The sequence below is a fragment of the Capsicum annuum genome, chromosome 9 (assembly GCF_002878395.1).
Source record: "Capsicum annuum cultivar UCD-10X-F1 chromosome 9, UCD10Xv1.1, whole genome shotgun sequence".
Taxonomy (NCBI): Eukaryota; Viridiplantae; Streptophyta; class Magnoliopsida; order Solanales; family Solanaceae; genus Capsicum; species Capsicum annuum.
This window is the reverse complement of record NC_061119.1, coordinates 145,054,787-145,126,875: the sequence shown is the minus strand read 5'-3', so window position 1 is coordinate 145,126,875 and position 72,089 is coordinate 145,054,787. Positions and strand designations below refer to the sequence as shown.

Sequence of the window (72,089 nt, the reverse complement as noted above, 5' to 3'; positions counted from 1 at the left end):
TACTTTAATTTTTTGTGTATTTCAGGCATGTATCTAATTTCCTAACTTTAATTTTTCATAGTGGCACTTTTTTACTCATTATCCATGTAGTTTGAATTGATAGGTTTGAAATTGGGTTGAGGGGTTTTGATTGGTGTTACTTGATGTCACGACCCGATTTATGAGTCATGATGGCACCTACTAAATTTAGCCAGTAGATATCCAAACCCTAACTCGGAGCTAACGCAATGGGTTAATTTGGTAGAAAATGCCCAACATAAACCACACACTTATAAACAAACAAGAGTTCTAAATATATAAAAGCAGTAAATACAATATACCATCCTACGACTTGATTGAGCCAGTACAAGAGCATCTAATAGTATTACAACTTAAGGCTTAGATAGTCAACATCTGGATAACAAAAGACTAAAATAAAAGATAGAGAAAAATAGGTGACTTGAACTCCAATAGCTCGCCCAATCTCCAAAAATATCAACACAGTATAATCAATGATCAATGGCGACAGCTAGTACTCGGATCTGCACCAAAAAGATATAGAAGTATAGTATGAGTACCAAATTATGGGTACTAATAGGCACCATCGATTGACTGAGCTAAATCATGATATAAGTATGATAAAATGCAAGATAACATAACTAAATAAAGGGACAAAAATGAACCTAAATCATCTCCAACATTATTGTAAATATCAACACAATATGATCAATGATCAATAATAATATCTAGTACTCGGATCTGCACCAAAAAGGTACAGAAGTGTAGTATGAGTACCAAATAATGGGTACTTAATAGGCATCATCAATAGACTAAGCTAAATCAGGATATAAGTATGATAAAATGCAAGATAACATAAATAAATCAAGGTACAAAAATGAACCTAAATCATCTCCAACATTATTGTACATAATAAGTAATTACATCGGAATAACAATATAACATAAAGCATCAACACATGTCAATATGATCATGCGTAATAAGTAACAATGCAAAATAATAAATTATCATAAAGCTTCAACACAACCGATCACAAATACAAAATTGGCTCCCATACACCAATTGATGTGAAAAAGTAAATAACTCATCACAGACTCCCACACTCCTGGAGAGTACACTGAAGGATAGATTAGAGCAATCAACCAAACTTATAACTAACCTTCATCATCATTTAACTATCATTTCCACAATTATCATCAATCGGTCATTTACCAACATTTCATAATCCACCAACATATAGTAACCTTATCATCAATACTCACTATTTGCCACTTATTAGTTAATCATCTCTTATTAACTAAACCTTATGATTACTAGTCATCATATAACCTCTAGTCATCATTTAACAATTATTCCCCATATAACCCCTAATTATTAGTTATCAACTAGTCAGTATTTGTCCACTAACCAATATTTAGCAATTAGCCAATATTTATCATCTAACCAATATTTATTAACTAATCAACTTTTACCAATTAGCTCTCGTTTATCAACTAGTCATGATTTGTCACTTAAAAAATATGCACCATTAATCCTTATTTATCATAAATCATCAACTATACCACTTCATAATAATTTATCACTAATTAACATTTATCACTAATTCTCGCAAGTCCACTAATTATCATTTATACCATTTTTGGGCTATAACTGGCATCCCTAATATCAATGTCAAATACAACTACATGTACGGATATATATATATATATGTAAAAGCAATACATAGGGTATAGTTGGACTCGAACTGGTGAGGTACGCATAGGCATATTAATATAATCATCTTCTGGTCTTATCGGGCATCAATATCATCATAATATCCTACGACCTTACCGGGTATCAATATATCATCATAATTTCCTCCATCCTTGTTGAGTGTTAATATATTATTATAATCATATCTAGCCTTGCCGGAAATTAGTATCATCATAATCAATCTCCGGCCTTGTCGAGTATCAATATCAACATCATATTTCAAAATTAAATCGGGTATATAATCAATGTCATAAGTGCCAACATAATCAAGCACTATGATATCTAGCACAAATAATAACACAATTGCTAACGTTATCAATATGGATTTTTTCTAACATTATTACTAGCATAATTGTTTAGCATGATCATAGTCATAAGCAATACCATGAGCAAAGACGTATAATAGTATACTCAATAGCTTATCATTAGCATAGAAGATAACTTATCAATAGCTTGAGCAATAGATAATCCATGACATAATCTATAGCTTGGTCATAGTATAGTCAATAACATAATTTGTGGCTTAGACAATATCATAGTCAAAAGTGCATTTAATGGTATATTCGGTACCCAATCAATAGCCAAAATAATAACATAATCAATAGCTCATCATAAGTTTAACCAATAAGTCATACATATGGCATAATTGCATAGACATCACTTCCAATGTCATTTATCATAACCAAAAATACCAAGGTTCCCCAATATTTCCTCAAAAGGGCATTCTCTAGGAATTTAATGAGCATATAAAGGCTTTAAGATAAATATTCATCAATCTTTTCTTATGGTGGATCAAAGATCCCACTTCTAAATCCCAAAAATACATTCTAAGTCAAATTTCATCCTAAACTAGGCTAAGGTATCCAAATACACTTTTAGATATATAGAAAGCCACTATTAGTCCTAAGGTAGAGATCTTTCTCAAACACTTTAACTAAGTCTAATGGAAACTACTGCAACCTTCATCAGTGTAAGCAACTAAGGCCAAACTTACCCAAAGGATGAGAGTCTAAGAATTTTTACCTAATAGTAAGTAATATAAGGCATTCTCGTGCTAAAAATGAGTAATAAAGTTTAATCCACCTAAGGCATGAGGAAAACAAGCTAAGTGCTTCAACTCTATGATTTCAAATTAGCCTAAACGGTCCAACTAACCCAAGTCTTACATTTCATTAATCCAAAACCTAAAACCCATCCCAAATCCAACACAATATCATAAGAATACTATGAGATATCTCAATCTAACAAGGAATAAACCTAACCTACCTCAATGCCAAAAAAAGCTCAATGAACTACTAAACCACCATTTTTTCCTTCTGAAAAGGCTCTTTAAGATGTCAAGCTATCAAAAACACATTATACTCATAAATGTGAGAATAACGACACCCATATTACACCATTGTGCTTTGGGTCTAAATATCACCTCAAAATCTTTATGTGGGTCACATATACAAAAATCGTATTTGTGAAACTAACCCAACATTCATACAAGCTCAAGGAATCATTACACTAAAAATGGGTGAAAACCAAGCTGAATTGGGGCTAAGATCAAGCCCTAAAGGTTTTTGGGTTTTGAGCAAGAAATTAAGAAATTTAATCAAGAAAAAGGTGAATGCTTACCTTAAATTGGAAGATAATCACAAAAATAAATTTACTCAAGCTCCCAAGTCACCCATAAGCCTCAATTTTGATATAACACACTATGTAGGGTTTTTAATCTTAAGTAAAGGATAAAAATGGTTGTATCATGACTTTGGGATCTATTGATACCCATACTATGTCCTCGGGTTTGGTTATCGCGCCTGGGACTTGTGATTGCACCATCTACTGGCTACACAAACTGGTTGCAACTGCAACCCTTTCCATGTAATATCACCACCATAATTGCAACCCTTTCTTATGATAGTAGATGCACCAAATAGCAGTTGAAACTTGGAAATCAGGATTTCCATCAATCATTTGGGATTTACCTAAAATCTCATATATGTAAATGAATTACATAACCATACCAAATTAAATATTACATATGCGATGGCTTACTTGAAATTTCTATCCAAGGTTGTTTCAACTAAATGTGAGACCCATACCCATATTTTCAATTTCTCAAGTCAAAATGAGTCTAAGTTCCTCGAGACCCAAAGCAAAGGTATACCTATCCTAAAGTCAACATTCTGGAGCTACTGGTGCATTCAAAATTTTCACACAAGATTATTTTACTAAAGTTTTCTCTCGATGGACAATTGGAACCAGCAAAAACTTCTAAATAGGGAACTGATGCTAAAAACCAAATAAATTGTCTGATAACTAAACTGTCAGCTCCAGCAAGACATAAATGACTTGGACAGCTATAGGAAAGCTCTAATGGCAAAAATAAGTGGAAATATAAAAAATAAATTGAAGGGTCATTGCACTTAAATTATTTTTCCTATATTTTAAATTGATGATTTATGCTTTAATTTATAGTTTTGGACTAAATGGGTGCATTGTTATGGGAATTAGAATGGGGAACATCGATTTTTCCCAAATTCATAACTTTTTGACTTTGTAATGTCATTAATCCCCACTAACTTGGTGTTTTAATGGATAATTACATAATTTTTTAACATGGATAATTGCATAATTTAACTTATTTATGAACCTATTGCACGTCTTTGATGAAAAAATAATTAAAATGGATTTGAAAGTCCCTTGGTGGACATAATTTGGATTTTTAAATGGAACTTGGGATTCTAATGGTTTCATGGATTGGTTTGGCATGACTGTATGAGCTTGCAAGCATACTTGGAATGACGATACCAAGTGATAAATGCCTTAATACAAGACACTTGGGTTAATAGTTTGGTGAATATGAAAATTATTTTAAATAGGCTTAAAAGAAGTTGTGTATCTCATTGTGAAGGTGTAGTCCTGGGGGAACTAACACTGGAAAACATAGTTTCCAGTGTTGGGGTCTATATAACCGTATTTCTGGTTCACATATTATATTTTGGGATGGATAGAGCCTTGGTGTCTTTAGACCTTCCTTTGAATTCTTTGGTTCATATGGCTAACATGCACCAAGGCCCTTTTAGTACAGGGAGATGAACCCATATAACCTATGGGGGCCTTTAGGATAGATCGAGTTATATAGTTCAGGATAATATTTTAAAACCTTATGTTCATGACTCATGTCCCTATCTCGGCATATTATATATTGTATATAGATATTGTGCATGCGGTTTTGACTGGTTTTTGGCTATGGAATTAAGTTTTCACTTTCCATGAGTTACATGTTAGTGCTTATCCCACTGACCATCCTTAAACACTATTATTTCATGATATAAGGTCCAAAGGGTTTTTTATTGCTTTTATGTAGCTTTAGGTGATTCAATATTCCTGTGGGTCTATTGTAAAGTGATGAGCCTCCATCTTATGGAATGCCCTATTATTTCACTAGTTTCTTTCTTTCTTTGTATTTTATTTTAGATTTTTTTGGTCATGGTTAGGGGTATGTCTTGGCCTATTTGGCATTTTTTTGTTATAGAGGCTTTTGTGGGTAAGTGTGGGTTGGATTGTTGACTTTGACTCTTAGATATTTTATTTTTGACTTGTTTGGATTTGTATTACTATCTTGATTGGCTTTATCTTTATTATTATTACTGTGCTTCTGAGGTTAGACTGAGGGGGTGGTCTCCAGTTCGTGGTGGGCTTTAGATACTGGGCATGACTAGTCCCTAGTTTAGGTCTTGTCAAGCTTGGTATTAGAGCATGATTTAGGGTCGTTGGGTGTCCAAAAATCTATGTTGAGTAGAGTCCCTTTCTTGTATTTTATTTTAGGCTATAGAGTCTAGTTTTCTTGGAAATTCTCTAACTCCTAGCTTACTCATATTTCAGATCATGCCTCCCCGAAGATATTACATTTGTAGAAACTCTACTGGAGCCTCTGTCCCACCTAAGGAAAATATGGTGGAGTCTCACCCTATTTATGAAGTGTAGACCCGATCTAGGGTCCTTGCTCCTGATTGTACTACTCTATGTTAGGTTTTACCAGTCCCTACTAGTTCTCCTTGGTCTTCTTGGGCTAGTGATACTTATGTTCATTCATCTCAGGGAGATATCTCTAATGTGGAGTTCCAATAGTCTATTCATATATTTTCTCAACTGGTGGCATCCTAGTCTCGTTAGTCTGATCATGTTAGTCCTATTATTAGTTTATCTGAGGTCACTCAGGTTGGCTAGTTCATAAGGCTAAAGCCCCCAACCTTTACAGGCTCTAAGGTTGATAAGGATCTTCAAGGATTTATTGATGAGATAAAGAAGATTTCTTGGGTTATGTATGCTAATAAATTTGAGAGTGTGGAGTTTGCTGCCTATCAATTAAAAGATGTGGCTTACTAGTGATATAAGAGGTGGGAATGAATGAGGGGTAATGATATTGAGTAAGTAGTATGGGATGAATTTTTGGGTACCTTTCTAGGTTACTTCTCTCCTCATGAGTTTATAAAAGCTAAGGATGAAGAGTTTGTGAACTTGAATCAAAGGAATATGAGTATGAAGGAGTATGCTCTAAAATTTTAGCAGATGTCCAATTATGCTCTAAAGATAGTGGCTAACATGAGATCCAAAATAAGGAAGTTTTCTTATGGGTTATCCCATGATTTGGAATTAGAGTGTTAGGCTGCGATGTTGAACAATGATATGGATATCTTTAGGTTGATAGTTCATATACAGAAGGTAGAGGAAGAGAAGAAGAAGTAGGTAGAGATAAGAGAGAAGAAAAATAAGAAGTTTAGATATTTAGAGCAGGGTGGGAGTCGGCAAAATAGTGGGAGAGATGGTAAATACTAGACCAAGAACAAGAATTAGGAAAATTCTTATTTGATAACTAGTTCTCCTTATCCTAATCCTTCAGGTGACCATTATTTTTAGGCTAGCAGTGGTTCGAAGGCATAAGGTACCTAGTCTCAGGTTAGTGGAGCGCAGTCAACCCCACTCTATCCTCTTTGTCATTTTTTAGACAGCTTTACCATGGATATTGAGAGGAAGAGAGAAATTGGTCCTATAATTATTGTTATCTTAGTCATATACAATGATATTGTCCTTCAGCCAGGGTTTCCACTGGAGCTAATAAGGTCCCAATTGCCACTTGTTTGGCTCTTTCACCTAAGGGAGCTACTTCTGGTACTGGTACTGGCCAAAATTGTCTCTATACTCTTACCACTCATCAAGAATTTGAGGCATCCCCTGATGTTGTCACTAGTATGTTACAACTTTTCTCTCCTGATATTTATTTTTTGATTGATTTGGGTTCTACCTCGTCTTATGTGGCTGTACACTTTGGTTTTAGTCCTAAAAAAAATTTCAAAACTTTTTTCATTTCTACTCTAGTAGTAAGTCTATTGCTGATAGAAAATCTATATGGGTTGTGTGGTCTCTATCTTTCATAAGGTGTCCTAGGTGAATTTGGTAGAGCTTGATATAGTGGATTTTGATGTGATCTTGGGGATGGATTAGCCCATTTGTGCTATATATCTCTAGATTATAGGACCTAAAAGGTTACTTTTCAATTCCCTAATAAATTATTAATTGAATGGGAGGAAAGTTCCTTAGTACCCAAAGGGAGGTTTATTTCCTACCTTAGAGCCCAAAAGTTAATTTCCAAAGGGTGTCTGTATCATCTAATTTGGTTTAAGGATTCTAGCTCTGAAATCCCTCTTTGCAATCTATCCTTGTGGTAAATGAATTTTTGAAAGTCTTTCTCGATGATCTTCCTGGGATTCCTCCCGATAGGGAAATAAATTTTGGGATTGATGTTATATCGGATACCCATTCTATTTTTATTCCTCCTTATAGGGTGATCCAGCTAAACTAAAGGAACTTATACAAAAATTAAAATATCTTCTTTATAAGGGCTTTATTCATCCTAGTATTTCTCTATTAGGTGCTCCTGTACTTTTTGTACGAAAAAAGGATGGGTCTATTTGGATGTGTATATATTATCGTTAGTTGAATAAGGTTATGATAAAAAATAAGTATCCTCTTCCTAGGCTTGATGACCTTTTCGATTAGCTTTGGGGTGATAAGTATTTCTCTAATATTAATCTTCATTTAGGTTATCATAAGTTGAAGATTAAGGAGGTTGATATTCCCAAGACTGCTTTTCAAACTCGGTATGGCAACTATGAGTTTTTCGTTATGTCATTTGGGTTGAATAATGCTCCAACTTCTTTCATGGATCTTATGAATCGGGTGTTTAGGCAGTTTCTAGATTTGTTTGTTATAGTCTTCATTGATGACTTAGTGTATTCTAAGAGTGAGGAGGATTATGATAATCACCTTTAAATTATGTTGCAGACTCTTAAGGACCAGAGATTGTCTGTGAAATTTTCTAAGTGTGAATTTTAATTAAATATTGTGACCCTTCTAGTGAGGTGATCAAGGTGGATCCATAGAAGGTTGAGGTAGTTAATAAATGCCTAGACCCATGACTCTAACCAATATTTGGAGCTTCTTGGGCTAGGATGGGTATTATAGGAGGTTTGTGAAGAGTTTCTCATTTATTATTTCTCTGCTGACGAGGTTGACTTAGAAAAAGATTAACTTTTTATGGTCTGATGCTTGTGAAGGTAGTTTTGAGAAGTTGAAGAATAAGTTGAATTATACACAAGTCTTGACCCTACCCGAGGGTACTAATAGGTTTGTTATGTATTGTGATGTTCCCCATGTGGGACTTGGTTGTGTTTTGATACAGCATAGTCTGGTTGTAGCCTATGCCTCTAGGAAACTTAAGGTGCATGAGAGGAATTACCTCAATCATGATCTAGAGTTGGCAATTAGGGTTTTTACATTGAAGATTTGGCATCATTATTTGTATGGTGTATATGTGGATATTTATTCAGATCATAAGAGCTTGCATTATATGTTCACATAGAAGGAATTGAGCCTCAGGCAGAGGCGGTGGCTTGAGATTCTTAAGAATTAGGACTTAAGTTTGCACTACCATCCAGGTAAAGCTAATATTGTTGCTAACACTCTTAGAAGGCTATCTATGGGGAGCTTATCTCATGTTGATGAAGAGAAAAGAGGGTTGTCAAGGATATTCATAGGTTGGATAATTTAGGAGTTCATCTTTTGAACTCTAAGGATGGAGGAGTGATTATTCAGGAAGTGGTTAAATCACCTCATGGTGTTAAGGTAAAGGAGAAACAATCTTTGGATCACATACTTATGTAGATTAAGGATGATATGGTTCAGCAAAAGGTTATGGCTTTTGAGATTGAGGGAGATTGCATTTTGAGGTATCAAGGAAGGTTGTGTGTTCCTGATGTTGATGGGCTATGAGAAAGGATTTTAACCGAAGCTCATGAGTCCCGATATACAGTTCTGGGTTTGAAAAAAATGTAACATGATATGAAGTAAATTGATCGATGGAATAATATGAAGAGGGATATGGAAAACTGTATGGCTTAGTGTATGGTTTTTTAATAAGTTAAGGTGGAACATTTGAGGCCTGGTGTTGCCTATATCAAAGTGGGAGATGATCGATATGGATTTTGTTATGGGTTTTCCACGGTCTCACAATCAGTATGATTCTATTTGGGTCATTATGGATAGGATGACTAAGTCTACTGACTTCTTTCCTGTAAGGACTAACTACTCAGGAGAGAATTATGCTAAGTTGTTCATTAAGGAGATAGTAAAGTTTTTGGGTGCACCGGTATCCATCATTTCAAACTGAGGCACGCAGTTTTCATCTATTTTTTGGCTTTTATTTTAAAAAGGTTTGGGTACTCCCTTCAAATGGATGAACAAGAAAGATAAACTATTTATACTTTTGAGGATATGCTAAGGGCCTGTGTGATAGATTTTAAAGGTAGTTGGGTTGACCATTTACCTTTTATTGAGTTTGCCGTTTGATAACAGTATCATTATAGCATCTAACTTGCTCCTTTTGAGGCTCTTTATAGTAGGAGATATAGGTCTCCTATTAGGTAGTTTGATCTAGGTGGACTAGGTTATTTTTCTCAGACTTGGTTCACCAAGCAATAGAGAAGGTAAAAGTGATTAGAGAAAGACTAAAGATAGCTCAAAGTCACCAAAAGTTTTACGGATGTGAGGCGAAGGGAGTTGGATTTGAAGTAAGTGATTGTATATTCTTGAAGGTATCTTCTATGAAAAGAGCCATGATATTGGGAAGAAGGGAAAGCTCAGTCCCTATTATATTAGTTCATATCAGATTTTAATGGGAGTTAAGAATATCACTTATGAGTTAGAATTTCCAAAAAGTTTGGGCTCTATTCATCCTATTTTCTATGTGTCTATGCTTAATAAGTGTGTGGGTGACCCTTCATTGATAGTGCCTATTGAGGATGTTTGTGTTTCGGATTTTTAATCTAATGAGAAAGTCCCAGATCAGATATAGGATAGATGAGTTTGTAGATTGAGGAAAAAGGATATAGCTTCACTTAAGGTTCTTTGGAGGAATCATAGGGAAGAAGAAACTACATGGGAAGCTGAAGAAGATACGAGAGCCAAGTACCCGTCCTTGTTCCCCAGGTTGAATGAAAGTACTTAAGGTATAAGTTCATTTTCCTCTTGTCAAATTTCAAATTTGTCATTTGATTATGATATATTCCTATTATTCTCATGCTAAACGTGTCCTAACTCGTCATTCGAGAATGAATGATACTAAGGAGGATAATGTAAGACCCAGTAAAATTCAATGATTTTGTTTTTTACCCTCCCACGTGTGTAATGTCAATTTTTGACATGAATTATGTTTAGGAATGTTAAAAAGGTGTTTTAGGAAAGTTTTGGAATATTTGGAAGGGATTTGTGAAACACCTTGGTTTTGACCCTTAGGAAAATTCTCTAAGTTGAACATTTTGGAAATTATACGAATTGTGCATCCTAGTTGTATGAAATGGTACATTTTAGGGGTCCTAACTTATACGTTTCAGAGTGTCTTCAAAGCCACTTACTGTAAAAGGTACAATTGAATATCTTACTAGTCGTTAGTTGGGGTACTAATGGTATGTTGCTAAGTCATATGGTACCCTAAGTCTTATCTAAAGTATTATGTCTAGGGTATAGGTTATAGGGTACTTCTCGTATGTTAGGATACGATTTAGTCATGTGTGGTCATATGCTGGTCAGTATGGGGGTCCAAGATGATACTAGGGTATGAGATAAGAGCACCACTCATACCTTATGGTAAGGTTAAGGGGGATGGACCATTCCCTTCTACGACCAAGTTTTTGTGTTTTAAGCTGAGGGTGTTTTGGACATTTCCCCCCAAAAACCCCTAAGTCCCCACATCTCAAAACATGTTTTGTCCCCTCATAACCCACTATTAAAAGATCAAACACTTCAAAAACACTCTCTAAATTCTTTCTTGAAGATTAGGGATAGGGTTCTTCAAAGGTGATCATATTGAGGCTTAAGAGTCAAGTTTTTTCCATGAATCTTCTTGAATAATGCATGTAACTCTTACCTCCTGTTAGTTCTCAAATATCATGTGTTCTTAAGTGTGATTATGATTCTTAAATTGTGGCTTTAAAAATCAAAGTTGAGGGTTTATTGCATATGGCTTAGTATTGTTACCCTTGGTTTAACTTATGTTTATACATGTTTTTAATCATGGTTTGCACATGTGGGTTCTTGGTAATTATATTTTAACAAATAGGTCATGGTTTACCCTAAACTTGATGATTTTATACTTTGGTTTTGGACTAGGTAAAAGCATGCCCTCAAAGTGTTTGTGAAAATGCCTAAAACAATAAACTAGTCATATATTAATGATGTTTTGAACTAAGGCATAGGCCTAATTAATATGAATGTTTGGTAAATATTTTTGTGAAGGTCTTGTTGGCCATGTAATGATCTAAATGGTAACCTTGGTGGTTTAAATTGTTAAATGGTTTTGAGTCCCTAAATACTAACTTTATTTATGTCTTTGCTAGACAATGGGTTTGAGTTCCTAAACTTTGAATTGAACATGTGTCTTTTCTAGACAATGGGTTTGAGTCCCAAAGTCAAATGAATGGATGGTTGATTAATAATGGTAATGGAATATGGCATACTTGCAAGTAGTATTGGTATGATGATACTAACAATGTGACTTTGGTAAGTAATTGACTAAATGGTTGTATATGTGGAATGATGGTTTCAAATTGGGCTTTAAAGCTGGATATTGTCGGTCTATGAAAGTGGAGTTTGAAGGACTAACACTGGAAACTGCACTAGGCGGTGCAAGTATCTTATAACCAGGTGGTTTGAGTCCATAAAATAAACATATTAAAGGGAGGTTCGAGTCCCCCTTACTACATGTATTGGTGATTAAGTCACCTTTACCATGCCAGGAGGTTTTATTCCCGCAAATTGGCATATACAGATATGGATATTCTCTAGTTCATGCGGCTACACACACTGGGTCCCTTCAATCTAGGGGAGATCTAGGTCTATATAGACCGTGGGTGCCTTGTTCTATGACGGTCATACTACCCAACCTAGGTTAAAAATTTCAAAGTTAATGTTAATCTTTTTCCTTATCCCAGCATGGTATAAATATATATGTATATGTGTGTATTTTATTGGTATATACATTGATTGACTAGTTTTGAACTGTTGGCACTATTTTATCCCTATCCTTGAGTTACATGTTAGCACTCCAATTTTTAACCATATTCGATGTTGTATCCCCATGCAATACAAGTGTTTGTCATACTACACCTCCTACTCAGTGATAAGACTTTAAGAACAACTTATGTTGACTTGAAGTGGTGAGCTTCCATACTTTGGATGGATCTATTTCTAGTTCTAGTTTCTTATGTTTCATCGGTTAGTCATGGACATTGGTTTTAGCTAGGGTCGGGGGCATGTCCCGATCAAATATTGTTTTTGATTTTGGATAGAGACTTTGTTAGACTACTATAGGTTGGTATGGTCAGTGTCGGTAGTGGTGTCAACCTTGTTATTGGTATTGGTATTAGGGCTGATACTGTATAACATTATTTGATATGTGATTATTCCATTTTATTATGGTAAGGTTATGGATTTGGTTATTATTTAGTTTTGGTTATGGTTATTGGTTGGTATGGGATGGTTAGACTTGTTTGGGTTGGCCATGGTCATTGACCTATCCCAAAGTCCTTGAGTTGATAGTTATTCTATCTTTTTATATGTTTAAAATTCATCTGACTCAGGCAATATGATTGGAGGTTGGATTGAGTATCAGGGGTGGCCTTCGCTCCTTGTTGAACCTGGGATGCCTATTACGACAAGGCCTTGGTTCAGGTCATGTCAAGTTGGTATTAGATTTTTAGGTTCATGGCCAATTGGGAATCCATAAAGCTGTGTCAAGTAGAGTCTCTTTTAAGAATGTGTAGCATGCCACACTTATAAGGGAGAAGCTACAAGGCATTTAGCAATATTTCACTTTCTTGTTGTCTTATTTTGAGCTATAGAGTCTAAGATCATGGATTTTTTTGATTTCCTTTGTCTTGTCTTTTAAATCATGCCACAACGATCTAAAGCTCATAGAAACTCCTCTGTCCTAACTAAGGACAGTGTTGAAGGAAAATGATCTACTCATGGGATCCATATGCGATCTAGGGGTCCATTTCTTGATTGTCCTGGAGTTCTACCAGTTCCCTTTAGTCCTCTTCAAGCCACTGTGATGAATTTTGAGTTTCATTAGTCGATTCATATGATTGCTCAGTTGGTAGCTTCTCAAGCTGAGCATAGTGCATCTATTACTCTATCTTTTGAGGCTATAAGGGTTGGCCATTTCATAAGGTAAAATTCTCTAACTTTTATGGGTGTTAAGGTAGAGGAGGATCCTCAGGGTTTTCTAAACAAGATGGAAAAGATTTTCAGGGTTATGTATGCTACAAATATAGAAGGGGTGGAGTTTGTAGGCTACCAACTGAAGGATGTGGCCTACTAATAGTACGAGAAATGCGATCAAGCAGGGGGTGACATTGATGAATCATCTCTATGGGTGAACTTCTCTTATGTATTTCTGGACCATTTCTTTTCTCAGGATTTGAGGAAAGCAAAAGCAGAGGAGTTTGTTAATCTGAAACAAGAAAGGATGTCAGTCAAGTAGTATGCCTTAAAATTACACCATTTGTCTCGGTATGCTGCAGAGATAGTGTTTGATCTGATGAAATGGATGAGGAAGTTTGCTTTAGGACTATCTTATTAGTTTATCCTTAAAAGTAAGGTTGTCTTGCTGATCAAGGACATGGATATCTCTAGGTTGGTTGTTTACCTATAACAAATAGAGAAAGACAAAAGAAAGCAGTTTAAGCTTAGTAAGACATAGGGGAAGAAGTTTAGTCCTTCTAAGTAGAGTAGTAGGGATGGAGGTAAGTGGCCAAAAAAGAACTGGGAGAGTTTTGGTTCTTTCTCCACAGCTAGTGCTCCTTACCCTAAGTCATTGGGTGATTATCGGCCTCAGCGTGATGGTAGGTCCCGGGCATAAGGTACCTAATCTTAGGCTAGTGGGGCTCAGTCAGCTCTATCTCACCATCCTTGTAGATTTTATGGGTGGTCGCCCCATGGGTTTTATGAGAAAGGAAAGAACAAGTGTTTTTATTATGGTCAGATTGGTCACGAGCAGTGTGACTATCGTACTAGGTGGATTTTGGAGCTAACAAGGTTTTGATTGTCTCCGTATCTGCTTTTGCACCAAAGGATGCTGCTCCTGCATTTGTTTTTGCTTCAGGTACCGACACTGGCCAGAATTGGTTACATGTTCTTATGTCTCGCTATGATTCTGAGGCATCTCCTGATGTTGTCATGGGTATGTTAAAACTTTTCTTGCTTGATAAGTATTATTTACTTGATCCAAGGTCCACTCTTTCTAATGTGACCCTATTTATGGTTGTGCATTTTGGTTTTGGTCCTGAATTTATTTCTGATCCTTTTTCTATATCTATCTTAGTTAGTGACTCTGTGAGTGCTAAAAAAGTCTATATGAGATGTGTGGTACCTGTTAGTGGTAGAGAAACTCTTATGGATTTGTTAGAATTAGATATGGTTGATTTTGATGTCATATTGGGGATGGATTGGTTGCATTTGTGTTATACTTTCTTAGATTGTCAAACCCATAAGGTCATGTTCAAATTCCCTAATGAGTCAGTCATTATATGGGAAAGGGGTTCTTTAGTGCCTAAAGGGAGGTTCATCTCATATCTTAGAGCCCGCAAGTTGATTTCTAAAGGGTGATTGTGTCATGTGGTTTGGGCTAAAAATTCTAACTCAAAAGTTCCTTCTCTAGAATTTGTTCCTATGGTTAATGAGTTTCTTGAGGTTTTCCCTGATGATCTTCTTGGTGTACCTCCCAATAGGGAAATTGATTTTTGGATTGATCTTGATTCGGACACTCATCTTATTTATATCCCTCCTTATAGAATGGCTTCAGCTGAGTTGAAAAAGCTTAAGAAGCAATTAAAGAATCTCTTAGATAAAGGTTTTATCTTTCCTAGTATGTCTTCTTGGGGTGATCCTGTGTTATTTGTGCATAACAAGAATGGTTCCCTTTGGATGTGCATAGATTATCGTTAGTTGGACAATGTGACCATAAAGAATAAGTATCTTCTTCCAAGGATTAAGGGCTTATTTGATCAGCTTCAAGGTGTGAAGTATTTTTCTATGATTGACTTTAGGTCGGGTTAGCATCAGCTTAAGATTAGAAAAGTGGATATCCCTAAGACTGCCTTCAAGACCTGGTATGGTCACTATAAGTTCCGGGTCATGTCTTTTGAGTTGACCAATACTCTGGCAGCGTTTATGGATTTGATAATTAGGGTTTTCCATTAGTTTCTAGATTTTTTGTCATTATCTTTATTGATGGTATCTTGGTCTATTTTAAAAGTGAGGTAGATCATGCAGATCACCTTCGTGTGGTGTTACATACCTTGAAGGATCATCATTTGTATGCCAAGTTCTCTAAGTACGAGTATTGGTTGAAGGTTATGAATTTTCTTAGTCATGTTATCTCTAGTGAAGGGATCATGGTGAATCTATAAAAGGTTGTGGTGGTCAAAAGTATCCTAGTCCTGCGACTCCAAACAATATTCGGAGCTTCTTGGGTTTAGCCAGTTACTATAGGAGATTTACGAAAAGTTTTTTTACTATAGATGCCCGATTGACTAAGCTGACCCAGAAAAAGATCATTTTTATGGTCGAATGCATGTGAGCGTATTTTAGAGAAGTTGAAGAATAAGTTGACTTCACCTCCAATTTTGACCCTGCCCGAGGGTAATGAGGGCTTCGTAGTGTATTGTGATGCTTCTCGTATTGGGATGGGTTGTGTGTTGATGTATCATAGTAAGGTGGTGGCTTATGCTTCTAGGCAGTTGAAAGTTCATAAGAAGAAAAACCCTACTCATGACTTGGAGTTGTTAGCGGTGGTATTTGCACTTAAGATTTGGCATCACTATCCTATGGGTTTCATGTTGATATATTTTCTTATCATAAGATCCTACAGTATGTATTTACTCAAAAAGAGTGAAATCTCAAGCAAAAAAGGTGGCTTGGGTTACTGAAGGACTATGATATGAGTCTTCACCACCATCTAGGTAAGGATAATGTTATTGCTGATGCTCTTAGTAGGTTATCCATGGGGAGTCTGGCTCATGTAGATGAGGATAAGCGGGAGTTGGTGAAGGACATTCACCATTTGGCTAGTCTTGTAATTTGTCTCATGGACAGTAAAGATGGTGGTATATTCATGCATCCGGTATTGCAACCATCTCTTGTTGTTGAGATAAAGGAAAAGCAGATGTTGGATCCTGATTTGATGAAGATTGCGAGTAATGTGGGTCAGCAAAAGGTTATTGAATTTATGATTGGTGATGATAGTATCCTAAGGTACCAAGGTAGGTTATGTATTCTCGACGTCGATAGGTTGAGGGAAAGTATTCTAGCTGAAGTTCGTAAATCTCGTTATGCTATTCATCTTAGTTCTACAAAGATGCATCATGATCTGAGGGAGTTTTATTGGTGAAATAATATGAAATAAGATGTGGGTAGCTATGTGGCTAAGTGTATGGTGTGTCAACAAGTGAAAGTTGAGCACATAAGACCTAGTGGTTTGTACCAAGAGATTGAGTTGCCCGAATGGAAGTGGGAAGTTATTCACATAGATTATGCTACTAGTCTTCCTCGATCTCAGAATTAATGTAATTTGATTTGGATTATTGTGGATTGGATGACCAAGTCCGCTCACTTCTTACTAGTGAGGACTAGTTAATCGGTGGATAATATGCTAAGTTTTATCTTGCGGAGATTGTGAAGTTGCATGGTGCTCTGATTTCTATCATTTTAGATCATGGTAATTCATTATCATCTCATTTTTAAAAGTCATTTTAGAAAGGTTTGGGGACTAAGGTGTGCCTTAGTACCGTATTCCACCCGCAGCTAGATGGAAAAGCAGAGAGAACCATTCATACATTGGAAGATATGCTTTATACTTGCAAATCGACTATAGTGGTAGCTGGTTTGACCATTTGCCTTTGAATGAATGTGCTTATAATAATAGTTATCACTCTAGCATTAGTATGGCTCCTTTTGAGGCATTGTATAATGGGAGATATCACTCTCCTATTGGTGTTATGAAGTTGCTGAGGGTAAGTTGTTTGGCCCTGATTTGGCTCACTAAGCCATTGAAAAGGTGAAAGTGATTTGTGATAGACAGAAAGTAGCTCAAAGTCACCAAAAGTCCTATGCGGATGTAAGGCATAGGGATTTATAGTTCAATATTGGCAATTGGGTATTCTTGAAAGTATCTCCCATGAAGGGAGTGATGTGGTTTGGTAAGAAAGGGAAGTTAAGTCCTCGGTATGTTATTCCCTACTTGATTTTGAAGAGGGTTGGCAATGTTTCCAATGAATTGGAGTTGCCTTCTAGTTTGAGCTCCATTCATCTGATTTTCCAAGTCTGTGGGTGATCATTCATCGATTGTTTCTTTGGAAGGGTTGGGTATTTTAGACTTCTTATCATATGAGGTGGTCTCGATTGAGATCTTGAATCGTCCAGTTCATCAATTTCGAACAAAGGATGTGGCTTCAGTAAAGATCCTTTGGATGCGGAAGAGAACATGAAGTCCAAGTATTTGTTCCTATTTTCTGCTCCCGGAATTCATGCGGAAGGTATGTGTTATTCATCATACTTTTGTTTTCAAACATTGTTAAAGAAAAGGTTGATTTTCTTGCATCTTTGTTTACTAGCTTAGTTAAATATTAGAGTCAAGGTGTTGGTGTGTTAACTCATTCTTGTGCTTGCCTTACCTGTCATTCGAGAATGAATGATCTACATGGGAGAGAATTGAAACACCTTGGTTTTGACCCTTAGAAAATTCTCTAAGTTGAACATTTTGGACATCATACGACTTATGCATACTAGTTGTATGATGTGGTATGGGTTAGGGGTCCTAACTTGTATGTTTCACAGTGTGTTCAATTCCACGTACCATCCAAGGTATGATTGAACATCTTACTAGTCGTTAGTTGAGGTACGAATGGTATGTTGCAAAATCAAATGGTACCCTAAGTATTGTCTAAAGTATTTTTTCTAGGGTACAGGTTATAGGGTACTTCTCGTATGTTAGGCTATAAGTTAGTCATGTGTGGTCGTATGTTGGTGAGTATGGGCATCCAAGATTATGTTAGGGTATGAGATGAGGGTGCCACTCGTACCCTAGGGTATGGTTTAGGGGGATGGGTCGTACCCTCTTGCAACCAAGTTTTTAGATTTTAAGTTGAGGGTATTCGAAACATTTACCACCCTAATACCCTTAAGTCCCCACATCTTAAAACATGTTATGGCCCCTCATAATCCATTATTGAAATATAAAATACTCCGAATACACTCTCTAAACTCTCTCTTGCAAATTGGACCTTGGGTTCTTCAAAGGTGATCATCTTGAGGCTTAAGAGTCAAGTTTCTTTCGTGAATCTTCTTGAATAAGGCATGTGACTCTCCCCTCATCATTAGTTCTCAAATATCATGTGTTTTAAAGTTTGATTATGATTCTTAAAATGGTGGTTTTGAAAATCAAAGTTGAGTGTTTTGTTGCATATGGTTGAGTATTGTTACCCTTGGTTTAACTTGCACATGTGGGTGCTTGGTAATTGTGGTTTAACAAATTGGTCATGGTTTACACTAAACTAGATGGTTTTATACTTTGGTTTTGGACTTGGTAAAAGTATGCCCTCAAAGTGTTTGTGAAAATATCTAAGAGAATAAACTAGTCACATGTTAATGATGTTTTGAAATAAGACATTGACCTAATGAATATAAATGGTTAGGAAATCATTTTGTGAAGGCCTTTTTGGACATGTAATGATCTAAATGGTAACTTTGGCGGTTTAAATTGTTAAATGGGTTTGAGTCCCTAAATATTAACTTGATTTATGTCTTTGTTAGACAATGGGTTTTAGTCCCTAAACTTTGAATTGAACAAGTATCTTTGCTAGACAATGGGTTTAAGTCCCAAAGTCAAATGAATAGATAGTTGATTGATAATGGTAATGGCATGTGGTGTACTTTTAAATAGTGTTGGTATGACGATACCAACGAAGTAACTTTGGTAAGTGATTGACTAAATGGTTTTGTATGTAGAATGATAGTTTTAAATTAGGCTTTAAAGCAAGATATGTAGTTGGTCTATAAAAGTGGAGTTTGAAGGACTAACACTGGAAACCGCACTAATCGTTATGGGTATCTTATGATCGGGTGGTTCAAGTCCCTCGAAATGAACATATGAAAGGGAGGTTCAAGTCCCCCTTACTATATGTGTTGGTGCTTAAGTCACCTTGATTATGCCAGGAGGTTTGAGTCCCCCATAAAGGCATATATGGATATGGATATTCTCTGGTTAGTGCGGCTACACACAATTGGGCCCTTCTAGCTAGGAGAGAGCTGGGTAATATAGCTTGTGGGTGCCTTATTCTATGACGATCATGCTACACAACACGGGTTAATTATTTCAGAGTTCATGTTAATATTGTTCCCTATCCCGGCATGGGTTAAATATGTATGTATTGCAATTGTATATGCATTGATTGACTGGCTTTGTACTGTTGGCACTATTTTATCCTTATCCTTGAGATACATTCTATCGCTCCAACCATTAACCATCTTCGACGTTGTATCCCCATGCGATGCATGTATTGGTTATACTATACCTCCTACTCACTGATCGAACTTCAGGAACAACTTGTGTTGACTTGAAGTGGTGAGCTTCCATACTTCGAAAGGCTCCACTTCTTGTTTTAGTTTCTTATTTTTCATTGGTTAGTATTGGACATTGGTTTTGGATAAGGTCGAGGGAATATCCTGATCAGATGTTGTTTTGATATCGGTAGAGGCTTTGTAAGACTACTACGAGTAGGTATGGGTGGTGTCGGCAGTGGTGTCATCCTTGACATTGGTATTGGTATTAGGTATGATATCGTATGACTTTATTTGATTTATGATTGTTCCATGTTATTATGTTATTGGATATGGATTAGGTTATTATTTCAATTTTGGTTATGGTTGTTGGTTGGCATTGGATGGTTAGACTTTTTTGGGTTGGTCATGGTCATGGACCTATCCCAAAGTCTTTGAGTTGATAGTTATTCTATCTTTTTATATGTTTGGAATTCATCCGACTCAGGGTATATAATTGGAAGTTAGATTGAGTATCGTAGGTGGTCTCCGATCCTTGTTGGACTTGTGATGCCCATTACAACAAGGCCCTGGTTTGGGGTTTGTCATTTCGAGGTCATTTTGGAACTCCGAGGCAATGTGCCTCTGTGATACTAGTGTGTCACGGAGTTTAGCCTCCGCGACAAGGGTGTGGCACGGAGGCTACCCTCCGCTATTAGTGTGCCACACCTCTGTGTAAGAATTATTCAATTTTGTTTTTTCACTTAGTTGAGGGGCTTTGGTCATTTTAACCATTCTATGACTTATAAACATAAAAATGACCTATTTCCCTTCAGCTTAAAATATCAAACACTCATATTCTTTTCAATAACTCAAAACCTAAGAAAACTCAAGGGTTTTATATAGGATTCACCATCTATGCTCTTAATTTCAAATTTACTTCAAGTTCTTGTGTATTTCAGGCATGCATCTCATTCCCTAACTTTAATTTTTCATTAGGGCACTTATTTACTTATTATCCATGTGGTTTGAATTGATAGACTTGAAATTGGGTTGAGGGATTTTGATTGGTGGTACTTGAATTACTTTTCACATGTTTTAAATTGATGATTTATGCTTTAATTTATGGTTTTGTACTGAATGGGTGCATTGTTGTGTGAATTGGAGTGGGGAACATGAGTTTTCCAAAAATTGATGACTTTTTGGCTTGATAATGGCATTAACCCCAAGCATAAGGAAATAAGCTAAACATGACTTAATCTTGAGTTATCTAAGGCATTCTCATACTAAACATGAGAAATGAAGTCCAATTCACCTAAATCATAAGGAAATAAGCTAAGCGTTCAACTCTACAGTTTCAAAATGGCCTAAACGGTCCAACAAATCCAAGTTTTGCATTTTATCAATCCAACACCTAAAAAAAAATCCTAAATCTAACACAATATTATAAGAATACTTATAAATAGCTTAATATAATAAGGGATAAACCTAGCCTACCTCGACACTGAAGAAGGCTTAACGAACAACTAAACCATTGTTTTTCCCTTTCGAAAAGCCTCCTCAAGATACCAAGATTGATGTTAGTTCTCTTAAAATCCATATATGCTTGTTAAATATCTAGAGGATGCCCATTTGAGAATATATTGAGAAATTTTGATACGTGATGGTTATGTTGGTTAATGTGAGGGCTGACGCCTATTGATTATGCTATTGATGATGCTATTCATGATGTTGATTATTTATACATATACCCAATTTGAGTCTGAAAGATAATTATGTTATTGATTATTTACCAGGTTCGAGTCCAGAGGATGATTATGACACTATTGATTATATTTATTGGTTTGAGTTCGGCTATTGATTATATTTATTAGTTCATGTCTGTCTATTGATTATTTACCATTCAAGTGTAGCTATGTACTATGTTGACTAGTTTGAGTCCGGATATGCATATTATGCAATGATGATTTACTTCTTATGATTTACGGTATCGGGGTGTGATATTGAAAGTAGCAAATTGGCTAGGTTGGAAAAGAGGAAATAGTTAAAATATGGCATGCTATAAATGGACTCTAATAGCAAAATGACTAGTTGACAAATGATGGTTAATTTATAAATAATGACTAATGGATATATAATGACTAGCGGATAATTGAATTATTGATAAGAGATAGATAGTTGATCAACGAACTAGTGTATAAATAATGATAAGGTTGTTATATGTTGGTAAATTATGTACTAATGGTTAAATAACAAGTTGGTTATTTAGAAGCAATGAATGGTTGCTTTATTCAATCTTTGAGTGTACTCTCCAAGCGTATGGGAGTTTATGAGCTATTTACTTTCCCACCAATTGACATATGGGAGCTAATTTTGTAGTTATAACTGTATGTATTGATACATTATGCTATGTCATTATTCCAATTTGTTTGCTTATCTATGCATAGCGATGTTGGAGCTATTTCAAGTTTGTCTATACCTTAACTTAGTTATGTTATCTTTCATTTTATCTTAGTTATATCATTATTTAGCTCAATCGACTGATGATACGTACTAAGTACTATTTATTTTGGTACTCATACTACACTTCTATATCTTTTTGGTGTAGATCCGAGTACTAGCTGTCATTGTTTATCATTGATTGTGTTGTGTTTGTATTTTTGGAGATAGGGTGAGCTCTAGGGATCAAAATCCCCTACTTCCTTCTATCTTTTGATATTTAGTCTTTAGTGACGAGATAAATATTGTTGACTATTTTGTCTTTAAGTTGTATTATTATCAGATGCTCTTGTACTGGTTCTACCAGGTCGTGGGATGGTATATTGTATTGATTGTTTATATATCTATAACTATTTGCTTATTTATAAGTGTGTTGTTTATTTTTTTCTACGATTGGTATTTTCCACCAAGTTAACTCATTATGTTTATCTTTGATTTATGATTTGGCTTACCTACTGGTGGGATAGAGTATGTGCCATCATGACTCGTAAAGGGTCGTGATGAATTAGCCTGCAGATTATAATACGGGTTATTATCGGTGTTGTGTGCGTCGTACAAAGCAGCTATGGTTCAAAAACATAGAGTGAACTCCTGACATTTAGAGTATTACTTTCCTCCCTCTTATGTACTAGGTTAGTCTCTATGTTGTATTCAGAGATGGGTGTAACTATGTATTTATTTAGTACCTCATTGTATCTTCTTATATTAGAAGCTCTTGTACTGATTCCACTAGGTTTTTGGATTATATTTTGTATTTTAGTCTTTTATTACATATATTCCTTCTTTTATTGCATCTATTCTTCATTCTTTCTTTCATCTTTTTAGTAGTCCCTTATTAGCAGTTTCGGCCTACGGGATTGGCTTACCTACTGGTGGGCTATAGTAGGCGCCATCATGACCCAAGAAATTGGGTCATGACATCTTATCATAATATTAGAATCGTCACTACGAGATATAAGCAAAAGGGAATGATTGGTCCAAGTTATAGCCAAATATTCCACTTCTATCATATTATTTAGCCCCAGAAATTCTTGATTCACTATCACCCTATCAAGCATTTTGAAAATACAATCACTGTCAACCCTACCATTCCACCATGTAAATGGAGGTTCTTTAAACTTAACATCAATAAGCTCACAAGAGTTTACACATAAAGCAAAATCCTCATACTACTATGGGTAAATTGGAAGTTCCTCTACCACGGCCTGAGACTGCCCCTTAGTCGTAATATGATGCTTAGAGTATTAAATCACCCAGATCTAACCCATGGACTAGCATAAGCTATGAATATGAAAGGAAATTAACAAAATAATGAGCGGAAGATAGATGAAATTAACTGATAATGAATAAAAACCAAGTTAATGCTAATATTGTCTAAATTACTTGATGAAACTGAAAACCTAACATCTGTCTGACTGTCTGAAAACCTCTAAATCATGACAAGCTATTGGGACAAGTCCCCAACTAACTCTGAATAGCTGAAATAAATAAAAATATGAAACTTAAACAAATGATAACTACTTCTCGACTGATGAGGACTCACCAATGTTGTAGCTGAGCGAAATAGGATCGTGCTAAGTATGGTCCAAGTACTGAGCATCTAAACCTATATTATTAGACAATATAGCGCAAAGAAGTATGTGATTAGTACTTGAATGTACTGAGTATGCGAGATGGGAAGCTAACTGATATATATACACTGAACATGAATGCATGAACATGTGAACTGAATGTAAGACCAAGTATAAACATGTGTTGGATAAACTGAATAACTAAATATAAGGTCATGCATATCTGAATTGAAACATAATCTGAACATAAACTGAGGACTGTGGAAGCTAACAATAACCAACATACCCCAACATGAGCAAATCAGGGTCCAACCTGTAATCCCAGTTGGAAGGGTATCAGTACCTTACCAAAGGTACCAATGTTGGCTGGCGTGGATCCAATAAACTGATATCCCGAAGAACTAAGGTGTCATTCCTTTACTTATGAGGTAACCCTTATAACCTATGGTGGTGTCGTAGTTCTGTAACTTAAGGACTGCTACTAACGATCTCATGCCTAACTGACAGGGGAGCCATCATCCCTGTGTTCACTTGGTCCTATGTACTACTCCCAACTGAATGACATGGAAGTGTAACTGAAACATGGATTGATAGCTGGTATGCTCAAGTTATGTTATTCTAAAATCAACAATGTTTGCATAATCTTAAGTAATCATGAACTTGTGAACTTATGTATGTTTAAGCTCCTAGGTATCGGGGGTTCATAACTCACCATCTTTGTCTAATGCAATTGAGCATGATAATGGAATTTCACAATTTAAAGCCAACAACTCATCAACTTGTCATTATGGGGAATTCATGGTCTTGAACATGGGGGAGCACTAATCTCAAGGAAAGCACATACTCATGGTTTGATTAAATATATAAATTGATGAGAGCATGGAAACACATATTTGACCTGGAACCAAATTTAAGGGGAAGGGAATTTAGCTTGAGAATTTAAAGAGTTCTTAGGACTCAATGGGTGAAAGGAATGCATTGATGAAATCCCACATACCTATAAGTAAATCTCATGGATAATTCCTTGAAATTTAGATTGAACTTAAAGAACCCCAGTTGCCTTTAGGAGAAGAGAAAAATTGCCCCTTTTGATATTTATGGATGGAACTACGATTAAATGGTGAATTTGGGGGATTTTTGATCTTTTATACCACTCTTATAGATGCGTAAATAACATGGGTTTCGGTTTAAAAGAGTGGGAAAAGACTTCCAACCCATTTAAAAATTATGCATGAATTTTTGGTTCTAGTCGTCGCAACTCATTACAATAGGTCACATGTCGTGGTTTGAGCCGTGACCTAAGGTCTTGAGGTCTTGGGTCCATTCTATTATGGTAAAGAGTACCATCCTAATGACGCGTTAGGACTCATCATGAGTTACTGGGAGTAATCATGGTCTGAAGGTCGATTTTTTAATTTCTTACTAATATGGCAATTGGTACCCACAATGACTCGTTATGTCTCATCATGAGTCGTGAGCTGGACTAGTTACCACTAGGCCAAAATCTGAGACCTCACTGAAGAGACAATGACATACATCTTTTTACAAATCATGGACAGATTTGTTGCTAATGACAGTTTGACACGCCCTTTAGAAAGTTGTCCATTACTTCTTGTCACGATATAGGATTCAGGCAAGACTTGTGGCATTAGAAAGCTAAATTAATGGCCTATCTTTTGATGGGTCTAGAGCTTAAAAATTTTAGAGTATTAAAATATCTACCCCTTGGTATTATTCATTCCCAAATAAAACTGACTAAGCTAAAACATAAGGGGAAAAGCTGAGATTTTTCACTAAACATTTACGAGCTGAAACATGAGTAAACACCTGAATCTAAGACTGATGCATGGATGGAATTGAACTCATGAATACATGCTATGACATGAACATGACTGGATGTTTGAGATAAAAATGAAAAAATTAATTAGTTAAGGAAACTATTACATCAAGCTGGGGCTGGGTTTGGGGAGAAAACATAAGGAAACTTGGCTTGCATAGCTGCCTTTACTTCCCAAGTAACTCCCTCAACTAACTGGTTTCTCCATAGAACTTTCACTAAGGCAACTTCTTTATTCCTCAACATATGAGTCTGACGATCGAGGATATCAACTGGGGCTTCTTCGTAAGAGAGGCTATTTTCCATGCTAACCATTTCTACAGGAATAACTGATACTGGGTCACCAAGGCATTTCTTCAAAAAAAAGACATGGAAAACTGGATGTTGCTGATGTTACATCTACAGGCAACTCCAACTCATAAGTTACCTTGCCATATCGCCTCAGAATCATGTAGGGACCCATATAACGAGGACTGGGTTTCCTTTTCTTACCAAACCTTTTCACCCCTTTCGTGAGCAAAATTTTCAAGTAAATAAATCATAAGCCTTAAACTCAAGCTCCCTCCTCTTCACATCTACATAGGACTTCTAATGACTCTGGGCATTTTTCAGCCTTTCTCTAATCTGCTGAATCTTTTACATTGCATCATGCACCAAATCTGTCCCTATCAAAGTAGTTTTACCAACTTCAAACTAACCAATAGGATATCTACATATCATACCATAAAAAGCCTCAATATTTGAATACTTCAGTGATAGTTGTTATTATATGCACTCAATCAAAGGAAAGTAGTCATCCCAACTACCCTTGAAATTAAGTACACATGCTTTTAACATGTCCTATAAAGTCTAAATAGTTATCTCTGCTTGTCCATCTATGTATGGGTGAAAAGCTATATTGAGATTAACTTGGGTACCAAGACCCTTCTGAAAAGTCTTCCAAAAATAAGAGGTAAATTGGGTACCTCTGTCTGAAATAATGGTCAAGGAGACTTTATACAATTTCACCAATTCCCTAAGGTAGAGTATTACATAATCATCAACTGAATTTGCAGTGTTAACTGGCAAGAAATGGGCTGACTTAGTCATTCGGTCCATAATAACCCAAATGGAATCATGTTGATGATGTGAATGAGAAAATTCTATAATGAAATCTATATTTACCACCTCCCACTTCCAAGTGGGGATACTAAATTCTTGAAATGTGACACTCGATCTCTGGTTCTCAACCATAATTTGTTGGAAATTTGTACACTTAGCCATGAATTTTGTAGTATCCAACTTCATGGCATTCCACCAATAGACTTCCTGCAAATCACAGTACAGCTTAGTGGCACCCTAGGTTAATAGAATACTAAGAAATATGAGCTTTGATAACATCTGCTGCCTTAAATTATCCATATATAGAACATACAATCTGCCCTGACAGAGAAAAACACCATCTCCCCTTTGGGAAAAAACCTTAACTTTCTGATTTTGAATTACCTCCTTCAACTTAAGCAAAATAGGATCTCTATCTTACTTTTCTTTACCTTCAGAACAGAAGAATATTTTTAACCTCTTGGAACCCAAACACTGCCTTTGGCTGAATCAACCAACAAAACTCCTATCCTGGAGAGTTGATGAACATCCCGAACTAACTCATTCATATTATTTTCAATATGAACAATGTTCCCCATAGATAATCTGCTAAGGGCATCGGCCATAACATTGGCCTTACCTGAATGGTACAAAATACTCATATCATAATCCTTCAATAACTCTAACCACCTTCTCTAACAAAGATTTAGTTCTTTCTGACTAAACACATACTGATGGCTTTTGTGATCAGTAAACACATCAACATTGACCCTATAAAGATAATGCCTCTAAATCTTTAAGGCAAATACAACTGTTGCCAACTCAAGATCATGAGTCAGGTAGTTCTTCTCATGAGGCTTGAGTTGTCTAGAGGCATATGCTATAACCTTGCCTTATTGCAACAAAACATAACCAAGGCCAACTTTGAAAGTGTCATAATAAACCAAAAAAACATCTGAACCATATAGTAGAGTAAAAAATGGATCAGAGGTGAGTCGAGTCTTTAACTCCTGAAAACTCTTTTCATATGAATTAGACCACTAGAATTGGTCTTTTTCAGAGTCAGTCTGGACATAGAGGAAATAAAAGAAAATCCTTCAACAAACCATCTATAGTAACCATCTAAACACAAGAAACTCCTGATATATGATGGAGAGATAGGTCTGGGCTAGTTCCTTACTGCTTTGGTTTTTTAGGATCAACTCAAATGCCTTCAACAGAAATGATGTGACCATGGAAAGCTATTTATTTCAAAAAAAATTAACACTTATTGAACTTAGTGAATGACTAATGATCTTTGAGAGTCTGCAAAACAATCCTTAAATGGCCTACGTGCTCACCCTCACTACAAAAGTAAATAGGGATGTCATCTATAAGGACTATAACGAATATGTGAAAGTACTGTTTGAACACCCTGTTCATCAAGTCCATAAAAGTTGCATGAGCATTCGTTAGTCCAAAAGACATAACTATAAATTCAAAGTGACGTACCGAATTTTGAGGGTTGTCATCAAAATATAACATTCTCTGATTCTAAGTTGATCATAGCCAAAACTGAGGTCTATCTTAGAGAAGTAGTATGCACCTAAAGTTGGTCAAATAAGTCATCAATCCTAGGGATAGGATACTTGTTCTTAATTGTGACTTTGTTCAACTGATGATAGTTGGTGCACATTCTGATTGAACCATCTTTCTTGAGTATGAAGAGAATTAGAGCACCCCATGGAGAGACAATAGGCCTGATAAAACCCTTATATAGGAGATTTTTCAAATGTCCTTTCAATTCCTTAAGCTTGGCTGGATCCATTCTTTAAGGTGGAATTGAAATAGGAGGGGTATTTAGAAGGAGATCTATTCAAAAATTGATTTTCCTCTTGGGAGGAACTCTGAGCAAATCTTCAAGAAATACTTCTGGGAACTCATTCATTACTAGAATTGAATTGAGACTCGAGATTTCAAAACTGAGCCTTTGTCTCGAATAAGAAATAGATGCACCCATTGGAGATCATTTTTTTGCCTTCAGGAAAGAGACAAACTGACCTATAGGCACTGAGGTACTACCCTTCCCTTCTATGACTAGCTTATTTAAGAACTAAAACTGAACTATTTTTTTTCTACAATCAACTGAGGCATAGCAAGAGTGGAGCCAACCCATATCAATAATGATATCAAAATCGATCATCTCTAGCTCTATAAGATAAATTCAAATGACTTTTTTCCATATTATGACTAGGAATTTATGTATACCTACTTGGCTATCACTGAATTACCGATTGGAGTAGAAACTAAGAAGGGTTCTGCTAGAGTTTCAGGACTGCAACAAAATCTACAGCTATATTGGGATTCACAAAAGAAAGCCACAAAAGTGAAGTGTTGCTTATAATTTCTACTTCTGTCATATTGTCTATTGTAGTGAGTTGTTGTGCAATAGCAAGATTGATATTATCCATCTTGGTTTCTGTATTATTGTTCTTTTCCTCCCTTTTGTTTCTTTGTTCTTACTGTTATTGTTCACTATTATTATTCCTATGTGATGTTGTGTAGTAGTTGTGCTACTGTTATTCAGCATACTTTTTGCAGTTATTAATCCTCTTTCTTTATTGATTTGGTGCATCTGTTTACTTATATTCTCTTTTTCAGGCCCACAACCCTTGTTGGTTTCTTTTTGTTATATGCTAATTTGTTGTGTACCTTTCTGTTATTTCTCCTTCTCATAAGTAGAGTGTATTTCCCCAACTTCTTAACCTTCATTTTGCAACAACTTAAAAGGATTTTCAGTGTTGATTCCCTATTGTTTCTGGTTTATATTTTCCTTTGTTTCAGCAATTAGCTTATTTGAATCTTTATCCATCTTGAACCCCCAGCTAGTATGATTCCATCTAGCTAAATACCATCATCTCCTTTGTATATCTCCATGGTATAGGTGGCTTATCTTTTTCCTCCTTATTATTATTTGTTTCTCCCCTAGTCTCTTCTTATATTGGGTTTCTCAATTTGAGGTATAAAATTCTACAGTCTTCTTCTCCATGGCTCTACAACTCGCGAGATTGGCAATATTTGGGCATTGTATCATACTGAATCTTGATTTTTTGGACTCTTACCTCCTTAGTTTTGTCATTAACTACCTATAGCTCCACATAGTCAAGTAGCTTTGCAACTAAGTTAACTTGCATAGCTAGGTCAAATTTTATTTATTTTCTAAGGCTAAAGAAAATAAAGATTCTTTCATAAAAAAGGTAGGAAGGAGGTTAGAGAAAGAAATTTACGTTATTGTCTGGGTAGTTTCTTTATTAGGATTAAATTTGGCATCATAAATAAGGTGTCTCAATTAGTATGTCACTCCATACTTAACAATGATATAATAAACATTCTTGGGTATCATGTTAATAAAATCCTCTATCAAATTAAATGATAGTAGAATATGTCTATTTCTACGAAAACCTATTTTACAATCTCATTTTATTTTTCATTGCTAGGAATTTGTATTAAGGTCATCAAGCTTCGGCCATCCATAGGAGAATTTACCAACAATTGCCAATTGAAGATCCTTAATAACATTCATCCATTGCACTTTTTCCTCCGTCTAAGTGATTCTGGGAATTCCACTTTTGAATTCTATGAGATTCATTGTAATTACATCTACATTTGGTTTCTTCAATTACTGAGAAAAGGTTTAACAAGGTCTACAAATTTTATCTTATTGATATGATTCTACAAATTTTATCTTATTGATATGATCTGCAGAACTTTTCTTGTTGATTTTATTTTGCAAAGTACTACCGCTAGGAAAAATAATAGGATCAATAGGGAAACTAAGTTTGTGTGGTGATTTAGGATGGTAGAGTTCAGAAAAATTTGTTATTTATGTACCAGCAAACTGTCGGTTAGCCGGAATTGACTGACCAGTAGCCAAATTGGCCATAAAAGTGGTGGCAGTCAAACTTTAGGTTAGCAGTCGCTAGGTTTGGCAGTTAGACTTTAGGTTGGCAGTTGCTTAAAGCCAAACCAAACAATATCAAATATTATTGATTTTCTGAAAGTTTTTTGTATCAATAAATACAATACAAGTGTGTATAGGAAAAAGTAACAATATTTTTCAATTATTTAAAAATACAAATGATGCAGTCAGCTACAAATTCAAATATAAACAAATGAAATTACAAATACAAATACAATATACGGTCAACTTAAGAAATACAAATACAAATAGTTCTTTAAAAATACAAGTGCATCAACGAAAATAGAATACTAATACAAATACAGTTCTTTAAAATACAACTAAGAATTATATAAAATATATATGATGGTGTGAACTATAAAATACAAATACAATTGTATCAGCGAATACAAAAATATAAATGATGATGCGGACGATAAAATACATACAAATACAAGTGAAAATTATAAAATACAAATACAATTGTATCAATGAATATAAAATTTTGAATGATGATGTGCATACAAATACAATAAACAGTTGTGATATTCTCATTATCACCCATGGTTGTGCTCGACACAGGCACATTTTTCAAAAATATAAAATAGAATCAAAAAAATGAGAAAGGAAAAAAAACACAAAAAGCAAAAAGGAAAAAGGAAAAAAAAGAAATAGAAGCTAGAGATAGAAGAGAGAAAAAGAAAAAGCGAAAAGAAAGAAACCAAAAAACAAAAATAGAAAAAAAATGAAAATAGAAAAGAAAAAGAAAAAAAGAAAGAAAAAGAAAAAACCAAAAAAAAAAGAAAAAAAATAGAGAAATAAAAGTTAGAAATAGAAGAGAGAGAAAAAGTGAAAGGAAAGGAAAAAAAAAGAAAAATGAAAGACACAAAAAAAAGAAAAAAATACCAAAGAAAGAAGAGAGAAAAATAAGGGAGTATAAGGACCTTCTAAAGTATTGTTATTTTTGTTATATCACTCAAATTTTTAAAATTTTTGTTATTTAGGTTAATTAAAGACTTAAAATTGTTATACTCTATAGCTTTGCCTATTTTTTTGGTCTGTGTTTGTCCATTAATTTATGGGTTTGTCTTTTGAATAATTAGAGAAGAATCCACCACCAAAAGGATACTTTTTCAACATGTTGTATTAATAGGGTATGTCCAAAAAACATGCACGCCCTATTGGAGTTTTGACTTTCATCTTCTTATCATATTTGAGTTTTATTTTTTTGAGTAAAGTCAAAATATTATCATAACTACTTTTATTTTTCTATAAAAGAAAAATTTTATATATTTGGCTAACATTTTTCTCAGGGAAAAGATTTTGTACCTTTATTGAAGATCACTCTTTTTATTCCATAATACAATAGTATTCACAATCTACTCGTTTAAGAGTCTTGTTTATTGAGAAATTTTTCTCCCAATTTTAAGCTTTTTGATTTAGTTTCAATATAGACTTGTTGGCAATGATATCAAATAATATGTCTTTTTAGTATAGTTTTTTTGTCATCAAATTTACCGTCGCGATGGCTTGCAACTAATAGCTTCCGTATGACGAGCGCTACCAATTTCGAACCCAACACACCCACCGCATGACGAGTGCTACCGTGAGAAGGTGGCCTTGGATGGTTTCAAGTGGGGTAGAGGTAGACCGAAGAAATACTAGAGGGAAGTGATTAAACGTGACATGGAGCAATTACAGCTGACTGAGAACATGACCCTAGATAGGAAGATATGGAGGAAAAACATTAGGATAGAGGGCTAAGTCGTGTGGGCGAGTAGGCAGTAGTTAGGAGGGCTTTGGTTATGATAATGTTCAATATTTTTTGGGATGTTGTGCATAGGTTATTTTACTATGTCCCATGCCTTGGATTTTTTTTTTTTGTATATTGTTCTTTTCCTGTGCCGGGGGTCTATCGAAAATAGTCTCTCTACTTTTTTGGAGATAGTGGTATGGACTGCGTACATTCTACCCTCCCCAAACCCCATGATATGAGAATACTGGGTTTGTTGTTGTTGTTGTTTGTCACTTGAAGTTTTTTTAAGAAAATAATAATTTTAGTTTTTCTTTATTTTGCACTTTTTTTGTATTAATTATTTTGTGCGAAATTTATAAAGATCTGATTTATGATACAAGCATCCCTTACTTGTTCCTTCCTCTAATAAACACTCAACTAATCAAGACAACAAGAGTAAATTTAAAGAAAATAAAGTAAAAAAGACTTCAAAAGTGAGCTTGGATAGTTTATCGCTGCTCTCGATCACCAAATCATTTTTCATTCTACTAATTTGTACCCATATCAATATGTATAAATTTTTATACAGCACAGTTCTTGAAGAAATAATTACAATCCAAGTTTGAATATCCTATGTCTAAACAAGGAATAATAACTTTTTGGTACATAGAATTGAATAAATAAGAATATCTTATGCAATTGTTTTAAGAAAAAAAAGGCATGAACGTATCAGTTACAAAACAAAAGGCCCAAGTTTAGCCTACTTGACAAAAAATAACTTGTCATCCTTTTTATTTCCACTTTATAGCCATTAGAGCAAATATCTCAAATTTCATAAAATTAGCTTGAGTACTCTCTTTTATCTTCTTCTTTGTATCATTATACTTTCTATTTTTTGATTCGTCTTTCTAACCCCATAACTTTTTTTTCTCAGCTTACTCCAATCTTTTATAGAAAAGAACCCAACACACATTCTATTTCTTTTCCTCTAGTTCTTCATTTTTTTCATCTGAATTTAGCTCGTTGAGTTAGATTCTTGATAATTTATTTCATTTTCACTTATTGTGACTGTGGGATTGCTTTGAAATCATATTGAAGAAATATCCGATTGAAATTTCTTCTCATTTTTTTCGCCATATTAGCCAACATGTTTACATTATGTATGAATTTTAGATTTTGTTCTTTTGAGTTCTTTTAAATTTGTGAACTTTTTTTTGCTCATTTTCTTTCTTTCTTTCTTTTGGGGTGCCCTTTTAGTAGTGATTAAAATGCATTGTTGAACATAGTATGTTACCTTTCGAAGATGAACTTTGACATTCTACAATTATGGAAGAACGTCTCTCTGTAAATTATTTCGACAACACTTTATAATTCTTAAAGAGTTTTTGCTAGATTAATTTTTCTCTTACTCACTACTTCCACATTGGTCATGTGATGAAGTAAAAGAAAAAAATTAAATGTATTTTGAAGTTAATTGGTAGGGGATTCAAATTTGATTCTAATTTTATTATTGATGTTATTGATTTTTCTTCTTTTTTAATTTTAGCTAAAGGATGTACAAAATGTGCATAGATTCTCTATAATTATTTTATAAAATGTGAATTCGTATAAGATTTATATAGAAACTGCATAGGATTTATATAGAAATTGTTTAATTATTGTGTAGAATATGTATATGTATGAGATGTGTATAGAAACTGTACAATTATTGTATAGAATATATATTCAAATAGTTATTGCTGCTAAAGGCAGTATAGAATGTGTATACAAATTGTATAATTATTGTATAGAAGATGTACATGTATAAGATTTCTATAGAAACTGTATAATTATTGTATAGAATATGCATCTGAATAATTATTGCAGCTAAAGGTTGTTAAATTGCATATAGAAACTATATAATTGTTGTATAGAATATGTATTTTGTATATGATATGTAAAGAAATTATATCATTATTATATAGAATAATTTATATAAGATCTGTAGAAATTGTATCATTGATGTATAAAATATGTATATGCATCATTGTTATATAAAATATGTCAATTTTGTATAACAAATAAAAATACACTATATTTATATCTAATTGATGAAAAAAAGAGTTGCAATTACAACATTACAAAATTGTATTTGATTGTTTAAAAATAACTATAAAATTTTATTTGATTATTTTATTGATAGAATTACAAAAACAACAGGAAACAATCTTTTAAAAAAAATGAGCACAACCAGGAAAAGGAAAAAAAAACAAGACTAGCGGAAAAAAGGTACAAAGAAAAAACAACAAAAAAGAATAAGCAAACAAAATAGAAAGCAAAGTGGGCAAGTGGTTAGCAAAAGTGGCGTGACTAAAATATGAGAATACCAATTCTTTGGCCATTCGATTGGAACTAGTTTTCACAAAATGGTCACTATGTCCTTTCCCCATGTAACGATCCAAAATCACCTCCTAGAACGTCACACGGTGCTTAGGGCTACAAGTAGCCCCAAGCTAACCCTTTGAGCCTATCACTTCTCATAATAACTCATTCAAGAAAAAGTATACAAAACACTGGCACTGTCATTCAAATAAAAGGAAATATGAAGATAATACTCGGTACAAATGACTACAATACTGGAAATCTCAACACAACCACAGTCTGATAACTAGTCTAACAAAGCCTCTACTACTCCATGAACTCGAGAGCCGTTGGGATGGCCCCCAAATGACTCAAACTGAACTGAAAGTAATAACATAAAAACTCGAATACTGAAATGTCTAAAGATAGGTCCTCGAATCATGAGGACTCACCACTGGGGAGATGTAGACAAAGGTGCTCAGAAATCACTGACGAAGCTGGGAATGAGCACCTGAACCTACATTATAAGATAATGTAGCACATAGACGTATATGTAGATCAGCACTTGGGAATGTACTGAGTATGTGGGGGTGTATGCATTTATATAAAACAACATCAATGCTCTTTAATCAAATTATGCATGCAATAAGTAATGACTCACATGGCTTGACTAAGTATAAAATGTAAAGCTCATGAATCATGTAGAATGGAGCGTGTAACACAAATCTCGTGAGTCATCATAGTTTAACTTTGAAACATACTTGAAGGCATTTCATTCACTGTAGGAAAATATCTCGTTTCAAGCTTTAGAAAAATCATTCTATCTCAATGGAAAGGTACTCTAGTTTAGGGAAATAACTTATCTCATAGCTTAAGAGAAAATACTTATATCAAGGGAAAATACTTTAATCTTAGGGAGAAAATCTGCAACTTTACTATTAGAAAAATAACTTGTATCAAGGGAGGTTCTCTAAACCGACATAAACCATCCGAGCTACATGGAGTCCAACGTTTTGTCCTCCTAAAGAAGAGACCCCACGTTGGGGAGAAGAGTCATACTCTTTCTAGGGAGTATAACCTCAATTCATTGATCACTTATCTCGGCCTCGGGCCTAATATCTCGGTCTTAGGCCCAAAATCTTCAACCTACGGTGGCACATATTTTTGGGGTAAGAAACCGCAGTAACTTACCTAACTCGGTGTTAAATATTACTCCCTTTAGTTTATCTCGCTCATCTCATCGAAATCCACTTTAAAAATAGTCTCATGGTTCATCAAGAACCCAACAATCAAATTTGTAATCTCATGTAGTAAAGTGGATTTCAAAACTCCATGACCATTAGGTCAAAACATTTCTCAATAATCTCAGAATACTCAAATCATGGGTGCTTATAGCGCAAGAGTTCATAAAATTACAAATCTCAAGTAGGGCTCAATATCCCATAATTCAATCTCAAGTTAAAACTCATCAAAAGAATAATAGATAGCATATAGATTCATAACTCATGTAAAAATCTGGAAATTTCAGCAATTTGTCTCAAAATCTCAACATACTCATATACTTCAATATCTCAAACATTTCAACTATTAATTTCTCAAGGATTAAAATCATGGGGTATAGACCCAGCTGCAATTTCTCAAGAAAACAAGTGAAAATCATGCCATTAGACTCTCAATTCATGGGAAACATCAAAATATTATAATCAATAAAAATGGGTGATAAATCCTAATTCAAATTCATGTAAAATCTCATAGATTGCAGAAAATCATAGTTTAAATATGCCTTTGAGGACAAGGATGAAAGGATTACCCTTGTTCAAAACCCCACATACCTAAAATTATGAAATTGGATGAACAAGCTTGCTTTAAACTCTTCTTCTTACTCTTGAGAGAGGGTTCTTGCAATCCTTGAACTTGGGAAACTTAAATCTCAACTCAATTTGTAGAATCCATGATGAGTTACTGTATTTCTTGGAGAAGGGTTTTAGATTTGATCTTGAGGGAGAAACCCTAGCTCTCTTGTGTTTTGGATGATGACTGAAGCCATTTGCTTCATCTGGAATATATCTGGTTGATAAAATAATAAAATACCAAAAAACCCTTTTAAAAATGAGCTAAAATACTGAACGGGATCTGCGATGATCATAGCGATGGTCCGTCGCAAGTCCGACGGTCCGTAGGGTCATCCATCGCACGATGATCGGAAAAGAGACATACTGACTCAATGCGACGGTCGGATCAACGGTCCATTGGATCGTCCGTCGCACGATGGCCAGGATGAGACCACACTGCCTTAGTGGCGATGGTCTCAGCGACGGTCCGTCGCAGCCTTGACAGTCTGTCGTCCTGGACGTTGCACTTGGACCAGGAAAAGAAGTTTCTACCTTGGTCACGATGATCCGTCGCAAACTCGACGGTCCGTCGGATCGTCCGTCGCACTTGGGCTATTCCGACAACTCTCAGTAAAACGGCCATAACTTCTCACCCCAATGTCGGGTTTGGACAAAATTGGTATCGTTGGAAAGCTAATTCAATTCTCTACATGAAAAAAGGTTAATTTTGAAAAAATTCTATATGGTTTAAATACCAATCACTTGGGAAGTCTCTTCTCAATATTTTAGGGCCGGAATTACATTTTATTTGACACGCTCTAAGGCCCGGACTACAAGAAAACTTTACGGGATTTTACACCCCATTGTTGTTTTTTTTTGCATTCTATATGAAATCGTAATGGAAAAATTACACAAAGTAGGATACCTAAGACTATAATTACAATAAATAGCGATACTTTCTCAAAATTACAATTTATAGCAATAACAATATTTTATCCATTAACTAGAGAAGCGCGTGTGTTTCTCACACTATTTTACATTTTTCCTATTTCACTTCCCTCCAATCTGATGTATATTCTACTCTTTTTTTTTTTAATTTTTTCTTTTTTCTCTCAATTTGTTAATAAACACTGTGCTCCATCAAATAAGGGAGGTTGATATTTACAATTATTGCATATAATCTCTTCCTTATAATTTATATTTTTTTTGATTTATTTCGTCAACCTTCTTCTTTGAGTTTTTTGGGGGGGTGATTTTTTTTTTTATTGAAAGATTGTAATGGTTTGCTATAATGGCAGAACACGCACATCGTAGAAGTTCAATTAGAGGTATACCACCGGTGAATCTAGTTTTTGATGAATTACCGTCATTTAGTCTTGGTTTAACACAAGATGAAGATATTAAGTTGATTTCTACACCTATTCACTTGAACAGAGAAGTTAGCATAGAGTAGGTGAGATCGAACCGACATAACAATCCAGAGAAGATTGTGAAAATCATGAAATGAAAAGCATTGAGAAAACCTTCATCTCCAAAATCTCAAAAAGTGTAAAAATCTGTGAAAAAAAGGAAGTCAAACGAAAAGGGCGAATCAAGTAAAATATCAAGCCCTATTTATCAAAATTCATCTAATTATGAATCTGAAGATGATAAAGTGGAAGAGGTAGTTTGTATTTGTATGCTTCTAGATTATGGATAATCTGTAGATATATGTATATTTTTAAATACATTTGATTATTTTTTGTATTTATTTTTCAGTTACTGTAAGCTATGGAATTGTATTTATTAATGTAAAGATATGTGTTTGTTACTGTTTAGTTATGTAATTTATATTTTTCAATGTTAAGATATGTATTTGGTACCGTTTAGATATGCAACTATATTTTGTTAGTGCTAAATATGTATTTGATATGCAGTTGTATTTGCTATTCATTATGACTATGATATGTATTTTGTAAATACATATGAGTTTATTTATGTATTTTTATATTTGATAGCATACAATTTGGTGTCAGGCATGTATTCTGAAAATACATATGTTAAGATATATGTGTTTGTTGTAATGTAATATGTATGAAGTATTTAGAAAATACATATGTGGCACTGTTTAGATATGTAATTGTATTTTTTAATGTTAATATATATATATATATAAAATTCCATTATATGTGTTTGTTGTAATGTAGTATATATGATTTATTTAGAAAATACACGTGAGTTTATTTTATGTTTTGTTGTAATATAATATGTATGATGTAATAGAAAATATATGTATAGTATGTATTTTAACAATATAGCTTTCTATATTTTTTTGGTTTATAGATGATGCGTGATCAAATATTCATGGTAAGAGTACATCCAAAGTTTGCACCACATATAGGATGTCACACAGTCAACTACATTAAAGAACGTATTAAGGTAATATTATCGAAGGAGCAGTACAAGATTTTTCGCTTTAAGAGTATATTTGGTGTCTACATGAAGAAGAATAAAAAGAATTGTGTGGTTCAAGAAAAGAAGAAGATAAGGCACAAAGTGATGATGAACCACCAATGAGGCCTGTTAGAAAAATCGAGATAACAGAAGACATTGAAGTGCTTGATGTTTGATGTTTGATGTTTATTTTTAATGTTTTGTATTTGAAAACAGTTAACTTTAGGTGGACAAAGAAGTAGTTGAATATTTCTTAAGTTTCACATATTACTTTTATGTTGAATATTGAAAGTTTTATAGAACTTGACAGTTATATTTTGATTTTGATTATTGATGTTGAATCAACTAAAACTGAATGCTCGTGGTTAGCTTATGTTTCTGTTAGACATATGTAGTTCTTCATATGTATTTTTTTAGTTATACATATGTATTTTTCCAGTTATACAGTTCTACATATGTATTTTTTCAGTTATGCATATGTATTTATGAAAAAATGCATGTGTATTTGCTAGTTTTGCCTTTGTTTTTATGGGGCTGCATATGTATATATTGATTTACATATGTATTTTCAATTCTTCATAGATTTTTATAGATGTGCATATATATTTTATAGGTTTATATATGTATTTTTTCAGATTTTTAATGTTTGCATATGTAGTTTCCATATTTTTAGGTTTATATATGTATATTTCATGTTTTTGTAGTTCTTTATTGGTTGTGTTGAATTCAATAATTCAAGAATCCATCATTTGATATCAATTAACAACAAGAACTCTCACATAAACTTCTTTGCCTGCCACAACATTAACTTAAGTTATATACTATTAGCAGTTAAAGATGAAAGCCTCAACACTGATGGGATTAAAATTGGAGTATCAACCAACATCAAAATTTTAAGAATTGTCATTCAGGCAGCTAATGATTGTATTGCCATGGTCACTGGAAGCAAAAATATTGACATATCCGCATATGTATTTTATAAATGTGCATATGTATTTTATAGGTCTTTATATATTTTTTTTCAGATTTTTAATATTTGCATATGTAGTTTCAAGAATTTTAGGTTTATATATGTATATTTCAAGTTTTTGTAGTTTTTTATTGGTTCTGTTGATGTATTTATTGATTACATATATAATGACGTTGTATCAATGACGTCTTATGTTTAATATCACAAATGTTATACATATATAGATGATTTTGTTCATATTGTATAATATGTATATATTTGTATCAATGTATTTAATTAGAATCAAATACATTCATTTATTCATAATGAACTAAAATAACTATCAAGTACAGTAACACAAACACAACAATTTTACGATTTAACATTCAAATACTTGAAACATATAACTTCAAATGTATGACTCACATTATTGTCAATGAAAAAATTCAAGATTTATTTTTTGACTGAATACATCAAAAAATGTATCATTTATTATATTTCCTACATGAACGCCTATTGTGACCCTTGAACCCACGTGCACTACAAGAATTTGATGTTTTTCTTTCCGAATATATCCCTTCCTGATTTTTCACGATCTTTCTTTGGAGGTCCGAGAAGGGGGCGTTTGTATTTTAGGGGAAAAACTACTTCATCCAATATGCTTTGTGGAATTACCCACAAATCTTTGTATGGGAGAGGAAAAATTGAAACATCATATGTTCTCAATACTGTTTTTGGCTTGCATAGATCAGAGCAGTATGGTTCCTTCTTAAAATTCTTCCTATCCAGGACTGCACAAGCATGCACACGTGATATCTCGTCCAACTGAAATGCATTGCAAGAATATTTTTTCTCCTTTATGCAAACAATAAAATGTTTCTCCTTGTCATGTACTATATGGACATACTCTGTGGCCGGTACAACCTAAAATGTTTTAAAGAAAATTAATTAAAAAACTCAAAATCATTTAGACATATGTAATTTTCAGTTTAGCCTATGTATTTTTCAATTATTCATATGTATTTACAGGTCACTATATGTATCTACAGTTCAGAATATGTATTTTTTCTATTTCTGCATATTTATTTAGAGTTATTTATATATAAGTTAATTATACAGTAATTATTTCTTACTGAAATCAGATGTACAATAAGTCATAATATACAACTATCAAAATAAAATACAATTAAATATATTAATTATACAAATGCAACTACAACATACAATTAAACTCAAAATTGCACATACTATGCACAGATTAACTCAAAATATACGACGACAATATTCATGTCAAAAATAAATTTCATATAATATACATTTGTTAAATAATCTGGTTGAAATTAACACATAAGTTATCACTATATTCATGTTAAACACAATCAGCAAAAAAAAAAAATACGAAACTGCTAAACACATACCAATGAAAATCAATTTTTTTATCAAATACGAATTAAGATCAAATAACATTCAAATTGAATAAAGAATAGTTTTAGATCAACTTTTCAAATTAGAAAACGAGAAGGGAAAATTTTACGTTGAAAAAAAGTATTTGGCACAGAACATGGATGCTAAAACTGACAAAATTCATATACGAAGTCAAATATTGAATTCTACAATTGTAATCGCAGTGTTGTTAAACGCTATTCAACTATTTTCGCTCAAAAATTGATGAAATTCAAATAAAAAATCGAGTTAGTTTTCAGTAGTTGTATTTGCAGTGTTGTTTTTTTGAATTTTTTTTTTTAATTTCGACGCTCATCAACAATAGATTCTTCGACCTATTTTTTGAAATTGTTTTGGATTGCTAATCATGAAAAACGCATTTGAATTTTGAATAAAGTTGCTGTAAAATAACAGCAACGATTAAAAAAAGTCATATAAGGAAAAGGAATCCCCATAATTAACATGGCATGAATTAAGGGACTGTTTTTCCTTATTTATTTCTAATTGATTGGAGTTAAAAAAGAAACTGTTATTCAATTTGTATATATATTTATATAACAAACTTTATCTAAAATACAAAATACAACTTGTTACTTTTCGTAATTATGAAACTTTTCATAATTATGAAACAGTTGCTATAAAAGTTCTAATTATAGCTATAAGTTTAATACTTATGAAATTTTTCCAGTAGTAATACGTCATTCTAGTACAAATGATAAAATAAAATAATTCCTAAATTGATTAACACCTCAATATCCCAAAGATTGTTTATTCTGATCCACTTACCGAATGAACCTTTAATTTCTTCTTAGCGAAAATGTCAACATGAATAAATTGAAGTAGCATTTAAAATGATCATGCTTGCTTGGTAGCCATATTTTTTTTTGCCTTTTCAACTGACTGATTTGCATGAAAGTTGAAAAAGAACACTTTCTCCTTGCCAAATATTTAGTTTATTTGACAAGTTGAATTTATTTGAAAGTATTTAATAAAAAAGGGAAGTCATCTATTACTTTTTCTTCTTCAGATTGACAAACCCTTAAAAGTTTTTCTTTTAAAGAAAAATTTCGAGTAACAAATGGAGCGTAAACGGCGACGTTAACAAAAGAAACAGTTCGCCTTGTGATGAGCAAGCATCGCATTTTGGTGCATGTTCTTTGAGACATGCCCCTTTGGTACACACTGTTGAAAAAAATTGCCGTTTTGGTGCCTGACTCGATTAGAAAATGCTGGGATAGAAAAAAAAAATCCAGAACTCCCTTAATGATACTGAACAAGAAAGACTCCGGCGTGGATGCGTAGAGAAAAGGAGTTCTCTCAAATGGATCTGTAGGTAGGCGAACCGAAAAAGGCAGAAAGGAGACAAGAACTCAGTTTTGAGATTAAATAAACACATGCCCATTTTTAATGTTTTGGTTAGTAATTGATAGATAAATGTATTTAAGGACATTAAAAAGTGTGAAAGGTGGTAAACTACTAGTAGTAGGTTAGCAAAATCTATTTTTTGCCTTCATTGCTCTTTCGCCATTAATTTTTTTTTTTTTTTTTGAATGAAGCTGGAAACTTGCTCTTTCACCATGTAATGTTGCCTCAACTTCACAGGACCACTTAAAATACACCTTCACTGTACTCTCACCGTGCTATCTTGTTTCAACTTCACGAGACTGTTCTTGATGTTCCATAGAACAGGTTTATAGCTGGAAAATATTAAATGATAGTTTAAAGCACAAGGGATATCAGCAATAGTTTATGAAGATGGATTCCAGAATATGTCAAGTTTTAAGAGTAAGAAAGATTAGATGCATACATGCGAGTGAGACCATTGCATGCTTGTAAGGTCTGCTGGAGCCGTGCATTGAGCTGCAAAATTTCAGCAGACAAGGCTTCTGTTTTGCTCTGCTCTTCAGCTAGCTGACCCTAAATGAACCAATTGGAAGACATAAATAGTATTATCTTATACTGCAACAATATACCAATGACAAATTCAATCTAACTGTCTACACCGAGCCGACCAGTTGTTTTGTTGTATTAGAACCTTTTTTTCCCTATATGAGACTTTTGAGTTGATTCCCTCCTATAAGATCATCCAAGTATTGAGAAGATCCACCAAAATCATTTTAGAATTTTTCTTATGTGGTCGTCCAAGTATTGAGAAGATACTATTAAACTCACTTTTGTATTTTTCTTCTCTTACATGATCATCCAGGTATTGAGAAGATACCCACTAAAGTCACTTTTGATTTTTCTTTCCTATAGGGTCATTCAACTATTGTTTTATGCCTTACAAAAACCTCTTTCTCTCACTAGCTTTCATAGTTGACATTTCATGTCATGCTAATTTCTTTTTTTGTTTTAATCTTACCAAGTTGTTATCTTATGCAACTTCGTCTAATAGCGTTTCGTCGTAACTAAACAATTTGGTACAAGATCTTCAGGATCCTAGCATGAAACCCTCCACAAGTACTTATTTTCAAGAGTTCTACCATGAAACTCTTGAGAATATGCAACAAATCAATCTATGTCATGATTCTCCCACTACGACTAAGTACAACTGCTATAGTCAAACAAATCAATCTATGTTATGATTCTCCCACTACGACCAAGTACAACTGCTATAGTCACACTTTCATGTTCTAAAAGTCATAATATTTTCTTCAAAACTCATGATATTGAAATACTAACGACCTCTTCTTGTAGTGTTATTTGCTCATCATCACTCCCACCCTTTGAGGTAGTAGATTTCTTATGTCTATTAACGTTTCTCCCACTACTACTAAACGCAATGGAACGTCAATTTTGACATGTCGGTTAGATGTTCTTGACCATCTGAATTTTCAGCTGATTCATTTGTTATTGTTTTTATCAGTTCCCGTAAAATTAATTTACTTCTAGGAACATGACGTACTAAATGGTCACTAATTTTAGATACACAAAAATGAAGTCAGCCATCTAACTTTAACTATATCACAAAGTTGCTAACCCACACATAACTCCGACCTGATATAAAATGGATCCAAATTTGAAGTATGCAACGAGGTGACTTGCATTTGTGTGTATTGTATGAGATGTATGAGATTTAAGGACTACTGTCAACTAATGATTTATTTTTATAAAAAAAATCATTTGTAATAATTTTTATTCAACATACAATAGATGAATTACTTGATTTGTAGGGATATAAGAGTTTGAGCTCAAAATAAACAAAAACCTTTACTTTTACACTCAAATTAATTCGTAAATAGTAACTACATCGAAAATCATCCTCAGGACAATAAGACTTCATTTCAAAAAGATTCCGAACTTAAATTGACATATACTTCAAACTAAACAGCTAAATTCATATTTTTGTATCAAAAATTAGTCTAGGTTTTATCCTACACGACATAAAATTAAAAAAATAATATGGCATGGCATGCGAATTAGTCTAGGTTTTATCCTACATGACATAAAATTAAAAAAATAATACGGCATGGCATGCGAACTAAGAAATATATTGAAAGAAAAACCTTTTCTCTATTTTGGGCATAAAGTTATAGTTAAATGACATTATAGGGAAAAAAAATTCAAAAATGACTAGTGGATGTTTCCAATACTTGGATGACCATATAAGAGAAGAAAAATTTAAAAGCGACTAAGTGGGATATTCTCAACACTTGGATAACCATATAGGGGAGAAAAATTTAAAAGTCACTTTAGTGAAATCTTCTCAATACTTGGATAACCATATGGGCCCAAAATCGAGGTTTGAAAGTTCTTATTGGACAGTATGATGATGTATAATTCGTCAAATTCCGAGCGGCTCGGGAGTTATCTGGTGATTTTGAAGAATAAGAGTTGATCACGATATTTGTGTCTAGACGACCTCATGATGGAATTCTAGGGTGATTTTAGAGTGATTTGCATGTTTGGCTTGCATCCTGAGGGATTCGGGTGAGTTTGTGGGTGGGGGATCCATAAAACGAGCTGATTGGAGACTTTTTTGTTGGTGACGGGTGCCCACGATCAGCAACAGATGTCACGATCTCGTAGAGGGTTAGCATGGCAAGGGCACCACATTCACGTTAGAGAATGGCGCGTTCACGTAGGAGGCAGGGACGAGCGTGCATTCATGCAAGCAGAAGTGTCATGCCTCTGTCACGGGGTTGGGCGCACATTCACACAGGTTATGGCAGGCGCGGTCGCATATAGAGGCTATAATGATCATGGAAGGGTGTATCCCATTCCCAGGTATTAAAAATCTTATTTGAACCTTTTTGTTTGGAAATCAATTTAGGGGGTTTTAGAGCTCGACTTTGGATGATTTTTCGGCGATTTTCATGATTCAATTTGGGGGCAAGTATCTAACCTCAAATTTGGTATTCCCACTTAATTGCTACGTGATTTGTTGTTGTTGGGGGAGAGGGGGGGGGGGGGGGAGGGAGGTCCATAACATAAGATGATGTAATTCAGGAATTTAGATGCCGATTAGTGCCTAGATTGGAATAAAATTTGAGATGTCAAACCCTTAGATCATGGATAGAATAATTTTGCAATAAATTTCTGATTTTGACCCAACGAGCTTGGGTTTGACTTTTTAACCCAATTCTTTGTCATTATGGGTCTTGTTGGGTTCGTTTGATCATGTAGAACTCATTTTTGAATAGACCGAGAGCGTTCAGAGCCTCTAAGTAAGGGAAAAGTTGTTCGCCAAGCGTGTGAGGTATGCATGTTGAGTATGTCCGCACAGATTATGAGGTATGCACGTTAAGACTGTTTTTGCAGTACATGCAGTCCGTGCGTGCTGTGTATGAACCATGTGGTTGTCCCCCATGGATCAGGGACCGAGCAACCCCAGCCAGACCAGTGTGTACATGGGTTATTGAGAGTAGTGGGTGATTCAGTTGTGGCCATTACTTGGCATTCCATATATATATATATATATATATATATATTGATTCTAATTTGAGCATTATATCATGTAATTTAGGAGAATTTACGCATATCCTCTTTAGTTGTTTTCATGATTTCTATGGTTTTGGGGTAGGTATCTTAGTAGATGAAGAGCTTCGGGGGCAAGTGGTGGAGGTTAAGCAAGTTAACGATAGGTTGATGTTGATTAGGTTGGTCATTGAGGGGTCTTCTTTGATCGTTATTAGTGCCTAGGCTCCGTAAGCAGGTTTGGACGAGGAGGAGAAGAACATTTGGGAGGCTTAGGATGAGGTGGTCAGAGGCATTCCGAGCACGGAGATGCTTTTCGTTGGAGGGGATTTCAATGGGCATATTGGGTCTTTACCGAGGGGTATTATGACGTGCATTCGGTTTCGGGATCAGAATAAAGGAGGAGCTTCTCTTTTGGATTTTGCTAGGACTTTTGGGTTGTGGGTGGTGAATTCAAGCTTCCCAAAGAGGGAGGAACACCTTATTACCTTTCGTAGTTTGGTGGCCACGACTCAGATAGACTTTTTGCTCCGTAGGAAGGGTGATAGAGTGATTTATAGAGACTATAAGGTCATACCTAGCGAGAATCTTTTGACTCAACATAGGTTGTTGGTGCTGGACTTGGCAATCAATAAGGGCCAAAAGAAGGAGTGTGGAGGCTCGGCCCAAGATTAAGTGGGGTATGACTTTGGCTAGTGCTTTGAAAATGGGGGAGAAGTTGAAGATTAGGGAGGCTTGGGAGAGTAGAGGGGATGTGGATAGTATGTGGGAAACGACTGTCAGTTGCATTATGCAGACCACTAGAGAGGTGTTGGGTGTCTCGAGAGGTCGATTTGGCAAGCATCGAGGGGACTGGTGGTGGAACGAGGAAGTTAAAAGGAAGGTGGAGTCTAAGAAGGTGGCTTATGCTAAGTTGGTTGAGAGCAAGGATGATGAGGAGAGGCAAACGAATAAGGAGAAGTACAGGGTAGCTAGAAAAAAGGCTAAGTGGTTACGGCGGCTAAGACAACAACTTTTGAGAGCTTGTATGCGGCTTTAGAGGAGAAAGGTGGGGATAAGAAGTTGAATAGGCTTGCCAAGGCCAGGGAGCAGAAGGCTCATGACCTTAACTAAGTAAAGTGTATCAAGGAAGAGGATGGTACAGTGTTGGTTGAGGATGTCCTCATTAGAAAGAGGTGGCAATCCTATTTTCATAAACTTTTGAACGACGAGGGGGACAGAAGTTTTGTGCTGGGGGACTTGGAGAATTTTGAGAAGTGTTACGATTATGGTTATTGCAGGCGTATCAAGGTTGGGGAAGTCAAAGGGGCTATTCGCAGGAAGCATCGAGGTAGGGCGACGAAACCAGACGAGATTCCACTGGAGAAGGCATACACCATGGTGTTTATTGATCTTAAGAAGACATGACAGTTCCCAAGGAGATTCTGTGGTGGTGCTTGGAGGCTAGAGGGTGCTCGTAGCATACACTAGGTCGATTCGGGACATGTATGATGGTGCGAAGACTCATGTGAAGACGGTAGGTGGAGATTCGAAGAACTTTCCGATTTTGAAAAGGTTGCACCAGGGATCGACTCTTAGCCCTATTTTATTTGCCTTGGTGATGAATATTTTGACGCGACATATTTAAGGGGAAGTGCCTTGGTGTATGTTATTTGTTGATGATGTAGTACTGATTGACGAGACTCGGGAAGGAGTTAATGATAAGTTGGAGATTTGGAGACAGACTCTTGAGTCTAAAGGATTTCGGTTTAGCAGGACCAAGACGGAGTACTTAGAGTGTAAACTTAATGATGTGTCGCAGGAGGCTGATGTGGTAGTGAAGCTTGGACTCTCAGGCCATTCAGAAGGAGAAGAGTTTCAAGAATTTGGGGTCTATGATTCAGGGCAATAGTGAGATTGACGAGGATGTCACGCATCGTATTGGGACAGGGTGGTTGAAATGGAGGCTCGCCTCAGAAGTTTTATGTGATTAGAAAGTGCCCCCAAAGCTTAAAAGTAAGTTCTACAGAGTGACAGTCCGACTGGCTATGTTGTATGGAGCAGAGTGCTGGCTAGTTAAGAACTCCCATATCCAAAAGTTGAAAGTGGCGGAGATGAGGATGTTGCGATGGATGTGTGGCCATACCAGGAAAGATAGGGTGAGGAATAAAATTATTCGGGAGAAAGTGGGAGTGGTTTCGGTGGAGGACAAGATAAGAGAAGTGAGGTTATGTTGGTTCGGACACGTGATGAAGAGGGGCTCTGATGCTCCAGTTCAGAGGTGTGAGACACTATGGATGATTTTAGGTTAGGTAGAGATAGGCCGAAGAAATGTTGAAGGAAGGTAATTAGGCATGATATGGAGCAGTTATAGCTTACGGAGGACATGACCCTTGATAGGTAGGTATGGAGGACGCAGACTAGGGTAAAAGGTTAGGGGGTGGGAGTGCGTCAGTAACAGTAGGGGAGCGTTCTTTATTGGTGGCTGAAGTTTCTTTTTCGTGGTATTGAGTGATGTCTATGATTTCAGATAGATAGTTTTTAGTATTATCTTGTGGCTGTAGTATTATCTTGTGACTAGCGGTGTTAGTTTATTTTGCATACCACACTAGTTTATCTGCATTTATGTTTTGTGTTTGTTATATTGTTATCGGTCCTGAGCCAGGAGTCTATCAAAAACAGCCTCTCTACTGCACCTGAGGTAGTGGCATGGTCCGCGTACACTCTACCCTTCCCAGATCCCACTATGTGGGAATACACTGGGTATGTTGTTGTATCGTTTTGTTGATTAAGTAGGTGTTTGGATGGGCTTTCAAAAGCCATAAACTAGGAATTCTAACTAATGATTTTAACTTATGGCGTTTGGATTATTTTTGCCTTGCTTAAAAATAAATGCTTAAAAGCACTTCTTTTATTTAACCCAAACACTTCAAAAGTGCTTTAAAAGCTATTTTAGCTTAAAAGCACTTAAAATAAGCCAATCCAAGCAAGCTATAATTCTATTTGTTTTGTTGATTCTTTATCTTTTGAAAGCTATTTAGTTGTGTATGTGTAGATCATATCTTTGTTGATTCTTTTAAAGACCAACCCTTGTCACTACATTGTTGGGGTGGGTCAATGATACTTAGTTGAGTACATGTTGATCCCCATACTCATGCTACATATGCAGCGCTCTTTGTGTAGATCTAAATCCATGCCCTTGTGGAGCCCGGACAGTGTCTGATCAGCTGTTGATTTTGGATATTAAGGGTGAGTTATTTGGCTGTTCCGAAACACTAGACTCCTACTATCTTTTATTTCCAGATAGTGTATTTGATCCAAATTATGTATTTACCCCATCTTAGTCATTCTTGTACTCATATCACCAGATTGTGGGGTTGTATTTATGTTTTTCCGCACTTATAACTATTGAGACAGCTTCGTGACGTATAATTGTTTCTTATGCTTTACTTTATGCATGTAACCGGTTAAAATTGGAATTTGATTCGCCTACTGGGTTGCAGTGTAGGTGCCATAATGCCTTGCAGCATAGATGCATGAAAGAAAAAGAGTAGCTCTTTTGTTACAGTTCTAATGCATCTACATATCTGCCATTCAACCTAAATGATTGTGCAGGAATGGGTGACAATTGTCCTATTGCATTTCAAGATGCCAGTAAACCAGATTAAAATTCAAATAGCACATAGTAACAAATTCTATTAACAATGAATTAAGAGTTCGATAAATAACCTTGATGGAGAGGATTTCAGCATATTCTGTGCCTTGAATTTCATTTTTGCTGCCTTTGATAGATCCCGAGACGCCTTGCTGGAACAGGTTGTTGTTTGCAGTTTCTATAGCAGCTTGGTCGTTCCTCAACTTATCTAACACAAAACGAAGCTCCTCATTTTGCTTGAGACAATCTTTGACCTGCATGGGAGTCCTTCAAAAATAATGCCTTTGACCAGAAAGACACGTTTGGGACGTTGGAGCTACATTACCAAGGGTGTAATAAATTACATTATGATTTGATAAAATTATCCCGTACACCAAAGAAAGAAATGTATTCAACCAACTGATTGCATCTAAGATCAGAAGTTAGATATATAGGACCGCTGCTCTATATAAGCTTTTTGCTAAAGCACAGCTTATGCTTCAGGAGTAGGAAATCACGTGTAGCCAAACTGAGTAAACTATTGAATACTTCACGAATTTGCAGTAGCAGAAGCTAGCCAACCCAAAATCTTCCTCAAGATGATGTCTCTTCATTGTTCTGATTTCTTACATAAAGAGGTTAGACATCTTTTTTGTTCTCAGTGGTACTATTAGGGCTTCGTGCTTTGATTTCAATCCAGAGATGTTTATCGTCACATTCACCAAGACTATTTGGTTTTGAGGGTTAACAAATTGCTGGATTTATTGGCTAGTTCTTCCCCGGAAACTCTTTTGCAATTATACACACTTTTTGGTACCAACCTTATGAGAGAACGATGCACATAAACCTTCCTCCAATCTGTCAACTATTTAATACAGTCAAAGATTACACTAAGAAAAAGTATAACAGACTTGTCAATAATTATATACCGAGCATGATTTACTACTATTGAAACAGAACATGAAATAAATTATATATAAGAATATTTCAAGATACCGCAAAGCAATGTGAATAGGTATCATACCATCTTCTCATCCTCATTAAACTTCAAGAACTTGAATTTACCTGATTCTCCCACTGCACTGCCACCCCTAGAGCTTCTTGATGAGCGGACAAAAGATTAGAATTTTCCTCGAATAGCCTCTCTATCTCTGAGGATTGTGAATCAATCTGAAATAAGAACAGAATGGAATGATTTCAAATTTCATATTGCAAAATGAAGAAAGAAAAGGAGAGGGGGGAATGGAGGTTATACCTCCATTAGAAGTTTCTGCCGGCTACTTTCCAATCTTTCAATAGCAACTGCCATATCATGTAATTGCTTTTCAAGCCTCACCTTGTCTTCCTGAAATGGTTGAAATAAGATCTTAAACTCAAAGAACATTGTTCTACCAAAACTTTATAATACATTAACCACAAGAGAGTTGCCAGATTACGACCGAAAACATTTTTAGAAGGGGCCAAAAAGATGAAGTGAATTAGCAAAAAGTTTAGCAGTGATAAAAAGACCATAAGAAACAAAAACAAAATTGAGAACTGTTTTTGCAGAGCAGAAATTGAGTCAAGGGGACAATTACACTGCAAGGGGACTTAGCGGCATGATATAAAGAACAACAATTTTAATAATTTATGCTCATTGGATGATCATTCTCCTTTCCACAGAAAAAATTAGCCAACTCAAATTTAACATGCTGAATTTGTTTTGAATCAACTGCACACTTTGATTACCTCTGAGAATGTCTGGGATGCCTCTCCGGTGACTTCATCTGTAATAAATAGCACAATAATATAAAAAAGATCAACAGATATCACGAGAAAGCCAATTGGTCGTTAAATGATAGAAATTACAAGCAAAAGAGAAGTTCATGTAATGCAAAGGTTTTGTTGTTACTATGTTAAGTGATTTTTGTTTCTTTTTCACTTCCTAAATTTTGTTGTGACGGTAATATTTTCAGATTGTTTGCACTCTCCTTCGCTTTCTTCGAACTGTCCTACATTACTTTCTATTAGTATTGATTGACATGAGTTTATTGGATAATGACCTTCATCAATCAACAGACTCTTCTGACATTGTAGAGTGGACACCTTCAATTTTGAGTTTACAACTACTATTTTACCTTTACCTCCAAAGTCTTTCTTATACTAAAAAAATATAATAGTAGTAAATGTTATGGTTCTTCTGTCTCTCTCTCTCCACTTAACCTTCTCTCCTCCGCCACATGCCGCCAGCGCCACCGACCTATATCCCCTACACCACCAAGTCGCCGACCCATCTCTCTGACACACCGAGTCACTGATACCCCACCTACCGCCATCGACACCGTCCCACATCTGGTAAGTTTCGGGTTTTTCTCTCCTCTTTTCTTGCTGCGGACAGAACCCTAGTTTTTGGTCCACTATCAAAGCCTGAAAGACCCGCTGAACTCAATTTTGTATCTTTTTTCTTCACTAAACTGCCACCAATTCTGTGCATTCTCCTTCAACATAACCAGAGAAGAGATGCTATTTTCCAGCAACCTCTATATCAACAAGGTCCGACCAGTATCAAACCAGAGCATTACTCCTAGCAGCGAGCAATTTTTGGCTACTTCACAAAGCCATGAGCAGGTTCTTAGTTCTTCGACCCGCGCCGCACCACAGGGTCTGTCTTTGCTCTGTATTTAAATTTTCATTTAGCTGAGCTATATTCTGGTAGGCCTTTGTAGTTTTTGTTTTGTCTCTACCTCAGATACTAGTTTTCAAAATTAATTAGTGGTAGGTTGTGTAATCCTAAGCATTGTTGCCCCACTTATTTTTGCTGTAGTTCTTGTTCAGCCACTGTTGATTTTTAGTTCTTGTCCTGGTATTTTTGTTATCTGCGCTAGTGGCTCTGGTTTTTTCCTGGTAACTAAGATTGATTTCATTACCAAAGTAAGCATGGAACAGTTCAGAGAAAGGAGGATGGGTAGACATTGAGAAATTAGAGGGAGAAGAGAATTTTGAGAATCTGTTTCTTGATAATTCCCTCAAGCTAGTGGGATTAAATCGCGTTACAGAAAATGTAAATAACGAAGAAAACTAATAAGAATATTACACAATATTCTAAGTGCATATTGTGGGATTTGAGGATATTCCCACATCTACACTATTTAAATATAGATATATTCTCATATCTAAATTATCTGGTAATGATATCATATTTAACACTCCCCTCAAGCTGGAGCATATAAGTCATATGCTCCTAGCTTGCCACAAATGTAGTCAATTCTGAAGCTTCGGAGTGATTTTGTGAAAATATCCGCTAATTGACAAACTTGTAGAGATATATCCCAACTTAATCTTCTCTCGAATGAGGTGACAATCTATCTCAACGTGCTTCGTTCTTTCATGAAATACGGCATTAGAAGCGATGCGTAGTATAGTTTGGTTATAACAAATCAATTTCATCAGTTCAACTCCCCCCATCTTCAATTCTTGGAGAAGTTGTCTCAACCATATAAGCTCACATTGCCGATGCCATAGCTCGATACTCGGCCTTTGCACTTAATCTAGCCACAACATCTTGCTTTTTACTTTTACAGGATATTAGATTACCTCCCATTGGAACACAATAACCTGACCTGACCTGAAGTGGACTGCCTATCAGATGGAGACCCAACCCAATCTGCATCAGAATGCCAAACAATGTCGACGTGTCCCTTGTCTTCATACCTGGAGAGCTTTTGATATATCGCAGAATGCAAATCCAGTGACTATGTGATGGCAGAAACTGGCTAACTACATTAACAGCTAATGAGATGTCATGACTGGCATGTTATCGTAAGGTAGTTGAGTTTGCCAACAAGTCTTTGATATCTACTAGGATCTTTTAGAGGCCCCTCCTGTCCTGGAATAAGCTTAGTATTTGGATCCATGGGAGTGTCCACATGTTTACAATCCAACATACTAGTCTTACAAAATGTCTAAGGCATATTTTCTTTGCGTAATAGCAATAGCATTACTAGACTATGCCACTTTAATGCCTAGAAAGTATTTCAGCTTGCCCGAATCCTTAGTCTGAAAGTGACTTGAAAGGTGTTGTTTGAGTTGAGAAACACCTTCATGATCATCACCTGTGATAACAATACCATCACCATAAACAATTAAAAAGATATGTTTGCCATGAGATAAATGCATATAAAAAACGGAGTGATCAACTTCTCTTCGAATCATTCCAAACTCATGGAAAACAGCTCGAAAACGACCAAACCATGCTCTAGGAGATTGCTTGAGACTATAAATAGACCGGCGAAGTCTATATACTAGTCCAAACTCCCCCTGAGCAGCAAATCCTGGTGGTTGCTCCATATAACCTCTTCAGCAAGTTCTCCATGAAGGAACGCGTTTTTTTATGTCTAGTTGGAAAAGGGGCCAATGTTTCATTATTGCTATAGATATGAGAAGACGGACTGAAGCTATCTTGGCAACCGGTGAAAAAGTATCTCCATAATCAATGCCATAAATCTGAGTGTATCCCTTAGCAACCAGTCTCGCTTTAAGACAATCAATAGCTCCATCTGAACCTTTTTTAATTGTAAGTACCCAACGACAACCAACCGTGGTTTTGCCATTCGATAAAGGAATAGGCTCCTAAGTACCATTATCATGCAAAGCAGTTATTTCTTCAACCATAGCTTGACGCCAACCTGGATGAACCAATGCTTCTGCCACAGTCTTAGGAACTTTGACAATAGATAAGCTAGTGATAAAGGCATGATATGAAGGTGATAACTGATGATGGATTAAATAAGTCTAGATAGGAGCTTGATTGGCAATAGTTCTAATACTTTTGTTAAGAACAATGGGAAGATCATCTGATGAGTGCTTGACCAGAGCAAGAGACATTGTTGGAGCAGGTAATGAGTCACCAAGAATGTTTTGTGTAGCTGTATCAGAGTTGGAAATACTAACTAGATTAGTAGGCTCGGAAGGAGGCTAGGGTGAAATAGTTGGAATTGGAAGAATGGTTGATATGGTCTTTTGATTTATCGTATTAGGAGAAAAATATGAAGAAGACTCAAAGAAGGCAACATCTATTGAGATCAAGTACTTAGTAGTAGAGGGGTCAAAGCATTTGTAACATTTTTGTAGACGAGAATACCCGAGAAAGATACATTTAAAAGCCTTGTGTTGAAGTTTGTCTATTTCAGGGGTAAGGTTATGAACAAAAGAATTGCAACCAAACACACGTGGAGGATGGGGAAACAAATTATGGTCCAGATAGAGGATTAAGTATGGACTCTTGTACTGCAAAACAGAAGAAGGCATACGATTGATTAAATATCAGGAAGTAATAACCGCATCACCCCAAAAACGTAAAGCATATGATTATGAATAAGCAATGTCATAGCTGTTTCAATTAGATGTCTGTTCTTACGCTCAGCAACTCCATTTTGTTAAGTATGTGTACAAGAAGACAAGTGCAACATGCCATGAGATGACATAAAAGAAGAGAAAGGGGCAGAGAAATATTCATGGAATTATCACTGATTAACTTAATGGCAGTACCAAATTGATTGCGAATTTCAACATAAAATTTTTGAAAGACGGAGAATAACTCAGATCTATTTTTCATTAAGAATAACGACGTGCACCGAGAATAATCATCAATGAAAGTCACAAAATAATGAAAACCTAAGGAAGAACTGACACGACTTGGATCCCATATATCAGAATGAACAATTTCAAACATAGAGTGGCCATATTATTGGCGCACTTTGGGAAAAAGGAACGAGTGTGCTTCCAAAGTTGACACGACTCATATTCTAACAAAGATAGACTAGATAACTTAGGAACCATCTTCTATAGTTTCAAGAGACTCGGATGACCTAGTGTTGATTATGGGACAATTCAAAAGTAGTGGAAGTGAAAGCAGCATAGCATGTGGTTGTGGGGTGGATAGCAAGTACAATCCCTGTGACTCATGTCCTTTTCCAATTATTTGTCCAGTGTTCCGGTCCTGCAGAAGAACAAAATCATCAAGGAAGGTTACATCAATTTCTTGTTTCTAGTTAATTTGCAAATGGAAATAAGAGTATACGGACGTTCAGGTGCAAAAAGAATTCCTTTTAAAGGTATGGAAGGCAGAGGGTGAGTTATACTTATCCCTTTTACTATAGTTTTTGATCCATTAGCCAAAGTCACAGTAGAGAGGATAGAAGGGCTAGTGAGAGAAGAGAGAGCATTTTTGTTACCACAAATATGGTCCGAAGCACCAGAATCAAGAATCCATTGTTCCTGAGATGAAGACTGTGTGACATAAGCAAAGGAGTTACCAGGTTGCATTGTGCAAGCAGCTGATGAATTTAATGTTGCCTTGATGCTTTGTACTGTAGTTAGTCAATGATAGATACAGATTATCCATCCCTAAAATCAGGTGTGGGCAAAATACCATTTCCATTATGAACCACAATTGTTGCGTATCTAGGGTGGTCATTATCGTGTGGAGGCATGACTTATCACCAAAAAGATAAAGAAATCAGCTGTAACAAAAAACTGGCAGGGATGGTTTTTTTCTTGTTTCTGCGATTCTGTTCTGCAGAATCTGTTTTTGCAATTCTGTTTTGCAGATTTTTTTTTATTTCTATGATTCTGTTTTGCAGAATATGTTTTTGCAATTCTATTTTGCAAAATCTGTTTTGAGAAAAAGAAGAAAAATTAGAGAAAAGAGGGCTCTGATACCATGAGAAATTAGAGGGAGAAGAGAAGAAAATTTGAGGATTTGTTTCTTGAATATTCCCTAAAGCTAGTGGGATTAAATGGTGTTACAGAGAACGTAAATAAGGAATACAAGGAAGGAAACTAATACAAATATGACACAATATTATAAGTGCCTAATTGTGGGGATTTGAGGATATTCTCATATCAACACTATTTAAATATAGAGATATTCCAATATCTAAATTATCTAGTAATGATATCATATTTAACACATATTATGCCCCAACATCCGCCTGGCAATATAAACAAAGCAACTAACCAGGACTAAGCCAGCCAACAACTATCAAAAAGAATAACCATATCACCCTGGAGTGGTTGTTGTTCTCCAGCCTAATAGTTAGTCTGGCAATTTTCCTTGCTTTTATGTGGACTTCTTGAATCACCTGCTTTGTCAAACTAGTTGTAGTCTGCTTCTTGTTTTGGAAAATTCTAAAGTTCCTCTCTCTCCACAGGAAGTAAACTGCAGTTACTAGTAGCATTCTATATATCTCATCCGTAGCCCCCTCCTTTTAGCATGCTGCACAGCCCAGGGTAGCTCTTCATCCCATTGCATAGAGACTCTTCTAACATCAACCCATGGCAATAAATTCTGCCATACCTCGATAATGGAAGCAAAAAATATATGAAAGATGCCTTCATACTCCACTTCACATAATGGACATAACTGTGTTGTTTGCACGCCCCATTGTTGTGCACATTTTCTTCTAGCTGACCTTCTGAAACTGCCCCTTTAGTTGCAAGTACAGTTGCTTAGTTGACATTTTAATTATATGTGGAACCCTCAGACAAGTCATAACCAGCAGCCACAATGTTTTCAAGCTTTCAGAATCTTTTGAATGACCCAAGAAGCTTGTTTTGGTATTATCTGTAAATAATTATGTTCTTACCATAATAACTATATATCCACTTCACCCACAATTTGTCTTTTTTGGCACGAATATTCCAAAATGATTTCCCAACACCTGCTTTGTTCCATGTGGCCACGTCAAGCATATTTAACCCACCAGCTGCTTTTGGATAACAAACTCTATCTCAAGCTAATCGAGCCTTCTTTGACAACTTAGTACTTCCTGTCCACAAGAAATTTCTACAAGAAGACTCAACGATTTTGAAAAACTTTTTAGGAACATGAATCGAGAAGAGAATGGACTTTATCAATTGGGATCTGCCTGCATAGGAGAGAAATTTCGAAGTCCATCTCTTTACTATACCTAGAATCTTACCCAAGAGGGCTGTCATTGTACTATGAATACCCTTTGGTGTTCAAGGCTACTCCCAAATATCTGATAAGGTGGACTCCATTGCTGAAACCCAGGCTCTCAACTATCTCATCCTGGACAGTGTCAGAACTACCACTATAATACTCTGAGCTTTTGGATAGGTTGGCAATCAAACATGAGGCTTTGGAGAAACACCGGAATTTCTCAAACAAGAATTTAACAGAAACAATATCCCCTCTACAGAAAAGCAATAAATCATTAACAAACCCAAGTTGTATGAGATGTAGCCTTGAACATTAAGGATGATAATTAAATTATGTTGTTGGTCCAATTGCTTTAGGAGTCTGCTCAAGTATTCCATGGTCATTGCAAACAGAAAAAGGATAGGGGGTCCCCTTGTCTCAACCGCTTTTTCGCCACAAAAGGTTTTGAAGGTTGTCCATTTATCACTATTGATTAAGTCACTGTTTTGACACAAATAATGACCCATTCCACAAAACAGACAAGAAAATTCAAGGTGACTAACCAGTGTAGTGAAAAGCGCTGAAGCGCTCGCTTTAAGCGAGAAACGAAGCAAAGTGGCAGTGGGTCGCTTTTTACACCTGAACCGATGGGGCGAGAAAAAATCTCTCGCTTCAGGTCCAAGAGCGAGAAGCGATGAAGCAAAAAAAGCGCAGAAAAGCTCACTTAAGTGATATTTAAGGGGTTTTCTAGGGTTTTATTGGTTTATTTGATTTATTTTAGTTAAAACCCTTAAGCGACTTACTGTTACCGACGTACTCCCAACAGCTAACCCTCTTGATACCAAACAACCAAGGAAAGGCACCAAAACAGCCCACAAATCGCACAAAAACAGTCCACAAGGTACAAGACACAAAACAGCTATAAGATGACAACTCAAGAACCCAAGATTACAAGGTGTTCAACACCAAAACAGCAGCTACACCAGCAGAAAAAGATGCTAACAATAAGAAAAGATCACAAGAACAATGTAACAAAAACACATGGCTTCACTAGAAACAACTACAAACTAGTACAACGCTTACAAGAACAAAAGATAGGAAGTGTGACATGCAATATTACAAACAATAAGAACCAAGGTATATATTAAATACCAAGACCCTTAACACTCGTAATATCAACACCAACACTCTACGATGACACAAGAAGGCTTCCACCACTCGAGCGCCAAGGTTTCTAACAATGTTTTGCAACACTACTGATTCCACACTAGTATCACCCTAGTTACGGTTGCTCTCACTCTCTCTAGAGGAGTTTCTTTCAATAACATTCAAAAACTAAAGACTAAAACCCTACAAGGTTCTATTTATATTACATTACAAAAATAAGAGACAAAAGACTAAAACACCCTTTAATGACTAGTCTTCAAAATGGCCGCCCATTAAGTGCTCTTTAGGGACGGTTTTGGGCCTCCTTAACACTTGGACTTGTGCACTCTTGTAGTTGGTCTTCAAAATACTCAAAAAGTATCTATGGTCATGATCGTACTCGTATCATCCTCTCCATCTTGAGAGGAATTTGCCCACAAATTCACGACCTCACCTCTTTTAGAGAAGCACTTCACACGGTGCCTCACACGGCCATGCATCTTCCCCATCTTCCTCATCTTGCAATTCAACCTCATCTTGCTCTCCATCTTGAGGCTTGCCATCGACCTTAGTCGATTCACTTACTACTTCTTCCCCAAGATAGTACAATTTTCCCTCCCTTAGGATCACGTTCCTCCGGTTTGGGCACTCACTAGCCTTGTGCCCCCACCCTTGACATTTGAAGCATTGAAATCCCTTGGAATTGGAAGTGGAAATTGGTTTACCTTCATACCTTGGGGGCTGTTTTGGGGCAGCCTTGGTGATCTCGGGTTGGACAGCCATGAATGAGCTCTCTTTGAGCTCCCTTTCAACCTCCAATGTTGCTTGGAAGATGCCATCAATAATGTCGAACTTATGAAGTGTCATGCGAGTGGAAATGTCCTTGTTAAACCCGACTTTGAAGCGCACAATGTCATGACTTGTTCTCCCCGGTGATCTAGTTTCAACATCAATTGTTGAAATTCGTCGTAGTACGCCATGACACTCTTGCTCCCTTGCCTCAAATTGTACAAGGACTGTTCTCCTTTTGTCCCTCACATAATCAGACTAACGTATCTACCGAATTTATTGAAATTACGAGCAAAGTAGATCTCAGAGAGAATGTCCTCCTTCCTCCATCTTTTAACCCTGTTGCCGGTCGTCATAGATGCCTCCCGTAGTGTCTGAACGATCCGCTCCATTGATTTCCTGTTGAAATATCTCCAGGTGATGGCATTTCTGCTCCTTTCTGTCCATTCGTACCATTCCCCTGATGTGCCAGAAGTTCTCGTAACGTTAGAAGACTTGAAACCAACTGCGAAATAGATGGTCTCATCCACGGTAGAAAGAAAAGATGGTATCTCTTGGTTTTCAGACACAATTATATATTGATAATTAATTAATAAACATAGTCCGTACTCTTGGTTAGAAGACTGTAATTAGTTGCAAAAACATACTATATGCCTTAGAAGTGAGATGCATATTTTTATCATCTGATTAACGCTGCTTATATTTTTGCTAAGCATAGCCCATTCCAGCTCCGAATAACGGAGGAAGATTGCAGCTGGTTAAGGTCAGCATAAATATTATCAAAAAATGATGAGTCACTAGAATACTAACAGAATGAATTACAATAGGTTATTTAAACCTAGCACAACTATTTTGATATTGGAATTTAGTTGATTGATTGACACTTGTCCAAAGTGAAATGCATTAATTATTAATAAATTCAAGCTTACATACCTTAATGCTTGTGAAGTCCAGTGTAAACATGCATGTTACGGATGTCTTTTGAAATATTGCTCCCACAATTTTCATCCAATCTATAGGCCATTACTTCGACCCAATAAAAAAAAAGAAAGAAAGAGAAAAGAAAAAAAGAAGAGAAAATAACCACTAACAAATGAGACTAATTGAGGAGTCCATTTTCTCCTATTATGACTGGATTTGTTCACCCTGAGCAGTAGATATTGTTTTGTTTAGTGCTACTTCTCCTTAATTTCTCTTTTTTATTGAGTTTTTGAAGTATTCCATTGATTGCATTAAGAAGATGTTTAATCATGATCTCAGTTTCAGATTACACCAAGAGAATAAAAGCTGTAAGATCCTAAATTTTACACGAGGTAAAGCCATGTAACTGTTTTGAAAAGTTTTTTTGTATCTTTCTTTACAGACACCCCAAAATATATACAGGACCAAAGTTCCTTATGTTATTCTATCCGCCTTTCACTCTCTGGCCACTCCAACTCTGTACAGCAGATTTTATGGATGCAGGCATAGCCTACATTCCCGAGCATGATCCAATATCATAAGCAAACGGGCGGTGCAAGCATATGTTTGTAGGGGATTAGATTCAGTGTGAGCTTTACATAGAAAGTATTAATTGAATAACTTGGATCCTCTCCTGTGCAGGTTGTTCTCAAGCTTCTATAGCTATCCATCAAAAACATCAGCCCTGGAAGATATTTATCTTCCATATTGCTTCCCTGCGCCACATTGTATTAACAATAGCTGGTTTGCTCGGAATGTAGTACCAAGAGCTAAATAGGGATAAACCAAATTAACTCTCCACCTCAGATTATCAGAGATATCAGTCAGCTCATTGATGCCTTATAACCTCATTTTAGTTATGCTATTCAATGCTCCATTCAAATAAGTTACAACTGGGGTTAAATTCTGTTCATTTCTTTGTCGACAATCAGCCAGTTACAGATGCCTCGTGGCTCAATATCACCCTATTAAAATATGAGAAAGTAAGTTTCAATGGTATCTCTCAAGTCTAGAAACCTTTGAAGAAGCTTGGGAGAAGTCTACCAAGATTTACAACTTGTCTTGGACCTTGGAAAACCGAGATTCAAGCACAGAGGCCTTGACGGCACTGTTGAAGGCTTGAAGCTGCAGGATCTGTGCAAAGAAGAGTCATCAGTCATCACTATCATGGAATATAACTCACAATCTGGGGAAAGTGCCAAAGCAGCAAATGGCGCAATCACGGACAAGCCATCACGCATGGAGGAAGCCCACTTCCCAGTAGTGACAGTAGATCCATGACTATGAATGTGAAGCCTCCAGCCCAGTCAAAGATTGTGATCACGGACCACTTTTCACAATCACAGAGAGCACCTAATCATCCTAGTTCCAGCTTTGTTAATTATAGCCTATTATCTTTTGGGCTACTTAGGGCTTTCTAGACTTTATTATGTATTAACCTGGTATACAACAACAACAACAACGTACACAGTGAAATCCCACAAGTGAGGTCTGGGGACGGTGGAGTGACGCAGCCTTACCCACAACTTATAAGGGTAGAGAGGTTGTTCCCTGTAGACCCTCGGCTCAAGTGAAGCATATCAAACAATTTAAACCTGGTGTAAATAAGTAAATATCTATTTTCCTAGAATGGTTAGTTTAAACCTTACCTTTGATGAATGCTGACTTTTGTGAGATTTGGAGAGTTTATAATTGTTGCTTGAAGACTTGCAAGAGTGTTTTCAAGGGTATTACATTCACTTTGAAGCATCTTATAGTGTACGTGCAGCTTAATTGCTTGTTTAAGGTATTTAATCTCTATGAAATGTTCTAGATTCTCCAAATCCGAGCAAACTGAAAATGGAGTACATGCTTTTTTAATGACCGAGAAATTCGTTTGGAACCAACCTTTTTGGCCAACTGCAGTCTTTGAAACTCAAAAAGATGGGCCCCTACTCTACCCTTCCGACATTAAAATACTGGACTGCTTCAACCTAGGACACAATTCCCTCAACCTTTGCCAATTGAGCTCCGGGGGTGAGTTCATGTTTCATTGTTACACTGAGCTCAATCCTAACCTCTCTAACAGAATGGAAAAAAATTTCTAACCATCAATGTATCAATAACCCAGCAATCTTATCAAACACCCTTTGGTCTTAGTTTTCACCATTCAGCATAGCCACAGGTCACGAGTGGTATGTAGCTTCAAATCCTACCACATTCAATCACCCATATTTAATCCTTTCCGCCTCCATTTGGATGAGAACTAAACGATGAAATAAACACTACTGTTATCTTTCACCTTTACACAAACCGTTACTCTTCATGTTGCACATTCATCTCTCAATTCCCCCTCTAGTTGGAAGCTCTGATCTTAGATTTTCGGATCACCAGCTTTGCATTTATTCAAGATATTCAACAGTGATTTTGTCAATCTTCCACAATTATTTATATTCTGCACCTTCGACATTGTGAAAAATCTTGTATCATCAAATGGCTATCCTTCCGTCTTTACTCACTCCCTTACTCAATAACATTTATGATCTTATTTCCAATGTTTGACTACCCTTCATTCTCTATCCTGGACACTTACATTTATACTAATTCCTAAGAGCTAAGTACTTCAATCTAACACATTGAATGATAAATACCTGAGACCTTTTTGGACATGACAGCAAGCTTCTCTTCCAAATCCTGCTTCTGAGAACTTAGTGCAGCTACATGCGCTTTCTCCTCCGTTAACTGTTGTTTTTCTTGTTGCCTCAACAGGGTCACTTGCTGTAATTATAAAAATGGTATAGTAATTAAATAAAGCTTAAATAGGTAATCATGACAACACAAACACACAATGTAACCTCTAATTGAGACTTCAGATTTGCTAGCTCCTTCTCCATAGCATGCATATGATCTGGCGGAAAATTCATTGAAGTTAGACCACTAACAGGACTGGTCATTGCTTGCTGCTGTAATGAGTTAAGTTCCGCTCTTAGAGCTGCCGCATCCTCTTCAGCCTAATCCCAAAAGGATTCACCATGTATTAAGGTATACTATTCCACTACAACTCATTTAAGTGAAAGAAAATATTTGCCTACCCGATACTGTTCCTCTTCTACTTCCTTCAAACGTTTCTTAATTGTACGAAGCAGAGCTGAAAGATCCTCCTATATTTGAATAACAGGGTTCATATGAAAAAGCAAGATAAAGAAAATATAAGGTTAAAAAAACTATAGACTGGTAGTAGAAATGATATGTACTCGTGCAACAACTGCTGCATCCTTTTCCATGGCAACATCCTTGAGTGCTTTTCGTAATGATGGTATGGTGTTTTGCTCCTGCACTTCCAAAGAAAAGAAAGTGAAGTCACCTATCTACTGAAAAGAGGTCTCAACATCTTTACTTAAATTCCTTTTCTTCCTTCTTTCAGCAAAGTGAAGACGAATTTTAGAATGGTCTACCATCTAAGGAAAAGGATCCAAGTGCGCAGAATAACGTATTCTATAGCAAAAGAGCAATTGTTGTACTAAAGTAAATTTGCAGCATTATGACTTCATCCACGAATGGACACAATAGTGCTAGAATATGAGCAAATAAAGACCATATTAACAAGGTAATGATATTTGTTTCATATTTCAATGTCTTTAACTATTACTCCCTCCATCCCATAAATGTGAAGGAGTTTAAGAATGAAAGAAACACTTTTGAAACTTGTGGTCAAAAACAAGCCATAGATAAATGTGTGGCTGTAAATCATCTCATTATGGGTAGATGAGAATTTTAATGTTAAATTGTTGCTATATATAGAAAGGTTGTCATTCTTTTTAGCAATGACTAAAAAGGAAAGGGCGTCTCATAAATTGGGAAAAAGGGAGTAGGAACAACGTCCACGACCTAAATCATACTTTATCAAAGTTCTTGTATATACAGTTTTTCTTTTTGAAAATGAACTTTATGAAAGTCCTTATATTCACTCCCAATACTTGCTGATTTTTAAAGGTAACAATCATTAAAGGGGCATTATCGAGCTGTTACTCTAGCGCAACAAAGATGTGGTAATTAATGGGTAGTGTTTGAGCTTTATAAGGGGTTGCTTGATTGGCAACTTGAAGGTTAACTACCTTGCGGCAAGAACTAAGTCTGGCATCACTAGATGCTGAAAATGAGGATGCTTTGCTATGTACTGGACAAAGCAATGGTATTTTCTCCATACAATCCTACTACAAATTTTTGGAAGCAGCAGAAAAATTTTACTTCATGTCCTTGGAAGATCATTTGGGGGCCAAAATTCATATATGAAGTGGTATGTTTCAGCTTCATATTGGCTCATGATGGATGCTCGACACAAACAAGTTTACAAAAAAGAGATCTACAGCCATGCGTGTAAAATTAAGTCTTGGGCCTAACGCACAGCCCAAAAACTGGCTCAAAGGGAGGAGGGTTGTCCAAGCCTTATAAAGAAACCACCCATCTCATTAACTACCAATGCGGGGACTTTTTCATTCTTTAACACCCCCACCTCACACCCAGGAATGGACATCTGGTGCATGGGCAATTTTTAATTTCGGGGACCCAACATCGGGTGAGATGAGTCCTGCTCTGATACCAACCATCAGTCCAATCCCCAACCAGCGTGGGACTCTTACCCACTCTAACAATGCAACAGATGCTTCCTCCGTAGGAAGGAATTGAGGATAGCAGGTAGTCTTGCATTGTGAAGTCGTCGGTCACCTTCGGCATCTCTATCAGTATCTTTGGGATCAAATGTCATTCCAACAACCATTGTGAGGTTGCTGGAACTTTTTTATAATGACCGAGAATTGCGTTTGAAGCCAACCGAAGCTTTAGAAACTCGGGGATGATGAGTCTACCTGTCTACCCTTCTCACTAAAATAGTTAAGACTTAGTTCGCTTGGCACATAGCTAGAATCTTAGAGATAGAAGTTTAATGAATAAAACATTTACCTAATAAAAGAAAGGACATTATCGATTTCTATCCCATAAATTCTTTAATAACATTCAGAGAATTGATGACTTTCAAATAACTAATCGTATTACTTTTTTCAGAAAGAACTCATTCTATGTGGACCATTTACATGATTGGTCTCCATCCTAGAATTATAACTAAATTACAGCATCCATAAAGCTTGTGAAGATTCTTAGGAGGTGGAGGATTAGTATAGCTTGCGTCCAGGAGACGAAATGGATAGGTTCTAAGGCTAGGGATGTGGACGGGTATAACTTGTGGTACTCTGGTACCATGAGGCATAGGAATGGGGTTGGTATCTTAGTAGATAAAGAGCTTAGGGGGCGGGCGGTGGAGGTTAAGCGGGTTGACAATAGGTTGATGTCGATTAAATTGGTTGTTGGAGGGTCTACGTTGAACGTAATTAGTGTCTATGCTCCGCAAGCGGGCTTGGACGAGTAAGAAAAGAAGAGCTTTCGGGAGGCTTTGGATAAGCTGGTGTGAGGCGTACCGAGCACTGAGAAGCTTTTCATAGGAGGGGATTTCAATGGGCATATTAGGTCTCGAGAGGCTATGATAATGTGCATGGTGGTTTCGGTTTCGGGGAATGGAATGAAGGAGGAGCTTCATTTTTGGATTTTACTAGGGGTTTTGGGTAGTGGATAGCGAATTCGAGCTTCCATAAGAATGAGGAGCACCTTATTACCTTTCGTAGTTCGGTGGTCAAAACTCAGATGGACTTTTTGCTCCTTAGGAAGAGTGATAGGAGCTATGTAAAGACTGTAAAGTCATACCTAGCGAAAATCTTTCGACCCAACATAAACTCCTAGTGATGGACTTGGTAATCAAAAAGGGCAGAAAGAAAAGGGGTGTAGAGGATCGCCTTAGGATTAAGTGGGGTAGCTTGAATTTAACCAATGGTTTGGAGATTTTGGGAAGAAGTTGGCGACAATGAGGGCTTAAGAGAGTGGAGGGGATATGGATAGTATGTGGGAGGCGACTGCCAATTGCATCAAGGAGACAGCTAGAGAGGTGTTAGGGGTCTCGAGAGGCCGATCTAGCAAGCACCGAGGGAACTGGTGATGGAACAAAGAAGTTAAAAAGAAGGTGGAGACTAAGAAGGTGGCCTATGCAGAGTAGGTGGAGAGCGAGGATGATGAGGAGAAGCGGAGGAATTGGGAAGAGTACAAGTTATCTAGGAAAGAGGCTAAGTTAGCGGTTACGACAATTAAGACAGCAGCTTTCGAGAGCTTGTATGCGGCTATAGACGAGAAAGGCGAAGAGAAGTTGTATAGGCTGACCAAGGCTAAGAGCGGCGAGCCCGTAACCTTGACCAGGTGAAGTGCATCAAGGGGGAGGATGGAAAAGTGTTGGTGGAGGATGCCCAAATCAGGAGGCATACTATGAAGGTTTGGGAAAGGACGGTAGAGTTGAGGCTAAGGAGAATCGAGACTATTTCTGAGAATCAGTTCGGTTTCATGCTAGGTCGTTCGACTACTGAGGCCATTCACCTCATGAGGAGATTAGTGGAGCAGTTTAGGGAGAGGAAAGACTTGCACATGGTGTTCCTTGATCTTGAAAAGGCGTATGACAAAGTCCCCAATGAGATTTTATGGAGATGTTTGGAGGCTAGAGGGGTGCTCGTGGCGTACACTATGTCGATTCAAGACATGTACGATAGCGTGAAGACTCGTGTAAGGATAGAGGAGATTCGGAATACTTTCCTGTTGTGACAGGGTTGCACCAGGGATCGACTCTTAGCCCATTTTTATTTGCCTGGTGATGGAAGTTTTGATGTGGCGTATTCAAGAGGAGGTGCTTTGGTGCATGTTATTTATTGATGATGCTGTATTGATTGACGAGACTCGGGGAGGAATTAATGATAAGTTGGACATTCGGAGACAAACCCTTGAGTCTAAATGATTTAGGTTGAGCAGGACAAAGACGGAGTACCTGGAATGTAAGTTTAGTGATTTGTCGCTTGAAGCTGATGTGGTAGTAAAGCTAGATTCTCCGGCCATTCAGAAGATGGAGAGTTTCAAGTATCTTGGGACTATGATTCAGGGGAATGGTGAGATGAACGAGAATGTCATGTACCGTATTGGTGCAGAGTGGTTAAAATGGAGGCTCGTTTCGAGAGTCTTACGGGATAAAAAGGTGCCTTCTAAGCTTAAAGGTAAGTTCTACAGAGTGACAGTCCAACAAGCTATGTTGTATGGAACGGAGTGTTGGCCAGTTAAGAACTCCCACATCCAAAAGTTGAAGGTGGCGGAGATGAGAATGTTGCGATGGATGTATGGACTTACCAGGAAGGGTAGGGTTAAAAATGGGACTATTCGAGAGAAGGTGGGAATGGCTTCGGTGGAGGATAAGATGCGGGAAGTAAGATTGTGATGGTTCGGACATGTGATGAGGAGGGGCACAGATGCTCCGATATAAAAGTGTGAGAGGTTGGCTATGGAGGTTTTCAGGCGGGGTAGAGTTAGACCAAAGAAATATTGGAGGAAGGTGATTAGACATGACATGGAACAGTTACAGCTTATAGAGGACATGACCCTTGATATGAAGGTGTGGATGCCGCGGATTAGGGTAGAGGGCTAAGAGGTAGAAGTACGTTCGCAATAGTAGGGAAGAGTGTTTTGTTTGTATCTGTGCCTGTAGTTACTTGTAGTCTCTTGTTCGTGGTGTTTTGGTGATGCCTATGATTTCGAGTAGCTAGTTTATAGTATTACCTTGTGAGTGTCTTGTTTCTTTTATTATCTAGCGGTGTGATATCCCTTTTTTGATTGTTTGCTTTTATATTTTTGTTCGTTATACTATTATCTGTCCTGAGCCGGGGGTCTATCGGAAACCGCCTCTCTACTTCATGTAAGGTAGTGGCAGGGACCGTGTACACTTTAACCCTCCCCCAACAAACCTCACTTTGTGAGAATACACTGAGTATGTTGTTGTTGTTCAACATCCTTTTCCTCTGACAAAAATGTGTAAATATAACAATTGGAAGCTGCATTTACCAGATCATTAAGCTGCTTTTGCACCATGTTGTTCTCAACTTCCTTTGCCTGAAGCTGAACAAGAAAATTATAAGAAAATCATGATCAGGAGAGATTTCATCAGTACATTGACAAATTACTTACAAAAGAAGCATGTAACGCATTCCAGCTCAAGAATGAGAGTTGATAAAGCCGGTAATTTGGAAGCAAAGAACTAATACCTTTGAGGCCAGTGCTCTATTTTCTTCGTCTAGTTCGGCGTTATTTTTTTGCACAACTTTCAATTGAGAAACTAAGCCAGTGATATCATTCTGCAGATAGATGTGTAGATATTTAACTTAACGGCCAGAGTACACAATAAAACTAAATTTTGAAAAAAAAATACCATAGATAGGCTTCAACAAAGAAAGGAAGAACTTTTTGTCTGTATGAATATGAACCTACCTAGAGATACATAGAGGATTAAATTTTGATTCCGGTGCAGTTTGTTAATTAAGCGTTCACAATAAGGGGGAAAATAAATACTGAAACAGAAATGCAAATTGAGACCTCTGATAGGCGAGTTGCACTCTCAGACTTCTTAATCCCAAAAACCTCTGACCAAAAATATAGAAAATAGAAAATATTAAGATCAGAGGAAGAGAGAAAAAGATTAAGAAAATTCTTAGTAGAGGAGAGGAGACATACCATTAGTGTTTGAAGATTTGGTAAGATCTGGTCCAGAAGACGTTTTGCTTAGTCTTTCAGCTGCTCTCTTTTGACGAATTTCTTCCAACTGCATACAAACACACAATGAAGAAAAAGTTTGGAAATGAGAAACAAAGATTGCGGGCAAATAAAAATGATACCGTTCGACGACCAAGGGTTGCGTGACGAGACTCCATGCCGGGGAAATCAAATCCGACGCTGAGAGAAAGGACCGATCCCCGCTGCTTTGCCTATCCAAAAATCTCTCTTCAGGTTTTCAATTTCCATTGATCATCCTTTTTGCTTGTGCTCCCTCCTTTCATTTGGATTTTATTTATTACTTAGTTAATTAATAATTATAAATCATATTAAAATTTTAAATTAAATTATTACTTTCTTTATTTCAATTTATTTGTCTCAGTTTAACTGATATAAAATTTTAAAAATTATAAAAGATTTTTTATATTTATGGTATTAAACTAAAGGTATATATATATATATCATGTATCAAAATGTCATTTGGAATTGTTTGATATAATGTATTAGGAAAAATAATGCATGAATTTGCTTTATATATTACTAATACTTTTGTTTGATATTGGAAGGCATCCAAAGGGTGGGGCCCTAAATCCTGACAAATGGTCAATTTCTACTGATTTTCGCAACGGTTTACGCTGGGTTTTTAAAATGATTGACAATCATTTGGGAAGTGTTCTGGTATTTAGGTGAGAATTTTCGACGTTAGAAATAGACCGTTTGTCAGGATTTAGGGCCCCACGCTTAGTGGTCTACGATAGGGTTGAGAGAAAACTCCACATGACAAAAAACACGCTACATCTCTCCCCATACCGCCCCACCAATAAAGTTGTCGGAAATCACGATACATCTTAGTCACATCCGAATGAATGGAATATCTGGAACAATGAGCCTGCTCCAAAATTAATCTAATCTAATCACATACTCTTGGTATAAAAACTCAACCTCCATTCTTCAAAATACAATCTGAATCAAGTGAGGTTTCTTTAGCCTCACTACTCAACACCTTATCCCGAATTAACCTCAAACCCACATCATCAAACTAATGAGCTCAAATCTGCTCCATCAAAGAAGACCTGGCCTCCATGAATGCTAAAATACGCCCGGGTGTCGAAACATCAAGACTAACCATCTGGTTAGCTAATGTCACGATCCAATTTACAAGTCATGATGTTACCTACTATAACCCGCCAATAGGCAAGCCAATACCTTAACCCGAAGCTAATGCAATGGGTTAATTAGGTAAGAAATGTCCAACTAGGCCAGAATATCAACGAACACAAGATATACATAAACAGTGTTCTAATATAAATAGATAACCAAACACAGATACCAATCTCACGACCTGGGATAATCAGTATAAAAGCATCTAAGTATGATATAATAGGAATACAACCCCCGAATCTTACTTAGTCAATACATCTGTCTCAAATACAAAAGACTAAATCAAAGATAGAAGAAAATGGGCGATTCGAAACTCCAAAAGCTCACCCTATCTCCGAAATGCCAACACTATACGAAACTTAACTCAACGACGTCAATTAGCACTCGGATCTGTACCAAAAAGGTATAGAAGTGTAGTATGAGCACAAAAACAACGGTTACTCGGTAGAAATCATCGGCTGACTGAGCTAAGTTATGATATAAAGATAATACAATGCAAGATGAACATATCTAAGTCAAGGTACAAAATCGAACATGAATCGTTTCCATTATCATTGTATATAACAAGTAATCAAACTGGAATAATAATAACATAACGTATCATCATACACAATATCGTCGTGCATAAAAAATAAACGAGTCAAAATCATAAAACAACACAAGTACAATCACAAGCAATGCAAGTACAAAGTTGGCGCCATACACCAACTAGTGCATAAAATAAAGGAACCCATCACGGCGTTCCATACCACGGGGAGTACGCCCAAGTAAATAATAACAATACAACTATTTAACTAACAACATATCTAAATCTCATCATTATTTGACCATATTTCACATTTATCGTCAATCGGGCATTTTACCCTACTTTTATTAGTTACAAACATCGACCATATAATCAAGTCCATATTATTACCATCATTTAACTAAAGCAACTAAAGCCTTCCCATGCTATCTATGAGACAACAAGTCTAATTAATCAAGGTCCTAGCCTAAAAGTCAAACACTTCAACCTATAAATTCAGATAACCTAAATGATTCAACTAATCCCAAGTATTACTATTTATCAATCCAACAACTAGAACTCTTCCCAACCTAACAAGATATTACAATTATACTATAACATAGCTCAATCTAACAAGAAGTAAGTCTAGCCGACCTCAAATCCAAAGAAAGCTCACGAACCGCTAACCATTGTTTCTCTCTTTCGAGAAGCTTTTTCAAGGTTCCAAGCTGTCAAAAACACAATCTATACATTATTACAAAAATATCAATACCTATATTTCACCATTGTGCTTCGGCTCCAAAAATGACACCAAATACCCCCAAGTGGGTCCTACATACAGAAAACATATTTCGGAGATCAACCCGATGTTCA

General features: G+C 36.0%; 1 protein-coding gene across 2 annotated transcripts; it reads right to left on the bottom strand.

Moving 5' to 3' along the window:
• Positions 1 to 42,907: 42,907 nt before the first annotated feature.
• On the bottom strand, positions 42,908 to 69,838 carry LOC107853300 (filamin A-interacting protein 1-like). 2 transcript variants are annotated; one of them, XM_016698304.2, is made up of 15 exons: positions 69,673 to 69,838; positions 69,512 to 69,599; positions 69,374 to 69,420; positions 69,046 to 69,135; positions 68,846 to 68,899; positions 64,126 to 64,203; positions 63,964 to 64,032; positions 63,727 to 63,882; positions 63,523 to 63,649; positions 51,805 to 51,842; positions 51,332 to 51,421; positions 51,142 to 51,246; positions 50,172 to 50,351; positions 43,354 to 43,463; positions 42,908 to 43,243 (listed from the first exon to the last, which is right to left on the bottom strand). In XM_016698304.2, the coding sequence occupies exons 1-15, from the start codon at positions 69,706 to 69,708 to the stop codon at positions 43,168 to 43,170; spliced, it is 1,344 nt and encodes a 447-aa protein (XP_016553790.1). In that variant the 5' UTR covers positions 69,709 to 69,838; the 3' UTR covers positions 42,908 to 43,167. The 2 variants fall into 2 exon arrangements, with proteins under 2 accessions (XP_016553790.1, XP_047252977.1); XM_047397021.1 differs by lacking the exons at positions 42,908 to 43,243; positions 43,354 to 43,463 and having other exon boundaries at positions 50,266 to 50,941; positions 69,673 to 69,836.
• Between the last annotated feature and the right edge of the window lie 2,251 nt (positions 69,839 to 72,089).

What these genes read in the sequence shown, in the direction of transcription:
- LOC107853300 (XM_016698304.2), bottom strand. Translation starts at nt 69,708, where the DNA reads ATGGAGTCTCGTCACGCAACCCTTGGTCGTCGAACG. An exon ending in AAAAGCAGCTTAATGATCTG is followed by an intron (nt 64,204 to 68,845) that starts GTAAATGCAGCT and finishes TTGGAAGTGCAG; the next exon opens with GAGCAAAACACCATACCATC. An exon ending in CTGAAATCCTCTCCATCAAG is followed by an intron (nt 43,464 to 50,171) that starts GTTATTTATCGA and finishes TGGTTCATTTAG; the next exon opens with GGTCAGCTAGCTGAAGAGCA.